The sequence below is a fragment of the Sinohyriopsis cumingii genome, chromosome 1, assembly GCF_028554795.1.
Source record: "Sinohyriopsis cumingii isolate HCF-2022 chromosome 1, ASM2855479v2, whole genome shotgun sequence".
Taxonomy (NCBI): Eukaryota; Metazoa; Mollusca; class Bivalvia; order Unionida; family Unionidae; genus Sinohyriopsis; species Sinohyriopsis cumingii.
The window spans coordinates 192,316,026-192,388,114 of record NC_142961.1 but is presented as its reverse complement, the minus strand read 5'-3'; the positions used below and the strand labels follow the sequence as shown (position 1 = coordinate 192,388,114).

Genomic DNA, 72,089 nt, shown 5'->3' with positions numbered 1-72,089 from the left:
GAAGGGAATGTCTCCTCAAAATGTATGTACTGTTTTCGGAAAATTTCGATCTTTTCCATGATCAAACAAGAAAGTTTTGGATTCACTGTTAGTATCATCAACCATTTACCATGTGGATAATAGTGCTAGTTAAAGAAACGAATATTACAGAAACCTCTCAACCAACAACTCAAGATTACCCTGTATAAATTATTACGAAACCGAAACATCAGACAACGATGACAACGATGACAATCTAGGTAATTTCTTTAAGAAGCTACCATAACAAATGTTGTCCAAAAGCACAGAAAGAAATTTGTTCCACCTTTTCAGAAGGTAGTCTAGCAAAGACGATGAATGTCTTCGTCATGTAATAATCATCGGCTTCTAAATATGACAAACAAGCACCAAATTTTATAAGAGGCAAATCATCATGATTCAGTCGTAAGAGAGCAAGGCAATCGTCTTTCTCATCTGTGAAGTATGTATGTGCAGAACTAACGAGTGTCAGAATAATACTTACATTTTCAAACAAATCTTGTAGTACTGCCTCTGAAATTTCTAAGATATCACCTAAGATTATAATTTCCTCTTCTACTCAACCAGGTCCCTCCGCATACAATGTAGATGATTCTGATGAGAATAATTGTGAAGACAGTCAAGACAGCTTACCTGTGTCTGAAGAGGAATCGTTAAACTGTTGCCTGTGTCACAAGCATAAGCCACCTGCTCCTATGGGTTGTGTTAATCTTGTGATTTTCAAACGGGCACAATGTTACAATTGCCAATACACCGTTCATTTCGTTATGAAACATCTTTTGTGAGGCAATATCGCTAATTTCTTTGCCCACATTGCATTTAAATTTCAGACAAAGTTAAATAATATTTTTGTTTTAAAAAATATGTAATGTTGTTATTTGGATTTTAACTTAAATTACATCTGTTTGTTTCATTTAATCATTGGATCTTTTCGTTTATGTGAAAATATTCAGCCAGTGCAAGCGTGGAAATTTCTTCTAATTGGTAAGCTGAAATTTATGTTTATCATAATACGTGCGTACTACAACACCTAAGTTAGGCCAATACCTCAGTAATATTGAGTAGTTCCCCCATGGTACGTTAATCTGTGTCATCCACCATATGTGGTCAAATTTACATTTGCTCGTTTCAGTTGGCAGAGATTTTTCATAAGAATCGATAGAGGAAAGTCATAAAAACTTTACAAATTGTAACCATGCTGGAATGACAAAACAATTTTAATGCGGACCGATAACAACATTAATAACCGCGATAATACATCGTTCCAGGTTACAGGTTTTATCTAGTCGGCTTTCCTCCGGTGGCGGTGCTACATGAAGCAAACTAACCTCCGTAAGTCATCGGCAAAGAAAACATCTAATGAGCGGAGATAAAACATAAATAAGGACAAACTGGACATGTATTCGCCCCTTACATAAAAGAAAAGTAAGTATAAAGGGAGAATTGAGAACATTCAAATTATCTGAGTCTGTATCAGACTGAATCAAGCTCTGAAATGTATTGTACATGCTAACTGCTTGTTTTCTTGAACTTCTTGTCAGCTTTCAACTAATGGCCGTCTTTTTAAAAGTGTTTTCAACTAAAGATTTTGTGATGATATCACAATTTTAAAAATATATTGACAGTAAATTTAATCAAACGAACAAAGCAATTCTAAGGTTATGTTTTTTTTTACACACCCTCGATTGCTATACAAGTTATCGGTTTCTTAACTCTTCTGGCCTTACAATATAGAAACACTGTCGTCACTTCATGCGTTAACAATAAATTTACTCTATACATGTAGCTGGTGACGTATCACATGACTGGTCGCATATCGTGTACCAGTATGGAAGCTGTAACACACACACACACACACACACATATATATATATATATATATATATATATATATATATATATATATATATATATATATATATATATATATATATATATATATATATATAAGAGAAAGAGAGAGGAGAGAGAGAGAGGATCTCAAATGGGTAATGATTTAATATTGAAATTGTGAAATGAGTTTAATAATGTCCAGCTTTTCCGAGCCTTATCTATCAAAAGCTGGAAATTATTCAACGAGTTTCATAAATTTAATATTAAATCATTGCCCATTTGAGATTCGTCTTATCTTATATTTTATTTAATTGGAAATCATTTAGATAAGAATGGATAATTTCGCTCCTTTGACAGACGGTGCACCTTTCATTCGTCGTGCAGGTAAACTAGTTTTCAATGAATTTATGTTAAATTGTGTTTTTATATAAAATTATATAGTGTTCTTTTATCTAAATTATTATCAATTTAAATGAACAAAGCGATCTTATGTTTGTACCATGCAGTATTTTCAAAATACCTACAGAAGGAGAGTAACACCCTGATAGCAATTGGTAGCAATCTATATGTCACTAATGAGTGAATTTACAGACAAACGTGGTTGACTGGGCTCTGGGAAAATAAGCAGTTAAAGGTCATTGATAATTAGTTATAAAATAGAATTGACTAAATGGGATTAGTATATACGTGACAAATAAAATGTACTGAGTATCAACAGTAAATATTTGACAATCGACAACGAATATGGTGGTATTCTAAATTTTAGACTATTGGAGGGAGTATATATAGCCGTTCTCGTCTTCATTTCGTGCAGTTAAATAACACTGGTTGATAGATTAACAAGACCTTTGTTTCCTTTGTACACAACGTCAGATGAAATTCCTGTTGTTTCAGCATGTATTATTTCATTATCCAACGTAATCAAAAGTGTCAAATGCAACGGTAATTAGAATACAATACGGACATTCCTATGGATTTTCAAAGATGCTGGCCAATTCCCAACATCTGTATAATTTAATAAATGAATGAATATTGGCTGACGAATGCGATATTCGGTAGGTACATGGTCGTCGTAAGTAGGTATTGATTATTAGTGACGATATAATTTTTTTGAAATCTACCAACGATGTAGATAATTTATTGAATAGGATGTCGATCTATTAGTAGTGAACTGGCCACTACACTACTCCTATTTGAATAAAGCTATTAAATAACAACAGACTGACCAAGTGGATACAGTATGATACAGTGTTAGCAGAGTAAGGATGGAAATATTTATTCTTAAAAGAATGAAAAGCCTTGTATATAAGGAAGGAGGACAAGAGGTATAGGAGGACAACGAGGAAAAGGAGGACAACAAGGAAAAGGAGGACAACGAGGAAAAGGAGGACAACGAGGAAAAGGAGCAACTAAAAGTTGATATGGATAAGGAAACGAAGAAGGAAGTGAATGAGAAGAAAAAATAGAGGATAATGGAAAGAAGAAAAATAATTTAATGGAGTAAATGAGGAACTGGTTCACAAGAAGAAGGGAGGAGAAAAAGTAAAAATAAACCCCAATAGTCTTATTAGGACAACTCCATTGTCTCGAAAAGATTTACTCTATTGCTAAAATATCTTTGTCTTTCTGTTGTATATGTATTTGTTTTGTGTACTCATCCTTGTATTGCCGTGGTTTTCATATTGTCATGGCACTTTTGCCTACTTTGATCCGAATGATGATATCCATCTAATGTATCCCTCACGATCTAAAATGGCCGTCAATGACGGCGGCTTGGTTGAAAATTATATTATCACTATACATCATCCACGGATTAGCGTATCGACATGTGGTGTTCACTAAAAGGCTATTTGTGAGGAATATTTAGTCCTAAAATAAAATAGTTCAATAGCGACATCAAATACGATCGCCATATTGGACAGTTCGTAAATCTTGCTATCGCTGATATTCTTAAATGGATGGTTGTTTATACATGCAGTTTTCACTAAAAGACTTTAGATGATGTCTAAGTGACCTTAAATTAAAATGGTGCCGATTTTATAATGCAATAGTACAGTTGTGGCGGCCATCTTTAAAATCTTCCTATCGTTGAATAGATGTTTGTATTGACAAATAGTACCGATAAGGCTGTCTCTGTGGATATCATGAACATTTTGTTATCGATACTCCTCTTGAACGAATGGTCACAACGTCCTGAGTTTCACTATCATTTTCATTCAAAGACCTCTTAGTATATGAAGATGATTCTAAAATAGAATATCCTGAAAATCCTTTCCTCGCTTCTTAAGAATAGATGAATTTTCATGTATACTTGGTACCGAATGAAAATGAGGTTAATACGACCTGCAACAAGTGTGGCAAATCTTGCTATCTGTACTTATCTCATTTTTTTTATCTTTTGATCTATTCTGTGGATATATCTGAGAATTGTCTTAATAATATCATTTCAGTTAATATTTGGTTCCAAAAGACCAAAGTTTGCATATGCTTGTATCTTGACACTGTCGCAGACAAATTCAGTGAACTTTAGTCCATAATATTATGTTCAGGAGATATATTATCTCTTCTCCTCCTGAACTGATGGTGTTTTCGATGAAATATTTCTTATGATACCTAGTTTTTCCTAAATTCAAATTATGCCAGCTTAGCGTTCATGAGACGTTCAAAATAGCCCCCACAGAATGGCATGATTTTCATTACACATTCAAAATAGCCGCCACAATTTGACATGATTTTCATGACACAGATGGATATTTCTACAGTGGGTTTCTATGAAAAGATTTCTTATGATGTTACATTGATCCTAAATTAAAATGGTGCCCACGGACATGAAATATAGCTGACATGGTGACCATTTTCAAAGTTTTGTGATCACTACTCCTGCTTAATGGCTGGTTGTATATGCATGTGGTTTTCCCTAAAAGACTTATTATATATTCGTTATACTAAACTAAAATTGGTTCGTTGAATCGTGGTGATGTAGAAATACCAAACTGTATTAGCTGTATTTTAAGTGTACTTGACGCCAAAAGATATTCCTAGAACATATGTTATACTAACAATTACAGTAGAAGACAATTGCAACTTTGTTAAAGCCTTGATGTTTGCATAGCAAATAATATGCTTGAAAAGGAAAAACTTGATGGTGATACTGCACATTATCTGATGTTAAAGGGTTACCATTTGATCTTCACTGGGTGATAATCATGCTTAGCAATCCAGAAAATATATGTTCTTTGTTTTGAGCTAAGCTAATTGGCTGGGTTTATAAGTAGATCCTCAGTTGCATCCCTTTGCTATTTTATCAATAGTACTTTCTGAAACAGAGGTCTCTGTAATTTTTTTTTAAATCCTAAACTTGACCAAGAGACATATAATTGTTTCTTAGAACTTTACACACACGAAGATGGCATAAACCAGATAAATTCCCTTATAGCAGTTGTTCTTAACCCCTGTGACGCGACCCCAAACTGTGTCGCCAAAAATCGCCATGCTGTGTTAGGTGGGTTGTCGATATCAGGAATAAAAATCTGAAATTTACTACTCAAGTATTTTTTTTAGCATTTGACGGGTGACGACAATAAAACAATAAACTTACTCTTGGTTGCCACCCAGGAGGTCAACAACTTCTGTATTATAATGATATCAAATGTAGTTGTTGTATTAACTGATATCAGCCATGAAGGATTGATAAGCGGATGTGTTAATGCTAACCTTGCCAGTCAGGTGTTTGAATATGACGCGTAAAAATTGATATTTCTTATGGTAAATAGGGTATATAATGATTGGATCTACGATAGGATACAAAAGGCTTATTCAAAATTATCTGGACGTGTCCAGTTTAATTTAACCTTTTTCAAAGACTGTAAATTACACCAGCATCAGAAAATTCAGATCACGCATCGTCTTGTAAAGATCCATATTTTCTGATGCTGACAAATCGACGTGATCTATTCATGATAATACTATAAGCCTTTCGAGTAAATAAGTCTACAAAAAGCGACTGTTGTTGCACTCAAGCGTTACACGATGTAACATAAGCATTGATCATCTGCATATTCTAACCGTGTAACAAATGTATACATTTTATCAAGTTTTAGCTTTCTCTCTATTTATCTAATCACTGCAGTATCAGATTCGCCTATCACGATTCATCATTTGAAATAAAGTTTCTTCCTTTGTTCTAACAGGGTAATAATAATAATAATAATAATAATAATAATCATAATAAAATCAGGAAGAAGAAGATGATAATCAGAAGAAGAAGAAGAAGACGAAGAAGAATAAGAAGAGAAAAAAAGAAGAAAAGCAAGCAGTCAGTTTATTTGTTTGATCTCAATCGCAGTTTATTATTGTTTTCATAATCAATGTAAGAAAAGAATGGAGTCATTCTGTATTATATTTATGTTAACCTAAGATGATTTTCTAATTTCTGTTAAAGTCCGACGATAGAGCCTATATACGAAGTTTTCATTTATATTATCGGACTAGCAGAGCCGAAGATATTGTTCCAAGCACTCGTCCCTGGGACAATTGAGTTGCAAGAGACATTTGTCCCTGTCATGGCTTTACTCAGCACAGTATACGTATCTACGACACACTTGTCCCTGCAATGGCTTTACTCAGCACAGTATACGTATCTACGACACACTTGTCCCTGCCGTGGCTTTACTCAGCACAGTATACGTATCTATGACACACTTGTCCCTGCCATGGCTTTACTCAGCACAATATACGTATCTACGACACACTTGTCCCTGCCATGGCTTTACTCAGCACAGTATACGTATCTACGACACACTTGTCCCTGCCATGACATTGCTCAGCAGAGTATACGTATCTACGACACACTTGTCCCTACCATGGCCTTACTCAGCACAGTATACGTATCTACGACACACTTGTCCCTGCCATGACATTACTCAGCACAGTATACGTATCTACGACACACTTGTCCATGCCATGGCTTTACTCAGCACAGTATACGTATCTACGACACAAGCATCAGATACAAGCTTGACATTTAAAACGGTTCAAACCATGAAAATATTATGTTCTGATTGAAGAAACTCAGATGAAACCCCTTCAAAAACACGGCACCTTAGACAAACATGGAACAAGAGGCAACGTTTGTAAATCTAGTGCTACGACTCTGTGGCTTTAAACTATGTAACAGAAAGAAATAAATTAACTAGTTTTGGCGTTAACATATTGTGGCAAAGGGATACAATCCAGCTGAAAATCCTACCAGAAATTATCCCAGAATTATTTCCAGTTTGTATTTCCTAAGTTAAAGTCTTTCTAGGATACCAAAATACAGTATATCTGGAAATTATGAATGATCTTTGAAAAAAGTATGCGCATGTCGTAGTACAAAACAAAATAATTTAAAGTAAACCAATTAACACAACAACTAAAGAAACCAAAAGTATGAAAATGTGACCCTTAAGACTAAAATATTTCAAATAGTGATACCTCTAAAATTATTTCAACTCCTTTTGCCTTGAAAAGTATTGGTCATGAATTGTATTACTTGTTTTCTCATTGGGTAGATAATCTAGGCATCTTTCATTTTTTCTCTCTGTAATTCAAGCCTGAAAATGAGAGTATTACTGTTTCGTGGAAAAGAATATGTATTAGTGACAGCAAAATTCGCACTTTACCAGAAAAAGGAAAAATGTGAAACACACAAATGTAAATTCGGACACAAATATGACCATCTTATACAGTCTGAAGAAACCATAATATACTGATGGCTTCTCAGTCACATCAGTTTTAAGGGTAATGAGAGAGCAACAAAAGCAGCTAAGCTGCCATCCAGTCATCTATTTCTTAGGCGGCAAAGTTGACCAAAATGTCTAAGGTAAACACTGTGAACAATAGCCGACTTAAATTGTTAGAAACACAGCTATTCCCTTTCTCTGTGTTTACATAATAGCTTAAATTACTGTAATGTGCATGCTGTACCTAACTCCGAATGCGATCTTTTTTCTGCATAGCTATTCACTAAAATATAATTATATATCATCACGCAATGGAGGTAATTATAATAGAGGGATTTGGTGTTTGTTTCATTTGGCATTCATTTGTGTATATCTTGTATTACACAAAATACTAAACCTTTAAAAGATAAGGAAGTTGGTAGGTATAGTATATACAAGCATAGATATTCTTTGTATTCAGAGATATACAGAAAATTATTCATGTGCGATGCACTACTTCTTGTTTCTATTTCTTGTTGAATTTCTATAGACCACTATTTTACTTAAGGTGTACCGTTTTTTTTATCTTGAATAGAAAACCTACTTTCTCTCGGTCAGTCTTTGGTTTGGCACAACCAAAATTTTATCCAAGCAGTATCACGACCCTTAAATAAAAAATGAGTATCGCAAATGAAAATGAAAATTTTCACCAAAAAGGTTAAGAAGGAAAATTAAAACAAGAAGTTTGGAAAATAACAAAATCTTTAGAAAATGAAACAATAAAAACTGGAGAACGAATGTCTGAAAATGAACATTTAAAATAAAACTCTAAATGAAATTTAAGAAAATAAATCTGGAATTAAATATCACAAAACAATAAAATTTAAAATGAAGATAGAAAATATAAAACTATGAAAAGTGAAAAACAAAGTTGAAAATGAGATAGGAATAATTAACTGAAAATGAAAAATAAGAAAGAAAATTGAAATTTAAAATGAGACAACTGAAAAGTTGGTGAATATTGCAAAGCTAACTTTGCGAATGAATCGAAATTGAAAAAAGAAAATAAAGGGGCAAACTATAACATGAGAATTACAATTTAAAGTTAACATTAAAAATATTAAAAATTGAAAATCTCATTGAAAATGGGTATTACAAACTGAAAAGTTGGAATCTAAAATTGAAAATGAAAATTGAGAAAAGAAATTGAAAAACAAAACGAAATTTTAATTGAAAATTGAAATGTTAAAATGATATTCATGTAAATGGACGGTTTAGGGTAGTACGTTTAGAATCTACCTATTAACCTGCGAGAACACTTTATAACTGCTTTGTACAGATCAAAGTTAAACGGAGAAAACAAAATTGCATCTGAGACTTTTAACCAGTGGTATCTCAATGATATAACAAGCCTAATTACCTTGCAAAGGTTCAGATGGTCAGACATTGATTAACTGCGATGACATTATAAGACTTTCCACACCATGACTTCTGTCACCAGTGTTACATTAACTGGCATGGAAGATAGTCAATGACATTGTTCAAGACTTAGTGAGTTGACATATACTTTTTAATGAACTGATTTTATAAGACGTGAAAATTTCCTTTGAACTTTGGATGTCTTTTGTTTACCAACATATTATTTCTGTCAAAATTATGTTCCGCACTTACAAAAATAAAACAAATATTTGGGACTTAAACAGTTCAAATTTAATATTGTAAGTGTAAGCGATCGTTCTAAAGTTTTTCTGGAAGTCACACTTTATGTAGTTGGAATGAAAACTAATCTTCAAAAGCTGCTCTTGACTCTCTTCATCTTTTAGTAAGAGACATATGTTGAAAATAGGCCGGCTTTGCTAAGATCTAAATACGATTCAGTAAAAGGGAAAATGGTAACGTAACGTAATCTAGGAATTGATTATTATTAGATTTGTACGATATTATTGCCAATGAATTGTTAGTTAGCAAATAGCAAATAATGTCTTTAAGAAAAGAAGTGATTTTTTAAATTCATTTGTAAAACTAAGATGTAATTATCTTATCCGCTGAATCAGTCGTATTAGCCTTGGAACAGCAATGAAAACTATACTAATTTATTGTCGACCCTATGTGTATATGTGTCCGAAGTAGTAAGTTGGGACGGTCTAGGGACTAGGGGAGTTCCATGTTAAAAAGGCGATATACACTCTGGGGACTACGTAAATTTAACATGGGAAGCAATATCCACTCTGGGGACTATATAAATTTAACATGGGAAAAAAAAGGCATCCACTCTGGGGACAAGGGAATTTAACATGGGAGAAAGGAAATATCCATTCTAGGGACAAAGGCAATTAAACAATGGGAGAAAAAAATATCCATTCTAGGGACAAAGGCAATTGAACATGGGATTTTTTATTTTTTTAAAAATTAAAAAAATAAAAAATAAAAAAAGAGGGTAGGCAATTCCTTCCCCCAGGAGTAATTAAAAATCACGCAGTGCGTGAATAAAAAAGTGGTACATGTTCAAAAGAACGAAAACCACTATAATCCAACTAACTAACTATTCACATACGTGAAGCATCAATAAACAAACCCCTAATCTACTATTTACACACGCAAAGCATTAAAATGAAACCCAAATCTACTATCCACACAAACCTACGTCAGCGCTTACAAACACAAACACTCAAACTATAAAAAAAGAGTCAGTGTTTATATTCACACTACTCTACCTTCACACATTGGCAAATCGATTGTTATTTCTTTTCTAAAGGTTTGGGTAGCCCTGAAAAGGGCTGTTTGTTTGTTTTTTTTGAACTCCATGACACCTGGTTAATGATGGCACCTTCCAGACCTGGCACCACACACACATCTTCTTTCCCAGTCTCATTTCACTTTTTTGGGGGAAAGAGCAGAGGCGGGATAAGTGGCTTCAGAATCCCAATTTTCTGTCTCTGGGATTCTGAAATTTCATCTCTCTCCTCTTCTTTGCTTCTTCTCTCCTCCTCTTCTTTGTTTCTTCTCTCCTCCTCTTCTTTGTTTCTTCTCTCCTCCTCTTTCATCCTTCCCTCTTCTACTACGGCCTCTGCAGCCAGCTCATTCACTATACGCCTGGCATATTGCAGGTGTACATGAAGTTCAAGCAGTTTTGCAAGTCTGGTGTTCATTCTCTTGATCAATCAACAAGGGTAGCTAGACTGCTGAACGAGTTTCAATTTATACTAAAAGCGCGGACGTGATGGAAAACATCCCCTAAAACAAAATTGATCTTACCTAGAGCGCGGACCTAAAAGAAACACTCGCTCACTTTTGTTATACTGCCCATCACTATTCTAAAAAATTTATTAAACTATTCACATACGCAAAGCAATCCAATCAAACCCCAAATCTACTCTCCCCACACCTCAAACAGCAAAAAAACATGATCTTAATCTACTATCCACACAAACGTACGTGAGCACTTACAAACACACAATCATATACACAAACACATACACTCACACTATAAAAAAGAGTCAGTGTTTATATTCACACTACTCTACCTACACATATTGGCAAATCGATTGTTATTTCTTTTCTAGAGTTTGGGGTAGCCCTGAAAAGGGCTGTTTTTATGTTTGCTATGGCAATCTTTTAGTTTCTAAGAATGCAACGTCCTCTGAGGATAGACTTTCTGACGATAGGTCTGCTTCTTCGGAAAGAGAAGAAGAACTCTTTGGTGTCGATACGACAATCGACAAAGCCTCTGACAGGTTCAGGTTCCTGCTGCTGCTGCTGCTGTTGTTGCTGCTGCTGCTGTCTCTGAAGTCTGTACTTCTCTGTCCATTCTTCTTTCTCCCCGTTCACTTCTTCTCTGAAGAGCTCTTCTATCAAGTCTTCAGTGACTTTTAACATTCTCACATTCTCTATCTCTTCGGCTTTCGGTATCAGACTGTGTCTGACCCTATGCAAATTCACGTAGGCTTCGTTTAGCTTAGCTAGTTTGGAACACATCTTCGTAGGAGGATGAGTCGACAATGGATGGTTAGACTGGAAACTACCCCGGTTCTTAAAGTCAAAGCGCGGACGTGAAGGAAAACATCCCTCCACGGTTTTCGAGCCGCAACGTTCAACGAGTGTCATGAGAGGGATAGTAAGAAGTCAAAGAGCATGAATCAACATTCTTATAGCCAAACAAAAGACAAAGGCATTTTTTTTCAAAACACAACATTTTTTATTCAAAAATCACTTAACACAAACCAACAACTATAACATTTTTAACAATAATCCAACAATATAACATCAAACAATTTTTTCAAATCTCAAACATTTTATTTTCAATTCACACTCTACTTTAAACAGGGTTGACAACGTTGTGAATGAAATTGTGATTTCCACTGTTGGAAGTCATTAGGCCATTAATGGACACTACGTTTCCTAGCTTGAGACAAAAGATAAGCATAATGGTCACAAAACCATCGATCTACTTTCACATCCTTTCTTGAAGAAGAACGAGGATCAAAATGAGTCACTAAATGTTCTAAGGAATAGCCCAGGCTGCGATGATGCAGAAAATACACACAGTACTGTCCACACACCAAGGAATCTGTGCCTTGTAATTTCACATTATTAAATCGGGTGGTCTGAGCATTTCTTCTCATAAAGTCAATGCCATCGTCTTCCAAAGGTGGCAATCCGTACGAATCGAAATATTCCACACATCCTTCTTGAGGAAAGTAGACGGCTACCCAGTGGGTTCCTGGGAGATGACTGTCGTCCGTGTTGATGACATAAGCTAGATGGTCTTGAGGTTTGCGATGAGGGAGTTCATCTTTAGCACAGACGACAGGATTCCAAGAAGCCGTATACGAACTGTGGTTCAAAAGGTAATAAAGTTCCCAGGTATCCATGTTTTGTTTTTTTCTTCTTCACAGGTAATAATAAGTCATCAATTCGATCCTGACTTTTTGCTTGAAAATGTCTGACAAATAACCGTTTCTTCGTTTCGTCTCCTCACTCTGATTCAGGAGAGCTTCGATACGATCGATCTCTTGAGTGGTTAGTGGTGGACAAGAATGTTCACGCAAGTCTTTATACCACTGATGCAACACGACTTCGTCCGAGATGAGACTCCAAGCTTCGTCCAGATACTAATCCAATTTTTCTTCTTGACTCAGCATCAGGCATTTATCGTGTTGAATTTGGCTGGGATAATCGTTTTGACATCCATAGCAATCTTTTTTGATGAATTCCGTCATTTTTTCGACCAAGTGTTTGGCAAAACAGGAGACTAAATGGGCTTCTTGTTCTGGCCATCTTGACTTCATCATGATAACTTCTTCTTTTTCCACGGTCTCCTCACATTCCATCTCCAAAGTTTCTCCACTAGGTAAAGAGGGATAACAGTCTTCCATGGCTTCTAATAGTCTAGAATGACTTCTCTCAAACTGTTGATTTCTATCGTATTATCAAATTCTGCATACAGGATGACGTTCACCGTTTCATCAGGGACTCGGTTTCCAAACTGAATTTCCACACTAATCTGGCCTGATTTTATAGGGTGGAAATGTCCCTCGTCGCTGCCTTGGTCTGGAGTGAAATCGAAAGCCCACAAAGCGTAGCCTCCTGCATAATCCTCGTACGTAATGCCGTGAGTGGTATTGGTTCGTAACTGTCCGGTGGCTTCGTAGAGGGACAAATACGATCTCAAGTAATTCTTCTTGTCAATGTTAGGCTCGAAAGGTCTGGTACACAAGGTCTTGCCATCGCGACTGACTTCGATCTTGGACACGCCAAAGTGTCGAAAGTAGAAAGGATTTTCAGCGAAGACTCCGTTGAAGGCTGAATTCAAGACCATACCAAGGATTAAACGTTTGGGTAGCTGTCCTTGGAACAGATGATCTTCAATCATGGATCGCTGTCCCCTAGGAATGGTGAAGGTTTTCACTTCTACGCGTCGGATCGGATACTTGGCGGTCGTTCTGCTCAACGTCTGACTGATGTCGTTTCCCACTTTAGGTAACACTTCCACGCGTCGTACGTAGAGCCTGGCTTCCTCGATGACAGTTTTGCAAGCAGTAGTACCTATCAAATGGAAAGCGGCACTGCTGCGATTCAGTCTTAGGCGAACATCCACCCCGTTTAGCAAATATTTCTCTTGCAACCACATGTCCAAATGGAAACTATCCATCAGTTCTAAACTATCTTCACTTTTGATTCTGTCTCTTCGTTCTACAAATTCCGCATTGTGTTCTTTGGTTGTATTAATTTCGAATTCTTCAAACTGGCCTGCATCGTCAGCTTCCCATACCACACAGGCATTGAGATGAGTGTTCTTGGCGTCTATTCCTTACGTCAAGAGATTTTCCAGGTACGCTCGATAAGGGTAAGTATCCATGCTGCTACTGACTAGTTTGTTATTCAAGTACAAGTCCACTCCACTGAACAAGGAATGCATGAAATTGTTGACGGGAGCTATTACCTCATCACCATCTAGGGACGTATTATCCTCATCGACAACTTTGACTTTCAGGTACAAGTAACTGCTATTCAGATCGATGTAATCTTCGGGCTGTCCTTTGATTTCAAACTCAATGGGAGCTGAGGCTGTCAAAGAGGACACGGGGTGAAATTCCACCCACTGGGATTCTTGCATGGTCATCATGGTGGGGGGCATGGCAAACAGATCCAGTTCCGACTTGGAACAAACGCAAGATTCTCGGTGCATCATTTTGTTCTTTCTCAATAATCGAAAACGTCTAAGTCTCGAACGGTTCTTCTTTTCTTTGTCTTTCTAGTTTTAGACGTGTGAAGTCTGGTGAAAGGGTGTTTTCTTCGTCGTCTCTTTCTGCCTTGTCCTTGCTGAATGCCTGACTCGGTAGAGTGCAGGGCATTTATAGGTGTTTCTCGTCGGCCCAAAAGGTCTTTGCCCGTTTGTAGCAAGACATTTTTGCCTGCCCTCATGAAGGCTTCTTTAGGATTTTGTTTGTCGATGATGACATTTTGGAGAAATTCTTTGCCTTGTGTCAGTGCCGCATCTTTCAAGGCCTGCAATCCGCGTGTCACCATCGGTTTCAACACCGGGGCCACCGAACGAAAGACCGATTTTAACATATCTCCTAAACCGTGTCCTCGCTGTCGAGCAACCCCTCGATACACCGGATACATGACTTACGAATCGTGAGAGAACCGTTTTCGAAAATGGAGTTTCACCGTGACTTTTCCTTTGGTGAATGGAATATTTTGTCCCAGATCTCCTTTTATAGCAATGTTGACCGTGTCCAAATACGACTTGATGACAGGCAAATAGTGAGGATGTACAAATTCGCGGTGGACGTGATAAGTGTTCCCACCTTCCTGGTCACTGGTCGTGGTACTACCCACTTTGAAAGGAATGACACGCAGTAACTGCACGGAGGTGTGTCCCACCACGCTGTACTCCACCACATCAGAATACACAAAGATCAAATTCAGTCCTTGGTTCAGTTCTACAGGGAATCGAAAAAACTTGTAAAATTCCATATTGCTGTTGATCTTCGGTTTAAAATTTGGAGCTATTTTTGTGTCTCCACCTAAAATATCAAACAAGTCACGATTAAAACTGATGGACAACGTTTGGGTATCCTGAAATTTCATCAGCAAGCGACGAGCCACTTTATGGTACTCCAGGGTGACACTTTTTTTTATTCTGTTCAGGGCTTTGCCAAAGGCTAAGTCGAACCTGGAAGCAATGGTGTCCACCAAATGTTGGCCACTAAAATAAAACCCTGCCGGAATTTTCAAGATGTAGATACTGAAGGCTGGATTGTTGGATGGTTTTACGTCGCCTGAAAACCCGATTTCATTCATGGTGTCTTGCAATTGTTGGTTCAGGATTTCCACCTCAAAAGTGTTTTGCTTTTCAGTGATGTTTTGGATTTGTGTAGGGTGAATCATTTCTACTAAAGCCACTTCCCAATGGGCTTCGTGATCTCATGGGATGGCTTGAGGTAATTTGGCCGTGTAACAGCACAACGTGTTGTGGGGAAACACCTCCATGGAACTGTCACTGGGTAAGGTTAAGTAAAATTGGTTTTGGTGACTCATAATTCCAGAGTTCTGTGGCTGTCCGAGGGGTTACTGGACGTCAGAGGCGTGTCTCCGCCTAAAATGGGGTTGTTGTTGTTATTGGAGTGGTGACTGGCACTGGCACTGGACACAAGGTTCCCGTGGTTCCCGTTCGAGGAGAATTTCAGGGAGGGATTGGGAAGCAGGTAACCGATGCAATTGCTCAATAAAATGGTCCACAATTGTTTCTCTCCTTGTTGCAAACTCAAATTGGCGATGGCTGCCCCGATGACACAATACACCACGAAGATTTGGCAGAAAAAGACGATTTGCGTTTTAGGCACACGTTCTCCACACCACACCCACAAGGGTTGTTTTTGTAAATCTTGCACAGAAGAACTAGGTGAAGGAGTGGTAGCCGTAGTAGCTGCGTCTGTGTGAAAGGGCATGATGGTCACTTCTTTTTATAGTCGATGACTTGCGAAGCGTCGATCCAAGAATCAAAACTGGGTGGATATCCTTTCCAACGTACTTTGACTTCTTTGACACGTCGCTTGCCTACTTTACGGGTTCTGCGTTCGAGAATGCTTTCGATGTCGTACACGTCGTCTTCTTTTTTGGTGACACGTTGTAACTCGGGCAAATAAAACGTTCCTTTGAGCACTTCTCCGTTCATGTCTTCCAATTTATAGACGGCAGGATGACGACCATGCACTCGTCCAGTGACACGAAACAATTCGGTCGTCCAGTTAGGTAAGAAACCTTTGTCGAAAGTGCGTTTGGTTTTGCCAATGCGCACCCAATCTCCTACGGTCAGCCCTCGTCGGGGATGTACCAAACAGGCGCTCAAACACCAACACTTCGTTCTCGGGAGTCACTTCTTGCGGGGCACGTCCGATGCTTCGATGGTAAGATTGGTTGTACGCTTGCACCAGGTGCGGTAAGATGTCGATGTACTTCAGAGTGTGGTGATGCGTAAAATATTTCCACATGCGTTCTTTCAAAGTGCGTTGAAAACGTTCCACGATGCTGGCTTTGGTTTCGGGATTCTCGGTGGTAAAAAAATGAATGTCACGTTTCTTTAATTCTTTTTGGAAAGCTTGGTTCAGAAATTCGGTACCTTTGTCCTTTTGCCATCGAAGAGGGTGACGACCGCTTTGTTTCAACACCCGTTGCAGGGCTCGCACTAACTCGCTGCTCGATTTGGAAGTCAAGGGCACGACCCAGGCAAATTTGGAAAAGACGTCGATGACACAAAACAAATATTTGTAGCCACGATTGTAGCTGGCCAAATGAGAGACATCGGCTAAATCGGCTTGCCATTGATGATCGATGCCTTCCACTCGGGTGCGACTTCTGGCAAACTTGCGTCGAATGGGTTTGTGTAAAGTGTAGGTAGCTTGTTCTTGTAACCATCGTTGCACTTGAGGTAAACGGAGACTTTTCAGTTGCATTTTGGCAGCACGATACAATTTTTGAACTCCTGCGTAACCTGCAGGATGGGAGGGATCGTAGGAAATGCTGGCTAACACCTTCTCCATTTTTTTTGGTGTGTTAATAAGTCACCCACTCTTCGGTGATGCTACTTTGGGTGGGACGAAAGGGTGGTTTGGAAACGGATTTACGTGTCCAATGGGCTACGGGAGTAGACGTCGAAGGTAGTGGTGGTGGAGGTGGCAATGGTCTTCTTTTCTTTTTTTACTTCTGGTTTCCCTTCTTTCTTTTTCACTTCTGTCGAAGGAGGAGTGAACATCATCTTTTTAACCCAAGCTTTCATTTCTTCTCGTTGGGGTGTGGGGGACGTGGCCAACAAGGATGCTGCAATCTGACTCGAGATGGGAGCTGCTGACGGTGTTTGAAACACTTCTCGCATCTCTTCTTCCTCAGGTCTTCGTGGGGTAGCATCTCTGGTGTCCCCTGGGGATGGTAGTAGTGGTGGTGGTGGTAGTGATGATGGTGCTGGACTTTTCATCAAGGTCTTAAAATCTTTCAGAGTGGGTAGAGCTGTTTCGTCTAAAGCTTTCTGGTGAAAGAGTTGCAGTCGTTGCAAGAGTTGACCGTACTTTTGCGATTTTTCTGTTTCGGACAAATCTTGGCGATCCATCAAGGACTGCAATTCGTGTTGTAACTAGGACATGTCGCTCAAATTGGGATTGGGAGGTAAATGCGGGGTGCGTTGTTCTTGCCACCGATGGTATTCCATCCATCGTTTGTAAGGCACTAAAGCTAGTTTTCGTCCTTCCATGGGGTTGTCAGGGGTCGATTCTGAGATCTTGGGACTTCCGAGGGCCTTTTTATCTTGCTCCCACCAGTCCTCCCAACATGGTTCCCAAGACTCCTTTTAACAAGGGACCTAACAAGAGGGGTAAAATGCCTCCACGTTGGACCAACATCTTCTTCTTTTGACGAATGGGAATTTTCTTTTGAACCATTTGGCGAAGAACGTGACGATGTTTGCCTAAGCATTGTTTCTGGTGTTTGGACAAAGGGATCGTGCCTTTCAAGACGTTCAAACAGCATTCGCACACGGTATCGATGACCTCTTTGGAGGCCGATTGAATGAGTTTTTTTCGTAGGGGTGGAGAAGCTTTGGACAGGACAGATAACATGTCCCCATGTTTGACTAAACGAGGAGGCAGTCCTTTCCTTTTCTTTCCTTTGGGTTGTTTAGAAGAGGGATGTTTTCTGGAGGGTGACATCTTCAGGAGCACCAAAACACTGATACCCTACTTGGTCACAGGCCTTTTTTATACTGGAACGCGTCGCCACTGATTGTCTTTACGTCGTATCAACTTCAGGACAGGCATGACACGTCGTGCAGGTGTACGCAACGGACTAAATCGAGCCAGTTCTTGCTTGGACAAATCCAGTAAACTTTGTAACATGCCTGATCGTTCTTGAACTTTGATTTTGGGAGCAGGTACTTTGTGAGCACCAGCCACTGCCACTAAATTGGAGGGTCCTGCCACTGGGGAAGTTCTTGGGGTCATCAACGGAGAAGTTCTTGGTGTGATCAACGTCTCCAAGTACTCTTCAGTTCTTGGTGTCATCAACGGGGAAGTGGATGAACGTGAGGCTGCCGGAGACGCAGTCACCGCCGTGGCAGGTCGTGGTTTGCGAGTGTAAGGTTGCGTCCTGGCTGAAGTGCCTCTCTTGCGACTAGTTTTCTTCTGTGGGCTTTTCTTTTTCTGGGAACTTTTTCTCTGTTTCTTTTTCTGGGGGCTTCTTTTCTTTTTCCGGGGTGGTGTCTGGTAAGAGGAGGGTCCCGCCACTGGAGAAGTTCTCCTTGGGGACCTGGTCTTTTTCTTCTTCTTCTTGGGGCTTCGTTTGACTTTTTTCTTGGGGAGAAGTTTGGGGGCATTAGGATCCCATCTTAAGAGAGAGCGAATGATGACCCTCGTAGAGTACCGCTTCCTCCAGGTTTCAAAATGATTTGTTTTCTGGTTTGAGTGTCGATGCGGGGATCGGCCAGTTGAGTCAAAGCGACTTTGTTTCGATCAAAAAAGCGTTTGGTTTGATGAGGAATCTGAATGATCCCTTGGAGTAATTGACGTGCCGTCACCGTGAACCATCGTAAGACTTCTTTGAGACTAGCTTCTAAGACACGAGCTAATATTTGTGGATTTTTTTCTCGACTGATGCCATACAAGGCACGAATCAGTTTGACGGGAAGATGCGACTGAAGGGACGTCATGTTGACGTTGTGTGAGACAGACGAAAAGGGTCTGAGGTTTTTATAGATTTTTTTTGTGGAGTGAAATTAAGTCGAGTACGGAGACCTGTATAGGACAGGCCCTCCGTCTTGGCACCAGTGTGAAACAAGTGGGTACGAAATCGCAAATCATCTCGTAGGTTTCAAATCGACGAGTAAATAGGCGTGTGGAGTTTGAGTGGCATCGTCGTACGCCTGAGTCAGCCAAGGCGTTCCTAGCTGTTTGGCTAAGACTTGCACTTGCGATTTATCTCGAGGGCTTTTAAACAAGACCACGTAATGTGCATTGAGACTGATGGTGCGATGGGCTTCACTTTGTTGAAACAAATTTTGGGTGATGTAAACGACACTGGCATTACGGTGATGCCCTTTGCGCGTGAACCACAGTTTAATTTCTTCTTCGTCTTCTCCTAACATGTCGTCAAAAATGACCAAATGGGTTTGACGGGAGTCAGAGACGATGCCGTCGTCTTCTTTAGGAATGCCTTCCACAAACACTATGGAATCGCCTTGACTTTCTCGCAAGAGGCTGTACGCCGATTGCCACTCTTTGTAACACCACACGATCCACTGAGGTGGCCGATCGATCAAATGATGTTTATGTTCGATCAAACGTTTGACGAATTCGGTTTTGCCTGAACCGCTAGGTCCAGCAATGAGCATGTTAAAGGGATGGCGAAGATACAAAGCCTCCCAACTGGCACGATCTAAGTGTTCGTCGATGACTTTGACAGTGGAGGAAGAGGGAGCAGAGACAGCAGAGGTAGCCATAGTGTTAGGAATGTCACTTGTGACACGAAAACAAACAAGACAAGAGTTTATATACTTTTTTTCAGAACACGTTTATTGAATGTTTTAAACATGAATACGAAAGACAAAAATACATAAAAGCCAAAGGCTTAAGTACAACCATAAAAGGCACATGATAACCATTAACGTGGAATAAAAACAAGTGTCTGTACAACATGTTTTGGTTAATGTTCTGACCAGTTCTATAGGGGGTAAGGTCACACAAGTGTCCTCCCGAAAGGGTCTTTCAGGCCTGTCCACGACAGTCCTGTCCTGGGTGATGGGTTCTTCTGGCACCGTCACTAACACAGGTTGAAAAGTAACTTTTTTCCTTGAACAACTCTCGTGCATACTGGGCCACTTCTTGGGTCCAAGCCTCAAAATCCCATTCTTTCCAGGCACGGACATCTGTCCAGTGGGGGTGTAAGTCACAAGCTACACACACATCGTCGTACACGTCTTGGGTAGCTAAAAGTTGACGAATCTTTTTTTCCCGTAGAGGTCGAGAAGTATCCAGATGAAACCGCAAGGCTTTTTGCAAAAGGAGTCTTTCGTGACCATTTAAGGCCATGGGGGTGTGGTAAGTACTGATCGTAAAGAGTCCACAAGGAATCAGCTGGTAAACGAAATCCCAGAAAACAAGTCACTAAGACACACACCACTTGTCGACCCAAATTCAATGGATACAGTTCTTGTAATAATCGATGGTAATGATCCACGGTTTGAATATGGTCATTGAGTTCCTTCCACGGAATCTGTTCAATAACATGTGACATAATCCGTGGCATGGCAGCCTGATTTTATAGTCTCTTTGTTTCGGAAGCAATAAAGGTAATTTCTAACTAGACATCTTCGTTCTCCAGTAGGGAATCTAAATCTTGCATACTGTAACCGAAACGTTAGAGTTTGTCTAGATGTTTCGTCTTCCGCTAAGCAGTTTCCACGTAAAATACGTTGGTAATCCTTTAACTCGTCTTCCTCAATACGTTGCAGTAGGTGAATCTCGAAGTAACCAAAATTACGAACGTTTAGTTCATTCACTAACTGAAAGTGTTCAACAAGGTCTGACCACTGAAACAATTTCTGACGAATCAGTCCTCTTATACCATTCAGGTACCAGTGGTTAAAGATCTGGTGACGTAACGGATGCAACTGTTCTTTACGTTTGACTTGTATTTTGACCAGCTCTCGGTAAATGCGTTCTCTCAACTCCACAGGCAAGCCCAAAATGTTCTCTTGTAAAGTATCCATAAGTATATACACTGTTTTTGGAATCATTGGGTGGTGGCCAATAGAAGCGTTTACTTTTGTGGCTGATGTAATATCCACTCATAATCAGTCTTCTTATACTTTGGAACAGAGCATAATTTAAAAACGGATGAATAACTTTGCGTTTGCGTTTCACTTGTATTTTGATCAGTTCTCGGTAAATGCGTTCTCTCAACTTCACAGGCAAAGCACGAATGTTCTCTAGCAAAGTATCCATGAATAGGTCAGTCCGTACAATTCACAATCTTCTTCTAGAGCAAAAGTAATCCACATAGTAAGTAATTTCTGACCACTGCCATTCAGGGTAACGTCCAAGAATCTCACTGAACTCTTTTGATGTAAACGGTCTAGAGTGATATAATAGGACGAATGCACACTTGACCCAGTGAAATCTAACACACTGGTTGACTTTTTTCACTTTCCTCTTGTGAATTTCTCGTCACAAACGTTCTACAGTAACCCATTGAGATTTCACTCTGGCAAACCCCTGCCAAACGTCTTTGTAAATCTTCTCTTGCAGTTCTTTAGGTAATGATTCAATATCGTTTTTGAAATGAAGTTTAAATACTAGTCTCGGTGATGTCCAACATTTGACTCCTAACCAATCTGGTTTCTTCTTCGTCAACGACATGGTAAGTTACTTCAATGTCTCGGTTCCACTAAAGGTAAGTAATGACAATTCGGTGACCATCGAGCATGTTCTACGTAGGCCGAATCTTGCGGTTCCCAGTGGTGAAGTGACACACCGCAACTGAAGCACTTGAATTTATCTCCTTCGCCCAAGTAGAACAATCCGGCTCTGGCTAATTCTTCGGGGGTCGGTCCTCCCAGATACTTAGGCCATTTTCCTTTGAACGATTGAAGACGATTTTCAAAGTAGCAGTATTCCGACAAACGCACAGGAAACGAATATTCGTCTTTCATAGGTTCGTTTCGATGAGGGTTGGGTGACATTGACAGGAGTTTGCTCAGAGCTGGATGACATCCGTAGGGGGGTAGACGTGAAGGTGAACATCCACCTTTAAAACGAAACCCAGTAAAATGTCCAAGAGGACGAGTGGCATCGCTTTCGCATCCTTCAGGTTTGACACGCACGGCATCCCTTTCCATGATAGGGGTAGTGAGAACAAAGTTCCCATGATGCTTTACGGCATCGCTAAGGTCACAACGTACAGCATCGTACCCATCGCAAGGCTCACAATCGCATTCCACTTCTGAAGCCCCACACTTGAATTGTGCCTGTCTAAACATGTTTTGTGTTTCTCTGAAAGTATTCATCTTGTTCGCTCGGTCTTGGTAGTCCCAATGAACTATCGATCTTGACCATAGCCCCTTTTTATACTAGTCGCAATGCAGTCTCACGATTGTACATCGTTCCTTTTTTATGTTTTTTATGTCTTGTTTTGGAAGGTACCGTCTCTAAGGTACCGTCATCATTGTACCGTAATGTCATGGGTGGAAAGGCCATAGAAAGGTAAGGGCAGTGCGGAGACCATCGAGTATGTTCCAGAATAGCTGAATCTTTATAGATACATAGATCCATTCGTAACTTCAGTCCGCAAGCGAAACACTGTACTTCGTATCCCAATCCAGACTCGGGTCCCAAGTAGACAAATCCTGTTCTAGCTAAAATATGCGAAGAAGGTAATCCTTTCCTATCCGTAGGCCATGCTTGAAACGTGTCCAATCGACCGGCACAATCACAATAGTCAGGCAAGAAAACCGGAAAATGGGTTTGAACTTGGAGTTCTCATCGGGTTTCTCACTCGATTCTTGCTGTGGCGAAGTCATCCTTCTGGTGGGTGGCTATCCGCTTACACCAAAGTTTTATACCAACATGTCCATACGGCAAAGTGAAATGATTGGGAAGTCGCACTCGCTTCTGGTACACGATTTGATAGACTTTTTCCAAGGGTCGACTGACGATGTGGTGAGTGGGTAAACGTACAATCTTGTTCGGTTGATAGGTGGTCACTTTAAAATGTTCATCCTCTCCGGATTGCAAGGCTTCTTTCAATACCCCAAAGTTGACCACACGACTCGTACGATAATCCTTTCACTTTGCACGTCGTGTGCACTTCTCCTTGTGGGTCCCGGTATTCGTAGCCGTAATTTTTGGGACCGCCACTGACGAAACTTAGAATCTTGTCGTCGGGATGCTCGTCTGTCCAGGCTCCTAAACGGTTTCCTTCAATGTCAGGGTGCTGTTGATTCGGGTGATGGATGGAAATGCAACTGTCCGTGTCAAAGTACAGGACGCATTCCCCTAACAGTTCTAAAGCTTCGTACAATTTTAAGCGAGCATGAGCTGTCACGTAAGCCGCAATGATGACATTTCCAAAAGGGTCGTCTTGTACAAAGTCCAGATCTTCTTCGTAATTGACCAAGATCAAATCCTCACGAACGACGTCCACGTGTTTCATGAATTTGGTTTTGTTGTGAATCATCTGGAAAGTAGCGGGAAGGTTCGGTCAAATACTCCGTCTCGGGTAAACACGGGCGTTGTGCCATTTTACCCCACAAGCAATTTCACATCACTTTGGCAAACGATCGCCTGCCTTCGTTTTTCTCGATGTGGTCTAAAGAGATGCCTTCTTATTCATAGTATTTCTCTTTGAATTTTATTTGGTCTTCGGGAGTGTGACACCAGGAAGGATAGCCGCTGGCTTCTTGCTTCAGTTTCAAAAAGGCATCCACGTAGTCGGCGAAAATGCCTTTCTGACTGGGGTCACCCTTGTGGTATTGTTGTGTCTTGGGAAGGTGACAAATTTCGTACACTTCTAACAGTTGGTATCCCATGTCCAGAGCTTTGAACAATTCTACGCTGACCCAGGTTCCCGTCAAGGCCCGTTCTTCCTGGCTGTGCTGACAAGGTTGGTCTTGGTTTCACGTTTCGGCACAAGTACGGCAAAAAGGAAACATCAGTTTGCCTTGGCAATGGTGAGGTAACACGGGATGGTACAAGTCCGTGGGCGGCAAAACTTTACACTTGATCAGACCTTCGTATTGTCGAATGTTTTTCAGGTCGATGTGTTCCGTGAACAATTGTGGGTGCCCTGCAGGAAAGCGACAATATTTGCACACGTAGGGATACAGCGAACACACCTCCAAGTATTTGATTTCTTCTCCTTTCTCTTCGTCGGCTTGGTACAGCAAACAGGTGGCATTGGTCCTTCCTCCGTACAAACTATCCCTCGGGTTCAGCGGGTCCATGAACTGGTAACTTTCCACGAGGCGTTTAAACTCGGGATCGGTTTTCAAACGGTGATCGTACTCGTGTTCCCACATTTCCACCACTTGGTATCCTTCCTGTTCCAACTTTAGGCGTCGCTGACAAGTGGCCTGGTACAAGTCTTCCATGGTTCGTTGTAAAAACTGATTTTTGCTGTCGCGGTCAGGGTAACAGACGGGACATCCGTGAAATAAGCAACCGTTAAACTCGTACACGATCTTGGGGTTTTCTAAGTCCCAGCCATCGACCGAATGCGTTCCGATGGTCTTTTCACCTCCTCCGTTGCGGGCGTGCTGAATCCATTTGTCTTCCTTGTCGCACAAGTAATGTAACCAGCGTAGGGCTTTGACCGAGTATTGACATTTGACATAGTGGGTCGTTTGAGGACTGATGACAGCCACGGTGTTTTCAGGCATGAATCGTTGACGGTACACTAAGGAACACGCTTTGGCAATGGTGCAAGCTTCTTTCAAAGGATCGACCCCTCCGTGTTTCATGAACAGTTCTCGAAATTTTCCACAGCAACGCCGTAAAATGTCCACGTCGGAACGACAATACTTTAGCATTTCTTCCTGAAAGTCGAAAGGGTCCGAGGAGTGAGCCTGGTACCAAGCGTAGAAAGCTTCTCGTTGTTCGGTACGCATGTTGTCGGGGTCGTAATAGTGAGCCTCAGGTAAATGGGGTAGAACGGCGTGTTGATTGGCTTCCGTATTGAAAAAGTGTGGAAAGTACCCTTTAGCCATTTCTGTCATTCCAAACGTTTTAGGCATTCGACTCAAAGGCATGGCGAAATAGCTCATCGAATCTTTAAACTGTACTTGTCCCACTTGCATGAAAATGATTTTGGCTCCGTTCAAAGTCACTCTAGGACGTTCGGTGCCTTGTTCCGTATAGTATCTCAAAAGAAACTGTCCATCGTTTCCGGAGAAATTGTGAGCCATCACTGTGGCATGACGATGACAATCTCCGTAACGTTCGATGTCCTCTTGGCTCCACGTCTTGTCGATGGGGTCTAAGACCCATTGGGCAAAATCGGCTAGCGTGTTCGGTCCTCGAAAGATTTTTTCACGTCCTCCAGGAATTTGCTGCAGTGAGGGCAAGGACTGAAGATAGGTTCTTGAATGCACTTCTCGCACGCTCGATGAGCCACGCAGAAATTAGGAATGTGAATACCGGTCTCTTGCATGCATTCGAAATCGAAAAAGATGAAATTGCCTTTCTTCTTGTGACCGTCCTCTTTCTCTGGTGGGGGCTGGTATTTTTGCACGTAGCATTCGTGTTCCAAGTCCACGATGTGGTGACAAATGTGACATTTTTTCTTTCCTGAACATACGTGTGTCTTGGCATTATTGGTACGTATGTCTTGTCCACACGTAGAGCACAATCTCAGCAGTTGACAAGCACATTTCTGCTGTGAACCTTGCGTCTTCAGATGTTGTTGGTAACAGGCAGGGCTGACAAACGTGCGCAGACAAGCAGGACAATGTACTCTTTCTTGTCCTTCGCTCAGACAGGGTGGAGAGGCCAAACATCCTGAGCATTTCCATCCGCAATGTATGTGTTGCTCTCGATTATTATAACCATAGTCATATTTCTCACAGTGATATTTGTATCCCAGGAATCCGGTGATAGTGGTAATGGTATCGAAATGGTCATCGTGATGATAAAGTTGAATGTATTTTCCATCCTTAAAGTCTTTCCCTCGAAACAACAGAGGCCCGCGCACTTCTTGAGGGTGCACTTCCAAGGTGTAGAATGGAGCTAGGACATCTTGCAATGTTTGCATTTCAGGAATACCGCAGGGTGTGTCTTTGGACAGGTCAGCTTGTTGTAACAGGAGTTCTGCTTCACTTCGTTGTTTGGCTCGGCTCGATTTTCGAATGTTCTCCCAGGCTCTTTTCCATTCTACCGTGTCGTTCTTGTTGGCATAGGTTCGTCCCACCACGATAGCCCTGGCTAAGCACATCTGGTCTTGAGGGTTGTGAATTTGTACGAGGCTCGTTTTGGTGATGCGAAGGTTGTTCACCAGTAACACCTTATTGCGTTGTCCGGTCCCTTGAGGAGGAGAGACGTGGGTCATGTCGAGTGTGGCTTTTCCATCGGTGATGTCAAACTGGTCATTAGATTGTTGCACGTGTTGAATCTTGTCCATGACTTTGGAAGCAGTCAATTCTGCAGGGGTGCTAAACTCGATCCAAACAGGGGATTTCAAACCGTCGTGTTCTATGGAAAGTCTCAAGCGATCGTCTTCTTTGGGTTGACATTGTCGCTTGAGTGCGGTGAGCAAAGAGACCCACAACCCAGTGATGAACCCTTCTGCTTTCTCTAACGGAACTTCAGCCTTGAAATCTTTAAACTTCACCGTGTATTTGTAAGCCGTGGTTCTAAATTTTCTAGAGGAGCGCTTTTCCGTCTCTCGAATGGAATAGTACTTTTCAGGGTTGCCTAAGGGTGGTGAACTTTGTTTAGAGGGTTCGGATTCTGGTTCACTCATGTCCTCTTCAAAATCACTGGCATGAATTTGTGCCAAGACTTCAGCCCTGGTACGAGGCGATAGAACACGTTTCTGCCTCTTACTTTCTTCTGCTTTCTTCTCGAATGAATAGGATCGTTTCATCTTGAGTGCAAAACGTCAAATGACTCAAGTTTATACACCATGTACTAATTTATAGTCATGGCAGACCAGCGTATATAAAAGGGTGTGTGTCTTGTCCTTTCACTATTCATTTCACTCTCAAACCGAGCACAACGATGGAAGAGACTAGCCAAATCGAATGTTTCATCAGAGCTTTGCGAGGGGTCATTAGAAAATTCTCTTCAGACCTGCCGACGGACTACTCTCCTTCCTTTCAAGATAAAAGTCAAGATACTTGCTATATCTGTCAGAAGAAAGGGCATTGGTCTTCAGAGTGTCCAGACCGTCAAAAAAGAAAAACATGGGCTAGAAAAGACAAAAGTCAAGATACCTGTTATTATTGTAAAGAAAAAGGGCATTGGTCTCCAGATTGCCCAAAAAAGAAACAAGAGGAGTCAGAAGAAAAGAGGGATTCTTCAGAAGAAGAGAGGGATTCTTCAGAGGAAGAAAGCAGACAGGTGAAGAAAAAGAAACAGGAGAAGAAAAGAAGAAGGGAAGAAAGTGAGGAGGAAGAAGAGGAAAAGACTGTGAAGGTGAAGAAATTGAAAAAACAGAGAGAGTAAACAATGAGATAGAAGAAGTCTATGAACTATTTAAAGTGTTCTGTTGTGAATTGTGAATTGGATTGTAACTACTGAGAAAAGAATACATTAATTAAATAAGGTAAGAGTCTTTGAGTTTTGATTTTAAAATAAGAAGCTACACTCACGCACTCATATACACGTACTAAAGGGGTAAAATGGTTTGGTTTTTTTTGAGTTTTTGGCAATTGAAAGTGTATCTCTTTTCGAGAGACGTTGGTGGTCCTTAAAAGGGCCTTTTTAGGTGTAGGGGTGAGTTTAAGCAATCAACTTTAACTGCCTTAAACCTTTGCCACGGCCAAGGCCTACTTCTGGACTGCGTAATGTTGATGATGATTGGGTTGAAATCACTAAGGGTGGTACGGTATCCTTAGTCACAGGGTTGACGTGTTTAGCTCGGGAAGGTCGTATTCTCTTCGGTCGTAATAAAGAAGTCTGATACATTTGTTTCAGACTTCTTAACTCCGCTAAAATGTCCAACAGTACCGTGACCGTTCGATTTTCACACCCTTGTTTCTTTGCTGCTACTTCTTCTTCTTGTTTTTTTTCTTACCTCTTCTTCTTGCTGCTGTTGCTGTTGGAGAAAAGCTTGTTCCGCTTCCTTTTGTCGTTGTATAAATTTCTCCAATTCTTCTTTCTGTCTCTGTCTAAAATTCTCCACTTGCGGTAATGAAGGTGACGAAGGTTCCGGAAGAAATTCTTGCGAGGTAAGAAAATCCACAAAATCCCAATTTACCTCTTCTGAAAGTAAGTCCGGGTTCCCTTGGACGGTCTCCACTGCTGGTGCACCCCAATGAATCGTTTTCTGAGTTTCCGTCATGTTGAATCACTGTCGCATAGATTGACTGCACACAGGCGCTAGCGAATCTATATAGACCACGTGACGTCACAGACTGCTCTCTTCGGATTGGATGCGGGCTGACTGAATTTTGTAACGCGTGTTTGGATTGGTCAATGAACTCAATCCGTTTCAATCCTTCCTCTACCTATAAATAAGCGCAGTTCACTGCATTGATTCACCTGTTCTCGTCGCCTCAAGATATGGACCACAGTCGAATAGGGTGTCTTCAGTGATGTTTAGGACGGACATGCTAATGCGTGTCCGATCCAAGTGGACAGTTGTCCACAAGTCAGACACTAGTCTGTGGATACGAAGAGTCTATGTGGAAAGACTCGGTTGCCTCAAGAGGACTCTGATTTATGGCCCTACACCAAGACGCAGCTTGAGGACAAGAAGATGCCGCAGATGCCCCCTATGTTAAGGGCATATTAATATAAATCCAAAGGCCCTTTTCAGGGCCACCCACGTCTCTCGAAAAGAGATTGAATTTCCATTGCCTACCCCTTTTTTTTTTTAATTTTTTTAATTTTAAAAAAAAAATCCCATGTTCAATTGCCTTTGTCCCTAGAATGAATATTTTTTTCTCCCATTGTTCAATTGCCTTTGTCCCTAGAATGGATATTACCTTTCTCCCATGTTAAATTCTCTTGTCCCCAGAGTGGATGCCTTTTTTTTCCCATGTTAAATTTATATAGTGCCCAGAGTGGATATTTTGCTTCCCATGTTAAATTTACGTAGTCCCCAGAGTGTATATTGCCCTTTTAACATGGAACTCCCCTAGTCCCTAGACCGTCCCACCTTACTACTGTCCGACATTAGTGAAAATGGCTTACACTGTGTGTGTGTGTGTGTGTGTGTGTCGGGGGGAGGGGGGCTTAATAAGCTAGAGCAGACCATTATTTCAATTAATTAGTGATGGTGGCTGGATTTATTAGGTGAATACATGAAGTTTTGATACTATCTACTGAAGCGGGTAGGTAAAGAAAGTAATGTATCGAATGCAGCAAAGGTTGTGACTTGAAACCATGTTAGCAGTTAGCGTCTGTGTGTAATATTGTATAGCTAAATTCTGAAGGGGACAAGAGATGGAATGTATTTCAAGGAGTTATGTAGAGCGTAGTTAGGCTGCATTTATTTTATTTCTCAGGAAAATAACTGCCACGTCAGAACATCGGAAGATTGTAAACAAAGATTCCACATTGTATAGTTTGGATCCCTGGCAGATTAAAGAATCTACGCCTGAATGAAGAGCGAAGACCAGAGGGAACAGAGTGGTTCTGTACAAGTCGACTCCAACCGACAGGTAGGTTCATTCAGGAGGGTGGCCAGCAACCAGATCAGGTTATGCAGTGATGCTGGACAGTTAAGTTCGAAACGATAATTCTATAAGATCTATATAAAGTGAATTGTTAATTTCATTTTAGAGGATGACAATCCCTTATACATGGATAACCAACCAGTAATGGGTAATAATATTAAAACCAATTAAAATCTGCCGCCACAGTGAATTTATGTCAACACTTTTTGGATAGCGGTGGGTGACACAAAATGTTATTGTTTGTGTTAACCCCTGTTTTCTCCTTTAATTTGTAATCGTTTCATGAAGTAAATGATTACATTTTTTTACTAGATTAAATCTTTCTTCTTATATATATATATATATATATATATATATATATATATATATATATATATATATATATATATATATATATATATATATATATATATATATATATATATATATATATATATATATATAGTATAGATTTGATTTAAATTACACCTGATTCAATTGTTTGTGTTTTTAAAATCTTTTTATTTTCAATTTCATTATATGTCAAAATACTGCAGTTTTGTTTACTAGGAACTCGATACCTTTCCAGAAAATAGTTTGACATTGTTTATTTGTAAACACTTAAAGCTGACCTAGTTCCCTACCTTAATTCAAAATTAGTAACAGCCACGTGAACAAGTTCTTTTTTTATTTTTTATTGTGGGAATAATACGGGTGAGACCGAGGCTGTATTGGATACGTGACCCTAAATTTGTAAATAGTGTTAGTGAAGTAAACAACTTTTTTATTTTATTCTTAGAAAAAATGATTGGTTTTTATCAGGGCCATGTTGAGAGCACTTTATAACCATTGTTTTAGAGAAATAATATAAGTCTGGGCTTTAAACACTTGATGTCAAGTCGTTCTGTTCTGTTGTAGCCAGTAATCGAGTTATATGTTAATTTTTCTTCAGATTATTTGGATTCTAAAAGAATAATTCGTTTCTCTGGAAATATTTATGTGCTCATACAAAATTCTTGAACAAAGATATTTCTTAAAATTTTTATTCGAATTTCCAACACCGAAGTGTAAGTTTTTTTGGTTCTGCAAGTTTTATCAAACGACACAAGGTCCTGCCTATTTTTTTCTCTTGAAACTGCTGTTCGTAAAATACAATGCAATTAAGAGATAAACTTGAATGATGTAAAAAGGGTCATGCGTCACTCTGATGCTTTTGCTACGAAGTCTAACTATGATAGACAGGCAATGATGCTCGTTGCTTTACATGTAATTATATCCAAAATATCGTTTTATAGATTAGTGGCAAGTAGATCGGAATAGGGTAAATCACTGAAGTTCACCGAGAACCCATCAAAACGAACGAGTTGTAGGATATTTGTTAAATGGTCAACTAATGCATGAATATATTTCATATTTTGTTCCCTTTTTAGTAATTTGGGGATTTAGAATCATTTATTTATTGACCAGATCGATTTTACCGCTGAATGGAGACTCCCGAAGGAAAGCTCTCATTGCTCACTGACAGTTTACGTCCTTGATCGTGTATATGATTCAATATTCTTTGGAGCGATTTGAGTATTGATCTGTACGCAGTCGAACCATTTGAGTTTTGATCTGTACACAGTCGAACCATAATCAGATTTTGATACCATTCAATTCTGGTATAAATGAAATAAAATGTGTCCGATCTGCATTCATATTTGATGGCCACAAATCATATTAAATTTGATCTTTAACACATTCAGAAAATGTAGGATCAAGGGGAATTAAGTCAACTGCTATCATTTTCAACCGTTATAAGCATTCGCTCCCCTTGATCAACTCGCAACCTGAAGCTGCCAGAAGGCAGGCAGTTATGTACGAAATCGACTTGAGTTGTGTTCCTGCAACATCTCTAATTTTGGTTTGACTGGTGTTTGACTCTTCATTCAGACGATAGGCCTGAATGTATTCCACAGATACTTGGACATAAATGCGCTGGACATTTGACCTCTCCCTATTTTTTCCAATATAACAGTTGACCTATCTTCTTTATATCGCTTAGTTTTACTCCTTTTAAGTTTCTTTAAATTGTACCCAAACTAAATCAAAGGTAAAATTTAACTTTTTCTATCTCAGTTACATCATAATTAAAATTAGTGATTTTATCTTCCTTTTCTTGTTTCGATAAGTTAGGTCTCCACTAAATATTTAATTTAAAATGGCAGTCACAACAGAACTTGCAATGGTTTCAACATAATTTCTTATATCATTATCACGTTATTGTAAGACAAAAAACATAAACGGTCCCATAATCTAGCAACACACGCACACCGTATCAACATCGTTAAAGCTATCTAATGATGACATCCAGATGTAGTCCATCTTAAATATCATAACGTGTTATAATAATGAGATAATTCTTAAATTAAAACTGACCATATATTGTTTATTTACAGGCAAGTATATATTATTGGTATAGACGATTAAACGTCATCGTGTGATGTTGATTTTGTCTGTCATCGGGAATTATCTTTCGTATACACTGTAGTCAACGGACCTAGATCTCATGGCAGGGATAAGTATTCGATCAAGTGGCGGAAAGAGTGAAGAGAATAAAATATATAAAGCTTTGATACTGCTGAAACACTTCATTGATATAAATTATCGCAGATCTGGGTGGTTTCTCATGTAGCAGAAATGTCAATAAAAAGCTCAAAGGAGGAGAGACAAGATGAGTATCAGGAGGGAGAAAAACCGTACTATTTTATTTATCTGTACAAACACATAAATTGTGGTGTTTTTCAATCGAAGATATTTTCAACAGAACTATGTAACTTGTCACTATACATAAAGCCAGTAACGAAATTTCCAAAATATAGGAGAATTTTCGCTTTGTTCAACTGTACCAGCTCTTTTACTGTTCATCTGATGTGTTATTCATATGAACATTGTGTGTTTAACTTGTGTCCACGATTGTAGATGGTAATCATCATTTGTACACAACTTATTACATTGCAAATTCAGTCAGTGGTTGTGGATTGTACTTTAAGATAATATTTGTAAATATCTTTATTTGGGTTTGTGTTCATAGTCTTGGTTTCCCCCCTTGGAAATTATATGGTCTATATGGTATTTGTAAGTTTCTTCGCTATAATTTAAGTAAATATACTTGACCTTGTTTACGAAATTGATGGAAATTTCCATTGTAAATGACCTGGGTCCAGTACATTTTGTTGCATCATAATTTAGTTGACAGTCTGTATATAAAGAAAACGAAGTAAACAATTATTCATTCCTATTTTAATAACAGTCTTTGTGGAATTGGTGTTTGGCTATGTTAATTTTTAATTACGAAAGGAATTATTTAGGCTATTCTTTGTAATTACAAAGTGCTCATTGACATTTTGGACTCGAACATTATTTGGGGATTATCGTGAATTCATTAAACGACATTCTGGGCTATTTTTTCTAATACATCAAGAATCTTGGCACATCAGCTCATTCAAGACTATTAGTACATCAGCACATTCAAGATTGGAATTCATTTGGAATGCCAATGGAATTCATTCGGAACATTATAATTTTGGATTTATAATAGAACTTTCACGATTATTTGGGATTTCATTCAAAATACTGTACTTCCTCATTTTCATTTTGTAGCAAGAAAAGTTATTTGTTAAATTTTACTAAACTTATTTTTTGTGTGCTTTTTCCTTTACTTGGTTTAAGACCATAGAGTCGTAAAAGATGAATGCGATGATGATACGTCAAAGTCAAAGAATCTGTCAATCGTAACTGATATTGCAGTTAAAGACCATTATCGAAATCTCTCTTCTGACCTATGATGAAAGAGTCATATATCCCTGTGGAGTGACAACAAATTAATATCATTAAGCAACCGTCATGTGCCAAAGTACCTCTCGCTCCTAGGTCTCTTTTTCTCTTTTTCTCTCTCTTCCCAACCCTTTCCTCACTATCTATCTATCTCTCTCTCTCTCTCTCTCTCTCTCTCTCTCTCTCTATATATATATATATATATATATATATATATATATATATATATATATATATATATATATTATCTATCTATCTAACTATCCATCTCTATATCTATCTGTCTCTATATCTATCTCTCTCTCTCTCTCTCTCTCTATATATATATATATATATATATATATAGGTCTCTTTTTCTCTCTCTCCCCAACCCTTTCCTCACTATCTATCTATATATCTATCTATCTATCTATATATATATATATATATATATATATATATATATATATATATATATATATATATATATATATATATATATTATCTATCTATCTATCTAACTATCCATCTCTATATCTATCTGTCTCTATATCTATCTCTCTCTCTCTCTCTCTCTCTCTCTCTCTCTCTCTCTATATATATATATATATATATATATATATATATATATATATATATATATATATATATATATATATATATATGTTAGTGTGTAAACAAAACAGTTCTTGGGGAGAGAAGGAAAGGGCCACATCCTGGTCAATCAGTTTATGATTATTGTACTTCACAACCAGGACGGCAATGTATTATATTTCCTCAATTTGGCTATTACTGTACATACAGGCTCCAATGTTCGAGTCCATGAATAAAAAAAATTGACCAAGATCTACCGTCGCATCATGCGCCGTCATATTTGGATTTATACATGCGTTGAAAGTACTTAGTAAAGCAAACACATATACCCTGATCGACTGGTGCATTATGCGACAGTAGGTAAGGGTAAATATTGTTTGCAATTGAACTAGGCTTAAAAGCGAGTTCATATGGTAGTTTTTATATTCTAGTCTATAGGCATGATAATTTTTGTTCAATAGGAAAAGTGAAATCGTTTAACTCGAGAAACAACGGGAATTTATACCTAACGAGCATGTTTCCACATATTTGCCTTGATGGACAAATGATTACATATTCATAAAAGAGAAATAATTAAATCATTAATCGATCTCCTAAAAAAATGTCTCGTAAGGTTTGTTTTCGTAAAAAACTGACAACATCTGACTGTTCCGTTTCTGCGTCTTCACCAACAGCAGTTTGGCTTCGGTTCGAAAATAAGCCCCTTCTCGTCCCTCGAGACTTGCGGGGAGCCTCTGATGCTGAGTTGTTAATGTGTGGGACTCGTGACCAGAAGGATGCGGGTTCGAACTGTGCCATCGCATCAACACGTATCGGCTTCTGTAGTGTGTCCCTGGGCAAGGCATATTTTAACTAGCCTCATCGCGATGTTTCCTTCCTGTATGTTGTTGTGCCGTAAAGCACCATTAATCCCCACCCACCACCAAACATCGCACGAACTTTTAGAGTGACCTTACGTTGTAGGTACAAAGGCGATGAATGATCTTAAAGGGTTGTCTTCTGAAATTATCTCTACAGGAAGGGTGGTGGTGGGGGCATTTACAAAGAAATCCAGATGCGCACTCATTAAAACTACCGCAGCCAAAGGTAGCATGGAACCGAAATTTGACTCAAACACATTTATCAGGCTGTTACCACGGGTTGGTCTTCTGGTGGCAAGGATATAATCCTTTTGTAAATTATGTGTTAAACCGCTTTCCTAGTGCAACTGGCTTCCACGAAATTCGCGCAATTAAGAGATAAAATTAGTGTAAAGTTAAACTGTATGTAATTAACCGACTGCATTACCTCCACTGACTCAGACTGGGTTTAGTGATATGTCTAATGTCATTATAGAACACTGGGAACATCCATTCAATGAAGAAATGTACAGTAGAACTTCCATTATCCGACACCCTATTAACCGTCCGTCTCTAGTATCCGTCAGAGCATTGTACGCCAAAATATTAAAAACCAGGTACATGTATATATGTAGATATCATGATATTTGTTGATGGCCGGGTCTAATTTATCATATTTTTAATGTATATATTCAATTATCCGTCTGTTCTCATATCCGTCATGGTCTCTGTCCCACCGTTCCGGTGGCCTAAGTGGTTAGAGCGTTCGCCTCGGATGCGGGAGGTCGCGGGTTCAATCCCCGGCCGAGTCATACCAAAGACTTACAAAAATGGTACTAACAGCTGCCAAGCTTGGCGCTTAGCATTAACAGGTTAGTATTAGGACTGGTAGGCCTGGTGTCAGGATAATGTGGTTGGGTGGGACATCATGCTACATGTCTGCGACATGATGCACTAGTGTTTGCATCACTATAAACTACCACACTGCAGACATCGTGGCGATAGGACTGAAAAATTGCTAAAGCTACGTTAAAAATCCAAATCACACACACACACACAGTCTCCGTCCCGCACCTGACGGATAATCGAAGTTATACTGTATTGACGAAACTCTCATTTTCAAGTTAAAATAATAGGGTCTTTTGGTTACAATTTGTATTAAAAGTGAAAGGGGTGATTATTTTATTTTTTATTTTCGTTAACACTGATACTGTTGGTGTGGGATAGGCCTATGTAGAGACATTACACAGCATTTGTGTCTGTCAGACTTTCAGAGCGTGACATCGTTAAAGAAAAGATTTTAATGATTGTGAGTTTTGTTCTTTATTTCTATATTTCTACATTATAACATGAATTTGTGTGTTGTATTGGCGAGCTTGCAGTCTTGTTCGGTAGCAGACGCTGTATCCAATTTTTTATTCTCACTTAATTTCGGTTTACAGTTAATATTATTCAACGTTAATTTGTCCAATTCAAACGCGATTGTGAAACAGGTCAAACTTTCTACATTAACATGTTGATTACTATATTTAATAAAATGTGTACCGTCTGTCGTAGAGTATTACATGTATATAATTGTGTTTGTGTGAGACGTAGCAACAGGTCGTGTAAGTTCAGTCACTGACAGTTTCCGTAATTCATATAAAAAAGTTTGTTATAAAAATAGTAAACCTTGAAGTACTGCTTTTACAATTTGGAGTTCGATTTTAGGAATTTCTTATCGACAACTCAGTGACTGCATAAATGTACACGAGAGGGTCTACACATTGTAAGGTACATCCTGATATGGATGGAAAGAGAGAAGAAAGAAGAGATAGAGATAGAAGGAGTAGAAAAAGACAAATGCAGTGAGCCTAAATTTGGAAATACAGGTGAATAACATACATAAGGACAGATATAATAAAGAAATGGGGAAAAAGTTGTTTCAAATGTGATATCACCACCATGACAATAAATGTGATATTGCCACCTTGTGCGATATCATTTTTCTCCCACTGATTAATAGATCTATGTAGGGGTTAGGACCGAGACAAAGAAATCCCAGTCAAGGAGCTGTATTATTTGTCTCCCTATAAGGCTATGTAGAGGGGGGAGACAAATAATGTAACCCCAGGATTGGGATTTCCTTGTCTTGGTACGAACACCGACATAGAATATTTTTCTCACCCAACATTTTTCAACTAAATTAAAATAACCGTGCACCCATGCAATTTAGTCAGCCGATTCCAAAGGTACTATTTTTGCTTCTAACTCTATATAAAGGTTATCATGTAGTGTACTCTATGTAGAATATAGCTATATATACCGCTCTTGGTAAAGGAAAATGAAGAAAAAAGTTTTAATATGATGTGTTGGAAGTATTGCTCAATGAGCGTCTCGAGCCAAGTGCATTTATTTTTACAAATACTGTGCATTAAGATGAATATTTTCCTGAACGTAATGGGGTGACCTGTCAACCCTAAGTACAAAAGTTCTACGCATAAGTAAATAGAAACATAAAAACATTTAATATCATTACTGTCTTATTATTCCATTTTTTTATGAATTTACCGCTTTTTCTACAACTTGAATTGATGCAAACGGTCTAGTCCGATAAATCAACCCCACACATATGTGTTGATACTGATGGACGACGTTGTGGGTCTGATGTCACCTGTACATTAAAATATGCAATTTTGCTGCATGCAAATCATTCCGGAACAAACCCGCGTACACTATAGACACATACAGGAAATTGGTAACAGCCATATCAAGCGCGAAATTCAAAATGGCCACAGGACAGATGGTTATGCTCTTCCAGGTGGATTTACAAGTCACCTAACATGATTTGCTCACGAAATATAATCTACATGTCACCAACGAACCCTTCGGCCGACGGTAGCTACACAGCCACGAGAAATACCAGTAAGTGTATAAAATGTACAACAATGTGTGCAGCCAAATTTGCATGCAGATAATTGCAGCTTTTAATGAATACGTTATATCAGCTTCTCACCCAAAAATCAATATCATCACGGGTGAAGGGCTGATTTATCGGCCTATAAACGGTCACGTGATACTGATCTAGAATTTTTGCACATCGATAAAATGTGCGGACTACTTTTGGTTCCTGTTTCCAGATCATTTTATGTGAAGTTTGATTTACATCAACGCCTTGCACCATAATAATAACAACAACATGCCACCACCCACCCACTCTGTGATTTCCGATCAAAAAGTACAAACTCCATATCAAAATCGCCCATTAGAAGTTAAATCAATGTACTTGCAGAGACCTTCGTGCACTCCAATACTTCCTCCTTTTGTTGAAAATGACATATGGCAGGCTTTACAACCCAATCTTCAGAATTTATTGCATTTCTCTCGATAACATGTTCCAGCAGCTGCTAAAAGGTCAGGGTCATATCATGAGCTGGGGATCTTACTAAAATGTATACGAGTTTACTTTTGAAAGATAGAAATGGGCAGAAAGCAAGAACAACGGATGATATAAAACACTGGTCACACGCAAGCGTATTGTTAGAGACATGATAAGCCTGGTTTAAACAGCATCAACGATTTTTAAAAACATAAAATAAAAAGTGACCTATAATAAACTACTTCGATAACTGCCATGACCCCCTCTGACACTACCGTTTATTACAAAATAAAAATCAACCACTCTTGGTTAACGAACATGGGGCTATGTAATGTGTCGCAGTGAAGAGGCTCATGAAAACAAAACTTCGAGTTACCTATCAAGTAACAGTTTGCAAAAGAAATCTGCTGATATAATACTAGTTGTTCGCCGTGACCTAGGTGTGTTTCCACACAAACACACCCAACATGTAGCTACACCGCAGTCTTTGTAGATACAGATATAATGGCACTGGGAGCCGGAAATGATTTTAAAAATAAACATTGTTAAGATAAATCGCTATACGTGCATATAAAACACATTACATGGTAAATCTTATGAAGGGCCGGATCTACAGCTTGAATTGGCAAAGGATTTGTTGTTGTTGTTGTTGTTGTGGGGTTTAACGCCATTTTCAGCACACGATAGGCCATATATGGCGGCCAGTATTAATGGTGGAGGAAGAAACCGGGAAAACCCCGGAAAGAACCACCGACCCACGAGAAGCTACTGGCATGCTTTCTCACATATCCACATTGGCTGAATCTGAGACTCGAACCGGCGCAGACAGGTGGGATGGCAGTGATCCGTAACGGCGAACGCTTTAGACCACTCGGCCACTCGGGGCCCCGGCAAAGGATTTACAAGCAACTATCGTGCATAGCAATTCTGAGACAATTATAGTGTTACATTTTCGAAAAGAACTGTACAATTTACATAATTCTCCTTGCTTTTCTCTGAAATTAGAAATCAGTTTTCAGTGCGCTTTACAAATTTATAGCATCGTTCGCAAAAGAATTAAATTTCAGAGAAAAAAGCAACCGAATTTCGTTGAATACTTTCTGACTCGTAAATGGTAAAGTGTTTATCTCGAATTCCAAAATATTAGCGGAATGTACAAAGACATTTTTCAGAATGTATGATATAATCTAAGTGAAATACTTAAATATGTAGGATGAAAGGAGTTAGAGATATATTGTTCAATCCAATATAATATATATTCCGTGATAATTTTGTAAGACTTGCTTTTATTCTGCAAGTATGGGGTTAAAGATTTTCCAAATAGAGTGTGATTTGGGATTTGGATTTTTGTTGTTGTTATTAAATGTAAAAATAAGCAACGTTTTCAAAGAAATCAATTACTTACACGACGATACATTAGTATGGGGACGTCCATTAATTACGTCAACAATTTTTAGGCAATTTTTTTACCCCCCTCCCTCCCCCCTTGTCAACAAATGTCAAACTTTCAGTGACCCCCCCAATCAAATTTTACCCCCCCCCCCCAAAAAAAAAACAATATTTTATAAGGCTGGCTTTTATGCTAAAAATAGAATTATGGAAATTAAAAGGTCTACAAATAAATTTTAATACATTTTTTTTTTACTTGCTTAACAGATTTCAAATTGACTATAACACTTTGAATTCATGAATTATATTCTAGCTTCTATCATCTTCCCATGGGAAAGCCAAATGTTCCTCAATTGTTATAATGGGCATAGTGGCTGATTCATTAGTTTCTTGTGGAACCGATACACCCGACAAGTGAACATCATCTTCATCTAACCATTCTGCGCTTAACATCTCTCCATGAGCAATAATTGCCATCAGCTCTCTATGTCTTTGGCCCAAGATCGCGTTGTCGGTGCTGTTGAACATGCTTCTTCAACATGACTTGTGAAGCAACATAGAGGTAAAATTGTTGACGTCAATTTATCTTGAACTCTCCCCCTCCCCATGTCAACAATTGTCAAACTTCTTCAAACCCCCTCCCCTCCTATTTTGTTGACATAATTAATGGACGACCCCTATGGTGCTTTGTGTTCATGATACATGTATTCATATTAAATAATAAAATCGAAGCTATCGATATATCGGACAGATCACGATACATTCTATTGATACTTGAAAATGTATCGCGAAACTTGAATCGTTTTTGCTTTTGTGCTAGTTAGTCACTTAGTTGTAAACATACGATAAATGCCCTTTTTTAGGTCAATTTACAGGCGTCTAACAGGCCAATAGACGTCACGTGCTTTATTTTCCTATCTCTTCCGCTCATAATCGGTGTATCAAAATATTGTTTCCTGTTATGAGTGCTGCTGTGTTCGGTCTTAGTTATCTTTAATGCCGCCTTTTCAAATATATTATCTTTTTCGATTGGTCATTACATTCATACGTGTCATATATCTTATAGTAACCAGTGGCTGTCTCCTCCTAGGAAGGGTTGCCCAGTACCAGCTTTCATTCTTTCATACACACCACTATCAACGACAAAAATCTGAAAGGAAAATGATTCTGTTGATATTGTTTATGTGTATCTATATAACAAAAACAGTGGACAACTCAACAAAAACTAAGCCAGAACTAGTTAAGTTCAATTTAATCACATTACCAACTCAACCATCTACTGAACAGATGGACATTGTGTTACGAACCCACGAAAAATGTTCTGGAACTACGTGTAAAAGGAAGACAAGAGATTCAAAGTTTCTGACAGAAAATATTGAGACTCTGGGCTGTTGTGCCAAATGCTCTTGTGCAGAAGACTGCCATAGATACGACAGATGCTGTCCAGATCTCCTTGAGAGATTACCCATAAAGGAGGAATGGGAGATAAGATTATATGAATGTCAGAAAGCTCAGCTCAAGGATTCCAGTAAGTCACCAATACGTTGGAAGCGTTATTGGATGGTCAGCAAATGCCCTCTGACCTTCAACGATTCAGATCTCCTAAACGTCTTTAAGGAAACTTCAAATGCCACAAATTTGAAGTTACATGTACCAGTCACAGACATAGAGAGTAAACTTACATATCGGAATAAATACTATGCGAAATGCCATAACGTTGAGAAGAAAAATTGGAAAGCTTGGCAATCGGAAGTCAAATGCCTATCAGTATCACACCGATTAAGTACAATGTCAGTAATACAGGCTGTTCGTAATTCCAATGACTGCGACGTGGTTTTCAAACCACCTCTAAATGTAGAAGTAGACGAATGCGACGATGTTGTCTCAGATTGCAACATAACAGGGCGTTGGGCACGACACGATCCAGTAGTTGAAGCTGCTTGTCATGCCTTTACGTCTGTGTTTAACATGTTGTACCGCAACATTTTTTGTTTCATCTGCAACGGTTCACCAGATGTACACAGAGGTTGTAAGTCAAAGACTCTGTCTTTTAGACCCATAGCCTTCTCGGCTCTTCTAGATCTGGACATTGTTTCTGAAGAGAAACTGCAGTCGCCTGACACCGGCCAATGCGCAGCAAACGAGATTTATGACCAAGTCATGGTAAGAATTGTTCTTCTGTCCAGCGTGGTCCTTGTCTTTGCCTAAATGTCATACTTGATAAGAGGTAAAAATTTGGTACTCATATAGGCATTCATAGGTACTTACCTTAACAAACAAAATGAAATAGAACAAGCCATCAGATTTTCTATGTTGAAGAGGAACTGTATTCCTAAAACCGATTTTTTTTCAGACTTAAGAGACCCCTGGACGCTTTGAAATATTACGAAAATGTTCTAATGAGTGAAGCTACGCAAAATGGTCAGTTGAACATATTTTGTCCCAATTCTCATTTTAAGTCATGAACCACTTGATCGCTAAATGTTATACAACATGAAAGACCAGTCTCTCTCTCTCTCTCTCTCTCTCTCTCTCTCTCTCTCGGTCTATCGTGGTCTTGTCCATGTGTCGCTATGTAGAAATAGCCCATACTTGTTGAAATAGTGTCGTAGTTCGTGATTGATATCAGTTTTACTCCGGGTGTCTGGTGGTTGTTTTTGATGAATGTTGAAAGGCTCAAATTCATCCGAAAATTCAGTTCTAAAATATCTTTAAAATCCTTTCAAGAAAGAGAAATTAAACAAAATAAGGACATTAATTACGTTTTGGGGTAAGGTTCAATATATATATATATATATATATATATATATATATATATATATATATATATATATATATATATATATATATATATATATATATATATATATATATATATATATATATATATATATATATATATATATATATATATATATATATATTATGTGTGTGTGTGTGTTTGTTTATTGTACCTTAGATAGATGACTGGTTGTCAAAGTAAGATGGAATTTGTAATTGTTCGAGTCCGTCAACAATTTGCGTGAAATGTGCAGAGAGATCAAGACTATAGTTTGCTTTTGTAAACACGATCTGCTTAAACGTTTTATTAATTCCATACAACATCTCTATTTTTATAATATTTGTAATTGCAGATGATATGCAGACAGACAGTATGCATGGAAGGAATGTCTCTACGAAAAGGAAGCTGTGTGTGTTTATATTCGACAGCTACAGGAGGAATGTGTTATGAAGTATTCATCAGGTTCACCCCATTCAATTTTAGCTTTGACCCAGAAAACTTTGCTAGTAGTTTATATTCAAACCTTGTCATTTATTTTCGTAACAACACTTCTTATATTGATCAACTGGAGATCTATGTAGAGAATTCGACAGTGATGACACTTCGTCATTTCTTCGTAAGATCTGTTTTTCTCGTCAAAGATATGCATCATCCACAAAGCTTTATTGATGAGTTTCTGAGCGAAGACAATTTTACAATTACATTTACGGAAGGTGTATTTCCTAATGTACAGTTCATAGTACACCTAGACAAGATTACAGTCTTTAACGGCTCAATCGTTTCTTCTCAGAATGGGTTGCCGTTAACTAAAGTATCGGCTTTTTTAACTGCATCTTCATGTTCAAATATGGACATTGTGCAAATTACAAACTTTCTTAGATGCCCTTTGATTCAATTCAACAGCTTTGATGACGGCGGTTTCACACGGAATGTGACTGGTTTATATTTTCGTAACCTTGCACTTTGGTTTACCAATGAAGAATTTGTAGATAGTAAAGATGGCGAGTCAATACTTATGTGTGCAAACTACTATGTTGGAAAAGTAAGTAAATTCTTGGAGATTATACGACAAGATAACGTTCAGACAACAAATGTACGTTGGACTCCTGCAGGGATTTTATCTATCATCGTCACGGCAATGTCCCTCATTTGTCTCTGTATGACTCTAGTTACATATTGTTTGTTTGCCATATTGAGAACACAGCCTGGCAAAAATAACATGGGTCTCTGCTTAACTCTTGTTGTAGCATATTTAGCTCAGTTTGGAATTGGTGCAACGAACGATGAATTGACGTGCAAAGTGATTGGTATTTTGATACACTTCTCTTGGTTGAGTGTACTATTTTGGATGAACGTATGCTGCTTTCATATGTATAAATCTATGGCGACGTTAGCACAAATAAATGCGACTAAAGGCGGAAAATATTTAATAATTAAGTATGAACTGTTTGTCCTCGTGAGTTCTGGCGTCCTAGTTCTGATAAACGTTGTGTTTTCATTGGTTAAAAGTGATGGTAAGAACTTTGGCTATGGAGGTGTTATTTGTTTTGTCAATTCTAAGTTGATGTTAGGCATAACGTTTGCTCTCGTTATCGGCATAGTTCTTGTCGTTAATTTTGGCTTCTTTGTGGCAATAATTATCAACATAAGGAATATCCCTAAGCTTGAAACTCGTATTAAGAATGATAAACATTACTTCAAAATGTATGCTCGTCTGTCGTCAATAACTGGTTTTACCTGGATATTTATACTGATTTATCTTTTCACCAAAAGTACCCTGTTTGCCTATTTATTCATAATTTTTGGTGCAGGACAGGGGATGGTTATTTTCTTTGCTTTCACGTTCAATCGTAGGACGTATGATTTGTATGCTCAATATATAAGAAAGAAATGGCCGCTACCAGATGTGAACCAATTATCAACGATGGAATGCAATACAGCAACACTGACTACACCTGATTGCTCCACGATCAAACTGTAAAGTCTCATCAAAGTAAATTTTAGTAATTTAAAAAAATATATTTGGCAACATAACAGACACCATCGATTGTATTTTTGCATCTTTTCTCAGAGTAGTTCATTTCGGACTCCATAGTTAGCGATATAGATTTAATGACCGGTAGTTTTCTAACACAAATTTGTATGCAACACAGATTCTTTTAATTAATATGGACGACCAACAGGAATATTTGCAATATTTATTTGTCGAATGTAAGGAATTATTATCTTCTTGTATTTAGTGACCCAAATATCCGATTTAAGGATGATCTCTTGCAAAGTTTTGGGTATTCAATTTTTTGAGAAATTGATATGTTTACATAGCTGAGGATCCCAATAGCTCTAAAATATTATAGACTGGTGTGCATTTTGTTGAGCGACCCTTAGTTGAATGTCTCTCCCAATTAAGATTCATTGTATAGAACAGTACTCTGTCACTTATCAACCAGAGCATCATAACTGAATTTAATTAAAAATTCATCAAATTTGCATAGTATAATGATCACAGGCTCCTCTTATCAAGTAAATTCAACGTTATTTTGATGAGTGAGTTTTTTATTATGAGATGCTTACTAATGACACCTGTTTGCTCCGCAATCTGAAGATATCGCACCAATTTACGGCAGGTCGTAAATGGCTAATGGTTTTGAAGGGTCTCTACATATTTTGTTCACATTGTCGTATTTATTAATATATCTGTTACTACAATTCTTAACATTGTATAAGTATTTTTTATTTTCCTTGTTTAATATGAGTCAGACGTCGCGACCACGCCATTTCAAGTCCAATCTCTCCTGGCACTGATAACGCCTAGATACGTCTAGGTCAATTTTGATGTTGTCTGGATGACGTAGTAATGTGATGATCATGCCATGTTGTTCATCGCTAATTTACTTAGAAGAAAATTATTTCTTTCACGATAGATAAAATACCAGACAGTTGCATTATGGTATATATCCAACTCGTATGAAAGATTTTGTTATATATTTCATAATGAAATATTGAAATGTGTCAATGGGAAAACATTTATCATCGCCACAGTGGGAATACCTATTTTACTAGCGCAGTGGCGATATCATGTTTTGAACTACTTTCCTTTCTAAGTTAGGACACATATTTGCCCTTATGTACGTTACTCAAACTTGTGTTTCTATCTTTATGCATATTTCATATTTTCATAATCTTCGTCTTTTCTCGGAAGGCTCCTGTCATCAAGATGAACAGATCTAAAACTACTTCATTACCTTATCATCTCTAACACATATCACGAGGAGTTGCTATTTTCTATCATCTCTAACACATATCACGAGGAGTTGCTATTTTCTATCATCTCTAACACATATCACGAGGAGTTGCTATTTTCTATCATCTCTAACACATATCACGAGGAGTTGCTTTTTTCTATCATCTCTAACGCATATCAGGTGGAGTTGCTATTTTTCTTTCATCTCTAACACATATCACGAGGAGTTGCTTTTTTCTATCATCTCTAACGCATATCAGGTGGAGTTGCTATTTTTCTATCATCTCAACACATATCAGGTGGAGTTGCTATTTTTCTATCATCTCAACACATATCAGGTGGAGTTGCTATTTTTCTATCATCTCTAACACATATCAGGTGGAGTTGCTATTTTTCTTTCATCTCTAACACATATCAGGTGGAGTTGCTATTTTTCTTTCATCTCAACACATATCCCGAGGAGTTGCTATTTTCTATCATCTCAATGCATATCACGAGGAGTTGCTTTTTTCTATCATCTCTAACACATATCACGAGGAGTTGCTATTTTCTATCATCTCAACATATATCACGTGGAGTTGCTATTTTCTATTATCTCAACACATATAATATTGAATTGCTATTTTCTATCATCTCAACACATATAATACTGAATTGCTATTTTCTATCATCTCAACATATATAATACTGAATTGCTATTTTCTGTCATCTCAACACATATAATACTGAATTGCTATTTTCTATCATCTCAACACATATCACGAGAAGTTGCTATTTTCTATCATCTCAACATATATATTACTGAATTGCTATTTTCTATCATCTCAACACATATAATACTGAATTGCTATTATCTATCATCTCAACATAAATAATACTGAATTGCTATTTTCTATCATCTCAACACATATCACGTGGAGTTGCTATTTTCTATCATCTCAACACATATAATACTGAATTGCTATTTTCAATCATCTCAACATATATAATATTGAATTGCTATTTCTATCATCTCAACACATATAATATTGAATTGCTATTTTCTATCATCTCAACACATATCATATTGATTTGCTATTTTCTATCATCTCAACACAAATAATATTGAATTGCTATTTTCTATCATCTCAACACATATAATATTGAATTGCTTTTTATCATTTCAAACACATTCCACGAGTGATTAATATTTTGTATCGTTTCAATTACATATCAAAGCGTAATGGAATTTTTGTTTAAAGTATACCATAAAGAAACTAATAATTCGAAACGTTCACAACCTATTCATCATAACAGTGAGTAAGTCCAAACAGCTACTTAACAGATTTTATTAATATATTCAATCAAATTTTCCTTTAAAAGTGTGTTTTACTTGACCTCAGGTATTACAGCTGTAAAATTGTCTAAAATGTCAGTTCAGTCATTTTTAGCTTCCATGACTGGTGGGGCAAATTCGTTACAAAAAAGGTAATACATGAAGTCAAATTTTGCGACATTATGCGTATTATCATTCATGTTTGTAGTTTGTAAGGGTATTTGAATTAATATTTGGAATACCACTTTTCTAGTTGAATGGGTCTGTACTGTAGGATGAGTCATTCTAACAGTGCGTAGATCCATTCATAAGTACCATGGTTGAATCCAGGTAAACGTCACGTATTATGAATAGAGGTCATGAGGTTTTTAAAAGACTATGCCGACCCAATTCTTGATTAGCTAGTATAATGCACGTGCCTGATTGCCGGTTACTATGTGCAACGTAAATGAGTCATTGAACCTCTCTCTCTGGTTCAATTAATACGTCTTAGCATTCTACACAACATAATTTGGATTAGGCATTCTTAGTTGAACCACCACTGTTGGAAGTTATTTAGTTGAATTAAATGATTGAATCATTTATTTCATTTAACATTTCCTTGGAATTACATTGATCGATATATTCAGAATAATTGGAATAATCGCTGTACATAAATATTGTGAAATCATTTAGCGACATTTTGATATTTATAGCTGTGACGGGATTACTGTAAATTCATTTACAGACATTTTGGGATTATATCATAGTGATGCTTCAATACTGTTGATGCATCGGTACATTACTGATATTACTTACCATCATTCGGAATTCCATTGGAACCCATCCCGTTTACTTTTGGACTTGAAATAACTATATAAGACTTTAGGACATCATTCATCATGTTGTAAGTTTGTTTTACTTTTCTACTTTGCATTTAAGAAAATAGATCATATTTTCAAATAAACAATGTTTTCGCTATTTCTTACTACTTTTTTCAGAGTTATATATATATATATATATATATATATATATATATATATATATATATATATATATATATATATATATAGGTTCCCATGATATTGTGAGTTCTATGGTAAATGAGCTTCGGATTTTTCGGCAATTTTTCTGCGTAGCGCCACCCCCCGTGTACATATTTTGTATGCACTACATAACCCTAAGTTACTAGTTCTACATCACCAGCTGATTTCGGGAAAATCTCGGGATGACTGACCAGTTCACCCTTTTAAAAATACACCCATGAACATTACCGTTTCCAAATAATGGCCGTTCCCCATGTTCTCAAATTTAATTCATATCTTCTTCAAATAGTTATCACTGTAACAAATCGGTTAACCAGTTCGTCGTCTGATAATGGCCAGTGATGTTATGCGAGAGCCAGATCACATGATTACCGTATTTTTCAAGAACCAAGACATCGAATACATGGTAGCAAATAAGGGTCCACATGTGAAATATGGGCGGTTGTTGTTTTCTGGTGGCTTTCACAACTTAAATATGTTGACTTTAAACTTTGTTGTACACGATTTATTACTTTTCACTGGAACACCGCGAGTTGCTCAAATAGCCCGAGGTCGACATGTTCTTTCATGCTCATGTTTGTGGCCCATTTTCATCGACAATCTGACGCTACTCTCCTCGTCACGGGGGTGGGTGGGTTAGAGATGTATTTCTTGAATTCTTTCTGATAAGTTTCTGTTGGACGGCACAGATAGCATGGAAGTACCATCCCTATTTGAAGCTGATTTAAACTTGGTGTAAGATATACATCAAGTTCCAAACGTAGGACCAGTATATGCCATTGTACAAATACTTTTTCGGCATCACCACGATATCAGAGTAACTCCCGTTGCCTAACCTGGAATCTACATGGCGACTGCTTATCGATCGTTGTCATCTGATTTAAACTGGAAATTAAATGCATTTCAATATAGAGCAATGAACAGAAAATGAAATATAAATGTGTTCAAGATAAGTGTTTTAATTTACGTATTCGAGGGGCCCCGAGTGGCCGAGTGGTCTAAAGCGCTCACCGTTCCGGATCACTGCCATCTCACCTCTGTCTGCGTATGTTCGAGTCCAAGGCTCGGCTAACGTGGGTACGTGGGAAAGCCTGCCAGTAGCTTCTCGTGGGTCGGTGGTTCTTTCCTGGGTTTTCCAGGGTTCTTCCTCCACCAGTTATACTGGCCGCCATATATGGCCTATCTTGTGCTGAAAAATGGCGTTAAACCCTACAACAACAACAACAACAACGTATTCGTCAATCGCAAAGTATATATATATATAGATATCAGCAGGTAGGCTGATAAATCAGCCCCTCACCCGTGATGATATTGATTTTCAGGTGAGGGGCTGATACCATCTATTCATTAAAAGCTGCAATTATCTGCATCGAAACTGGATTGCACTCATCGGTGTACATTTTATACACTTACCGGTATTATGGCTCTGCAGCTACCGCCGGATGTAGAGTTTGTTTGGTGACATGTACATTATATTTCCGGAGCAATTCATACGTTTGATGACTACTTGTAAATCCCCCTGGAATAGCGCAACCATCTGTCGTGTGGCCATTTTGAATTTCGCGCTTGATATGGCTATTACCAATTATCGGTATGTGTCTAAAGTGTACGCATCTTTGTTCCGGAATTATTTGCATGCAGCAAAATTGCACATTTTAATGAACAGTTACCATCAGATCCACATATCGTCCATCAGTATCAACACATATTTGGGGGCTGATTTATCGGACTAATCACTAGGAGAGGTGGTTGTTTTCGTTTTCCACAGAGGTCACAGCAGGTTTGTAGTTCATAAACCGATTCTCTAGAAGTTTACTATCCAATCAAGCTTGACTATTTAAACCAACGCGAGTAAAATGGTCGATCAAAGCGAGATCAGTTTTAAACATAAGTTGTTAACTATTTAAAATGTCTTAATATATGCAACAGCTAAACAAAGATAACATGAAAAATAGTATTAGCGTATCGTGTCTTTTTACGAACAATGTTTGCAAAATATAATTTATTCCTTAGGCACATACATCTGGAGTTACTGAAGTTAAGCCTATGCCTATCAGAACAGTAGCCACTTTATACAGACATATATATCAACACATTGGCAGATAGTACTGGTATCGTATCACAGAAACAGTGTAGTAGTTGTCACGATGCTTTTTCGTATAAGGTTCATTGACTGTATATATAACAGTTCGCAATGAATCCAAAACAATCAGCCTTTCTAAGGTGTTTTTCGTGCGCAAAAGTGGGTCACAATGACCGAAGTAATAGATGGGGCTAGGCACTGCTGCCGATTCTTCAATTCCGAAATTGAACAACTCCAGGGCTAGTACTTGGCAAGAAATATAATCAAAACAAACAAAACCCAAAATCATTCAAAATAAAACGTAGGTCGTGTTGACCTAATTTTATACGACGTAACGATTACCTTATGCCTTGATTTATAATGTTTAATGACAGTATGATAAAGAATCAGAATATTATGTTGTCAAATTGAAACTGCCTTTTAAAATACTACTAGGGCTCCAGGGAGTTGGTCGGTCTGTGTAGAGTTTGCCCCACAACTCTAACATTGTTCTAGTTTTTGAGCTCTCTTCCCCTCAGCCACGTAATCGACTTTAATAAATAACTCAATAAGTAGGATCGTATTGGCATAAAACCTTGCCCCAGAACTTGAACCTGAAACCAAGTCCCAGTGCATACATTGTAATTCCCTTAAATTAAAATGAGATATTTTTGGTTAAACAATAACTGACAAACAATTTGCAAAATTCCTACCAAAATGTACCCAGACAGATAAATAATGTAAAAAGAGACGTAAACAATAATTTGTCCTAGATTTTATTCAAGGTGGGAAGCGTACACCGACGCAAGGATGTCAATATAAGCTTTCCCTATTACTTTTAATAGTAGACTTAGAGATGACAAATATGAATATATGATTTCAAAACATTGATATCAAGCTGAATTGATCTGGGAATGGGGGTCGGGGTAGGTTGGGTGGGTGTCTAATTGATGTTTTCGCTTAAAACGTTGGTCCCTTCAGAGTTAAATGGCTAAAGTGGTAGCTACAAACGTTGTGGGGTCCAGGTTACCTCTCATAATAACTAATGTTAATTACCAATTAGTTTTGAAATATCGTTATATTTCAATTCACAAAAAGACTCTGTGTTTCACACACTATTATGGAACCGTTTAGCCTGGAGATGCAAGCCCCTTCTGAAAATAAAAGGATGGAATAAAGCTTTTCTTCGAACGCGCAGGTGCCGTCATGGAACAAATCTTAATTTCATTACACTGTACGCAGATGACGGTACACAAATATACCAATTTGCAGTGTAAACTTTGTCTCTGTTATCCTTTTTCAATCTGTTATGTATGCCAACTTTAAGCCAGACTTCTGTGTAGAAGGTTGTATGTATTATCTGTTTACGTGGCCGAAATTCAACTGACTGATAAATGCTATTACAAATTAAACCTTAACTTTTACAGATATGCATTTTTAAATATTTTACTGATATGCATTTAAAATCATTTACTGATATGCATTTAAAATCGTTTATTGATATGCATTTAAAACCTTTTCTGACATGAATTTAACATCTTTTATCGATATACATTTAAAACCTTTAATGATATGCATTTCAAACCTTTTCTAATATGCGTTTAAAACCTTTCCTGATATGCATTTACAATCTGTTATTGATATGCATTTAAAACCTTTCTGATATGCATTAAAAATCTGTTATTGATATGCATTTAAAATCTTTTCTGATATGCATTTAACATCTTTTACTGATATGCAATTAAAATCTTTTACCGATATGCCTTTAAAACCTTTTACTAATATGCATTGAAAACCTTTCCTTATATGCATTTAAAATCTTTTACTGATATACATTTAAAATCGTTTACTGATATGCATTTAAAAGCTTTTACTGATATGCATTTAAAAGGTCATACACGTTTGCACACAGCTTTCTTGCAGTTTTCTTCTTTGTTTTACTTTAAAAAGTAATTTGATAATGATAGGATGTTTTCTCTTCTATATTCTTTTAGTTATGATTGATTCCTGATTTTTATTCCAGCTAATGATAGTGATGCACCAAATAATCTATCTATCTATCTATCTATTTATCTATCTATCTATCCATCCATCCATCCATCCATCCATCCCAGCTCTTATCCTTGATTCATGAGTGATATACATAATAGTTAATACATTCAATATATTTACACATATAAGTCCCTAATCATTCAGTACTTAGAATGTCACTAGTTTCGCTGGCATGTATTTACAATTCATTTACATACAATAATATCATCAGTCAAATCTTTCGATATGTGTTTGTATAATTGCAATGCGAAAAGGTTCCTATGAAGGTATTTCTGTGTAGAGAAAAGTCACGACTGTTGGTAAGGGATTCAAATTCACATGTATTTTTCCTTCTACGAGGTAACGACCACTCCGGTGGTCTAAGTGGTTAAAGAGTCCTCCTCGAATGCGGGAGGTCGCGGGTTGTAATCCCAGGCGAGTCACAACAAAGACTTCTAAAAATGGTACTTGAATCTTCCTCGCTAGGTACTGAGCATTAAGAGGATATTGTTAGGACTGGTCGGCCTGGTGTCAGGATAATGTGACTGGGTGGGACATTATGTCTGTGGCATGATGCCCCGGTGCAGAACATCGCTATAAACTGTCACACTGCTTACATCGTAGCGATATGACTGAAATAATGTTAAAGCTACGTTAAAATTCCAAATCACACACACACACACACACACACACACACACAACACGTACACATACACACACACTACGAATTACCAAGCAATATGATGATAATTAAAGTTATATTTATATCCCAGCATTTACTAAAACATTACAAACACAAATTCGAACAACACGCTCTTCAATTAAGATTTTCCATTGCAAAAATATGTTGTTTTTTTATCGTCAGTTTAACTCCGATAATTCATCGTGGTGTATGTACACAGTTCCACAACGCAGTACATGTATTGTTTACGTTCGTAATGACAAGGTGTCTGTTGAAATGTACTCAGAGTTTTCCTTTATATATTTTCCTCTCTCTTTATTACCATATGGAAAGACGAACATTAATTTTTGTTTCTTAAGAATGGTGAATTAAACTCCACCGTTGGTATTAATAATGCATACATCACTTACCTCTAGAATCCCAATCTCACAGATATGACACACTTAACAAGAATTACAATCGTTGATGGATCAAACAGATTTGTAAGAAGTGGAAAAATCGCAACGGTATAACAGCGTTCAGTTGTTTCACCACAAAACTTTATAAAAAACTGCCGAATCTACCCAGACAGATTTCAGACTGTTATGAAAACAGAAGAAAGAAAAACACCAGCAGCCTCAAAGACGATGATTGCGTCTTTCGTGAATGGACAAAGACGATGATTGCGTCTTTCGTGAATGGACAAAGACGATGATTGGTCTTTCGTGAATGGACAAAGACGATGATTGCGTCTTTCGTGAATGGACAAAGACGATGATTGCGTCTTTCGTGAATGGACAAAGACGATGATTGCGTCTTTCGTGAATGGACAAAGACGATGATTGCGTCTTTCGTGAATGGACAAAGACGATGATTGCGTCTTTCGTGAATGGACAAAGACGATGATTGCGTCTTTCGTGAATGGACAAAGACGATCATTGCGTCTTTCGTGAATGGACAAAGACGATGAAAACTAAAAGTATAAGAAGAGTTTCAACTGCCGAATCGTCATTTCTGAAACGTGTGACAACGTTGCTGACACATTCAAGCACTTCGAGACGAAAAGAAAGGAAAGTCTGGTTTAAAAATATGACGTCAGCACACTCTTCATCAAAATTAGAGAACAAAGAAGTCAAGAAAAATTGCGAAAACAACCGATGACTTCTGTGCAAACTTTCTTACCTTTTTCGTATGCTCATCGGACACATCCAGCATCCAAATCCAAAATATAATACTAACCTAAAAGCATCGAAAAGTGGGTGAAATTCTTGGAAGTAGCAGAATGGATCAAATTTTGGTATGTATTTATCCAGCTCAAAACAAAAATCGCTCAATCGAAACTAAGCTCACAAGTTTAGATCTGTAAGATATAAGACAACGAGGCCGTGGTTACAAGAACAATCGAGGCACACCAACACAATCAACATAAAACATTCCAATATGTTATACCAAGGTGGCAGGAATCGATCATCAGTGGCAAGACAATTTGGCAGATTATCTCATTTAACTTCGTACAATCTAGGTTAGAAATATTTGTTTTCTTTTATAGATGTGTTTTAAAATCAGCTAGGATCATTTCTTTAACATCCTTAACATGTTCAGAGCTCGCAACGAGCTTTAATTATCGTTTTGAAATAAAACGGTTTGCATATCTATCTATCTATCTATCTATCTATCTATCTATCTATCTATCTATATATATATATATATATATATATATATATATATATATATATATATATATATATATATACATAGGTGTCCTAGTGGTTAGAGCGTCCGCCTCGGATGCGGGAGGTCGTGTGTTCGATCCCCAGCCGAGTCTTACCAAAGACTTAGAGAAATGGTATTAACAGTTGCCTCGCTTGGCGCTCGGCATTAAAAGGTTAGTTTTAGGACTGGTCGGTCTGTTTCCAGGATAATGTGACTGGGTGGGACATCATACTACATGTCTGCGGCATGATGATCCAGTGTTAGACATAATAAAATGGTAAAGCTACATTAAAAATCCGAATCACACACATAGACACACACTAAAACATGTTGAATAAAACTGAATAGCATCGCTATAATGTGATAAACATGCCATTACACACTCAGTAAGATCTATAGCTAAATAATGGTAAATGAAGGGAATGTTTAACCAAGACAATAAAAATACATCTAGGACAAAATATCATAGTTAATGAGCGCGATAAAATGTACCTTTCTATTAACATGATGACAGAGACATTCCTGGGGTGTATTTTGTGATTTATCAAAAGATCTTGTTAAGGTCTGGCACAGAGGCTTGATATTTAAATTGAACGAATACGTCTTTCAGGTAAACCTCTGCAACTGTTTAAAAAATATCCAGCTGCAAGAATATTTATAGGACTGTTTTGAAACTTTGTGAAAAGTCTACAAAGAAACATAAAGTATCAACAATCTAGAAAATGGAAATGGGACAAACTCTAAGTGAATTACTCCCTCTGTCAATATAAACAATATCTAACGTTTATTTGCAGTTTCAGTCTAAATTCTACTAAAGGTTTTATTTTATATCATCAGCATTGGTCTCATGCATCTACCTTACACAGATCTTAAATTAAATCCTAAATATGCAGTGTAATATGCCTAATGATTCGTCTAAACGTTGAATTGAACCTATTAACTGAATCGAGATAACTCCCTAAAATAGATTTTTTTTTGTAATATAATATTGCGAAGACAATAGCAGTTCTAAAGAAGAAAAAAAGTGGGAGAGGACACAAAGAGGAAAATTAATTATTCGATTGAAAACATGCAATGATTCTAAATCAAAATAAATATCAATGGCAGTTTTATTCATATAAAATCCATCTGGAACAGACAAACCTACTTCGTCACTCAATGCAATAAACTGATACGGGTTAGAAAAGAAAAGATAAAGAGATTTCTAAGTTGTCAATTGTGTTATCTGATGATGCGTCCTTCAGATATAGGGTATTTTGCAGAAAAGATCTAATGCAGCTGTAAAATAAAATTGCATTTTAATAAGTCTTAAATTTAAAACTTTTTACATGTCCTTGCAAAAACTAGACCGCTCTGGTGGCCTAGTGGTTAGAGCGTCCGCCTCGGATGCGGGAGATCGTGGGCTCGATCCCAGGCCGAGTCATACCAAAGACTTACAAAAATGGTACTAACAGCTGCCTCGCTCAGCATTAAGAGGTTAGTGTTAGGACTGGTCGGCCTGGTGTCAGAATAATTTGACCGGGTGGAACATCATGCCGCTGACATGTGCTAGACATCATTATAAACAGCCACACTGCAGACATCGTAGCGATATGACTGAAACATTGTTAAAGTTACGATAAAAATCCAAACCACACAAACACACACTCCCTGCCAAAACTGATGAAAGTATTATCCTTGCTATGTAAAAATTGGATCATTTATCTGCATCTTAGCGCAGGGAGGGAGATAAACAAGCGTCGTATACCACAACAAATCCCAATACCCATCTTTCATGTATAAAAAGTGAAATTCGTTATTTGTAATTATATATGTATGTATATATATATATATATATATATATATATATATATATATATATATATATATATATATATATATATATATATATATATATATATATAGGGTAGTATCTCTTGAGAAACCATTTGATGTCGAAACGTTGTGTAATTTAAGATAAGTTCTTGTGATTGTTGTCAGTGGAATGTCAATATATATCAATTTTGTTAAAGTAGATATGGAAATTAGAACACAGTATATTTTCACACTACCCCACTCAACGAACACCACACTTATTCAAAGTGCTTATTGTTCATCATACAGCTATATAATGAAATCAGCAATGTCTGTAGCCAGGTAAATATCTGCTTGTTTACAATTTTGCATTGGAATAAATTACGATCAAGTATAGCATTCTGCAGTTAATTGGTTGGTTTCAAGGCTCATAAACTATATGTCAGTGTTTCATAAAAGACGAAGATGCACAGATTGCATTCAACTGTGATAACGTCGAACAATCAGCATCCTGGATAATTCTAAGAGAGTTAAAACAATACAGAACGAAGATGAGTAAATTACATACTTTAAGTGGATAAATAAACGCATCCCTATTTTAATAAATTTAAGAGTATAATTTGAAGATCTCGTTAACTCAGTCTACAACGATAAGACATAAACAGGGATAAATTTATAGATACAAAACTCAGTTTAAAATAGCACGTGTTGACTCAGTAAATGAAGAAGCGGTAAAAAAGAAAAACAAATGTAGAAAGTTTAAATTAAACTTAAACCATTCATAAGTTTGAAATATTGGAATAAAACATTTCAAGTTGCTGAAAATAAAAGTGCAAGATTTTAGTTTGATGAAAATATCTAAAGCTAGATCATGAGGTACAAAGTGTTCCCTGGAGGTCTTGTTTTGTTCTAAATGAAAGAACACTATTTTATTTATAAAACATCTACGTTTCTTTAAGTTCAGTTGCTTACGCAAACATCAATCAATTGTGGTAACAAGATAAATGGACAAAAATAAATAAATACACTAATTTCAAAATATTGTTGCATGAATATTATTTACACATGCAAGGGAGACAAATAAGAATCTACGTAAGTCAAACGGATGAGCGGTGGCAGGAAGATATTGAGGATATGCAAACATATGAAAATATAGCAATGAATACAAATAAAGTTCGTCAATGATATGCGTCTTCTCAATCTGCTCTTGGATTCAGAAAGTAAAACCGAGAATTAAGTTGACAGACTCCATGTTTGTACATAAATATTTTTGAAATCGAAAACATGAAATAAATGCAGTTTGATGAAAGAAAAGTGTTTCACAAAAAAGCATTAGGTAGTGTTTGGAAAAGCAAGCACTAAGTATTTTCAACTTACTAAGACAGAAGAGAATCTATAGTAGAAAGGTTTAAAAGAGCTCGAAAGACTTGAATATGAACGTATTTCACTCAAAATGGAATCCTAGAAGATGTGATCTCTTTTAATCAAAACTTACTGAGTGATACAATCGAACAATCACAGATCATTACAATAAGTCTGGAAGAAGTATGCAAGGAATTAAGAAGGAGATCAAAGTCAAAGCAATGACCAAACTATTCAATTACCTTCACAACTTTGTAGGAAAAAGTTAAAAGAAAGCAAGCTATTTTAGATTATCTGATGGATTAGAGAGAGAAAGACTTGATGGCAGAGAATATAGATAGCATATTATATCAACAAGAGTTATCTTTGTTTACAGACTAGATAACTGCATACAGTTTGGCGTAGTTTTCCATTGTTATATTAGAGACCTTCAGTTGTATATAAGGGAAGGATTGAACAATTATCCTTAGTCCTATTTCTATTTTTTAAATTTATTTTCAACATGCAGAACTGTTGGAGATTGTGTTTAGATTTACCCTCAGAGGAATCATCTATTTAAATTATCTACTGGAACTTCAAAGTGCGTATATGACTTTGGAGTAAACACTTTTTGTGGTTATTTGTGAATTAATTCAAGAACGTTCTGGACAATACCACTGTGATACATGAAGGTTGATGGCTTTCTGCACATCAACAGTTTCAAGACCTGGACTTCATTCGGAACACGCTATTCATTTAGAATTGTGGTAGCACTTTTAGGATTATTTTGGGATTTAATTAAAAATACTGTAAGTTCCTCTTAAATTTTCATTTTAACTTAGAGAATTCTAATTATTTGTTATGTTCTACAAAACTTATTGCTTTTATTTCTTTCGGTTACTTATCTTAAGACCACTGAGTGGTAACAATACGCACATCCGTTTAGATAAAATATATAAATAATGCTAGGAATTGCTAAAAACTTTAGACCGGTTAAAGTGCTTGTTTGCTATTTTAAAAAAGAACCCTACTTTGCTCATGAATGGAAAATCTCACGTTATATGAGTAGTTATATAGGGAAACCCTAGTCTAGTATTTGTCAAATTTAAAGCAAAATAAATTAGAATCATAAGTGTTTGATGTTGTTTTGTTTTAGATTATAGTGGTGTAAACTGTCCGTTGAAAGATCAGTCAGCTTACTTAGTATCTACCATTAAACTCCTAAGCAAATGCAACTCATCCTGATTACATGATTGCATTCAAACAAATTATTACATTCATCAACCAATAAAACTGCAATTATAACATAATAATATACAAAGGATCGCACATCAATTGACAAGGTAAGTGCTGTATTCACATTGGTAATCATTCCAGTGTGTATTCATCTGACTGATCCCCAGAGTGAACGGCTGGCTTATTAGTTGCTTTCATGAAATTTCGTTACCATGATGAATAAAGGTTCATGAATGATGTTATGTGTTAAGCTTATTTTAAAATAAAAGAAAAAAATTGTAAACTAGCTTAATATTACAGTTAAAGTAATATTAGTCCGAAATGTGTAATTGGCATGTTGTTATAAGGCGAGTAATTTTTAAACCTGCCGTTTCATTTGTACCCCACTATCACGACAGGGATCCCAAGGACATTACGTGTTGTAACATATGAGTAATGCTGCAGTCATAAGCTAATACTCATCAGATATGACATTAACTGGGTTCAAATAAATAGCACATCGTGCTAACTTTTCCTATTATTCATATGTACACTGAAATTCCATAATGAATAACTACTGGATTAGGAACCTCTATGGGTTTATTCGATTCCTTTCGCCTTCATGTTCATACGATGACGACAATTTACACTGGGTATTAGAAGACGTACATACAAGTGTAGAGGTTCACAAATGTAAAGCGTAAATTAAGGTGAAATGAAAGTTTGAATTTAATAAATGGAACTTAGGCTAATCCATCTTTGGAAATCAGTTTATTGTGAGTACCTATGAACTTGTTCAATTTTGACAAGTAAGTATTGGTGGGAGTTTCATGGATCAGGAGAGAGAGAGAGAGACAGAGAGAGACAGAGAGAGAGAGAGTGAAACGAACGAATACAGATATAGACAGATGGATGAATCGAGAGGAATATATTGATAAACAGGTCACGAACCCTAATTTACGTGAGTATGGGATGCAAACTCTCCTAGTTCTACAAGTTTAGTTCGGAGCTCGATGGTAACCTTGATAATGAGTAAAAATCTAATAAAGTCTTACTAGAGATGGTGTCCAGACGTTGATCTATCATTTAATAAACATCTCGGACAGGTCTGCATAACCAAATCGTATGATAGGCTTTCAGCACTTTTCACTGACCGCAAATATGTGAAGTTAATAACCCCAGTCATCGAACGCAGCTCAGCGTTCCTCATCTCTTCTGTTACATGAATATACACCAGCAAATTTCATGCAATAAGACATGTGTGACCAAATGTTGTTACAGACAGCTTCACAGCATTTCTTTTTTTATATTTGTGGTTTATTTTCTTGAAGGGGGTGTGTCTGAGTGTGAACTCAATGGAATGAAGAGCGGGCCATTCTAAACGAGAACCCAAATACCGTCTCAATATTTCAGATCATAGCCCATGTTAGTAACATTAATTACTTTGTTCATTAGCTGGATAACAAACTCGTATCTAGTGCGCAGGACATTTTCATGAATGTTTAATATGTGAAGAGACACTGGAAATCTTATAGACATCGTTATGCTTGGTTGTGTTTTCTCACCTAAATCAGTGAAATAATTGTGGACAGAAAGATTACAATGCCTGTATCTCACACCTCATGTCATGACCATGCCTAATAATGAAATGAAATTTGTTGAAATGGGTGTATTTATTGTGTTCATGTGTGAGTGCAGGACAAAATGAGAGCCAAATGCTATTCCCTGAGAAAACACCAAGGCAAATTACCTTGGCTGGGCCCGCAATCCTTTTATGAATCCAGCGCTGTACCAGATCAGTTATACCTCTCCCTGAATAGAACCGAGCAGAACATTTTTTTTTTTTGACGTATGCAAAAGTGCCCAGATTCAACTTTAATACATAATGCATATTCAAAACAGTGAATCTTAAATTAATGAATCAATTAATTAATCACAAGTTGTGATATTATATGTTTCTCATCAACAGGAAGGAGCAAAGACAATGCCTGGTCGAACAATTTTCGTAATTCACAACATCAAAACAACTTCAACGACTATAAGGAAATGGTTGTACACAATGCAACGAAGTGAAAGTAATGCTGGATGAAGTGTTGGAGTAAGGACTCAAGCGTCTCGCAAAAAAAAAAAAAAATCCTTCTTGTTTCTACTTGTACATTAGTTAAGAAGAAAGATGGAACTATTATTCATCATTGTATATATTATTGATTGCTTAACAATATTGTCTTATTCGATGCATGTCCACCCCAAAGAATTAAATATATGTTCGAGAAGATTGATTATCTATGATATCGAAATCAGACAGACCTACTAGAAAGTTCATCTCGCTGAAGACTCAAAGGCCGAAACATGCCTCTGTGGCCATGTTCCGAATTTACGAATTGAACGTCATGTCTTTCGGTACGTGAGTGCAGATGGGATTTAGCACTCCGATTGTATACCATCGGTACAAAGCATAAATACGGTAAAACAACACGTGAGTGCAGATGGGATTTAGCACTCCGACTGTATACCATCGGTACAATGCATAAATACGGTAAAACAACACGTGAATGCAGATGGATTAATTGGGCAAGTTCACATGTCTCAGATTCAAGAAAATACACACACACACACACACACACACACACACACACACACACACACAATGAAATAATCAGAGACACTCGTAATTTTGAGTTAGTTCGAGCTCTGTAATCATTTTCCCGCCAGCTTTTATGCGAATAGCTTCTTTTAAATCATTTAAAATACGAAACACCGTGCAAAGAATAGGGTACAATTCTTTTTAATAAAACAGGATTTACAGTAACTTATCCTCTCCACTTTAAGGTAAAATTAGCCTGAGAGATCAGCAGCATCCTTTTTATTCCTACTCAACCTCCACGTTGTTCTTGTTATTACACTACTTTGGTCGATCGCTAAAGATGCATACGGTCACTTTCACCTCAGACAGATTATGTCAGTTTAGACTATTTTCCTTTGTTATTTTTCCCTTCTTTACATTTGCAGGCACGCATGCGTGTGAAATTGCTATCGGAAATAATTTACAGGACTGATCAAACTGTAGACTACGGAACACCACAATTTAAAAATAATTGTGCAGCAATTCATACGAAATGGAAACTGAATTATTTATTTCATTCTTTGCATATTTAAAGGCTAACCCGTTTTTGTTCGTTGTTATATTGTAGCTTTTATTTTCTTCCATTATTTTTACTCCTTTAAACTAATTTCACACCCTTTAAATAATCATCTCCTGACGATAGCTGTATGTCAACTCTTACAATGACCTATATATCTGTAAATATCGATAACTAGATGCACATATGCTATTAAACTGATTGATTGTTCGGAGTTCGATCATTTCAAAAACTGATTGATCGTTTGTAGTTCTATTGAGAGATATATCAAGTTCAAAGTTGATTATTCAGAATTTGTTGAATATTGAGATATTTTTGCCATACCTTAGTAGATGCTCTCTCCACGTAATCATGGAGATCACGTGCACCATTTTAATTTTTCTGTATTCATCTTTTAAAGGTCATAATATGTTACCTATTTTTAGCATAGGTCAACATGCACATTCTTATGAATACAAATACATGATTTTTATTTAAATAGTCAAAGAATCGAAATACTAACATTTTATCCTTTCTGGTATCAGAAATGCGGCAGTGCCTGTCTAAAACTTTCAAAGTATTAAAAATTGTAGTGCATATAATACACTTTTGAAAGGTATCCTCATTTTAACATGTTAGAAATATTTAATAATGATCATGATGATGAACTTCGTCGTTATAATCACCATCATCATCATCATGCACAGTACACAAAACTTTCAGAGTTTCAATAACGTTGTGCTCGTGAATTCACATCTACTACCCATTAATTTTGACTATGTTGCTTTAATAATCATAAAATCATTGTAAAAGAAAACACATACTTTAGTAGTTGGCAATAAACAACATCTGGATCAGATCGTGTCCCCAAATATTTAAGAAGGTGTCTATTTTCAAAAGACACATGACATTGCTCTGCCTTCGATCCAGTTGCAACAGTTATAAGTCATGTGTAGTGAGAAAGCTCTGGCATACATCTGTTCTATTCCGATTTCCCTGAACAGCAGAGAGGGCAAACAGATCAAGATCGAAAAAGCGTCGAAAAACTAAAAATAACCCTTCCTACGAACAAAGAAAGAAAAAGGGTCGACAGGAATTAAACCAAAAGCTTCGACAAAAATTGAAGCAAAAATAAATCTTCCAAAGATTTCTCAAAATGGTGTTACTTTACCGCCGTTGTTTTTTTTTTTATTATTCGTAGAATGGTTTATTTTACCACGTGGACACTTTATTGAGGTCGCGCCCTCTCTGCTGCTATCCAAATATTTTATCAAGACCCACACGATATCTTGTTCTGGGATCCTGTAAATTTATCGTTATAAATCCGTGTGCAAATTGAGCTCGTGAAAAGAAATTTCTAAATTTATTATAATCCGTGTCACCACCACACCAAGTTTGATGAATATTTCTAAGTGTGTGTGTGTCTACTCCATTAAACACAACTAAAATATTACAGTTATCTCTAATCACTTTCGGAATTTGTGTGTATCGTTGAGTAACATAAATGACATCTGTATTTTTATGTCGGCCACGAGAAAATATCCTGCCTGGATTGGATTGTTTATCCAGCATCACATCGTCGTATACAACTAAATTATTAATAAACCCATCAAGATCATCTACGGACGGTGCTTCTTCAATATCTGTTATAAAATTAATAATATTTTCACCGTCATTAATTAATCTTGCATTTTCGTTAAAGTCTTTTAATACTTCATAACACCTCTGATCATCAACGGATGGTGCTACCAAATATAATTTGTCTCATTTCAACCATCTCATTATCAAATTAAGTAGTAATTGCTTCTTACCCGATCCAGAAGGTCCTATGATAATCATTCTGATGGAATTGGGTAACGCAGGATGGTGTTTAACTGGCTCTCGTCGCCGAGTTGCTGAGAAATCAATTATATCCATATATTTTATATCATGAATCTATATTGTTTACGTTGTAGATCTAAAACTCCAACTACTGATTTAGCTACGGTTACAACAAAACATAAAAAATAGCGTATGGTGGAAAATGTTCTGTATGCGGTAGAAAGAAATTTTCGTTTTTACCTAATAAGCGCGGTGGTGATATTGCTAATTTGATGTCAAAGTTTCCAGGTACTCCATGGGCTAAATACTCAGGAGAAAAACATCTGCCAGGATATAAGTATTGCGGTCCTGGTACCAGACTTGATAATCAGGATCAACCAAAACCAGGCGAGGAACCAATAAACACTATTGATAAAGCTTGTCACGCTCATGATGTTGCATATAAAAGTAAAAATCTACAAGATAGGCATATTGCAGGTGTGAAATTAATTCACGCGCTAGATTCTATAAAAAATAAAAATATTAAAGAAAAATTAGCTAATTGGTTAGTAAGATCTGCGATGAAAGGTAAATTAGCGTTTGGGTCTGGTAATATATAATGGAATCAATTTATTATAGTCCAAGAGGATACTGGAAAGGTAAAGCTGCAATTAGTAAACTTGCTGTTGCAGCAGCGGTTAAACGTTCTACTGCTAAAACGTGGTTATCCAAACAGGCAATATGGCAAATTTATCTACCGCGTCCTAAGAAAATTCAGTACGCGTATTTCGATGTTAATGTTCCTAATGAAGTTCATCAAGCAGATATTTTATTTTTACCACATGATACTGTACGTAGAAAAACGTACAAGTACGCGTTAACTGTTGTTGATGTTGCAAGTAGATATAAAGATCCAAAACCGCTATCAACAAAAACATCATCTGAAGTAGCCGATGCGTTTGAACGAATTTATCAACGAGGTGGTCTGCGATGGCCACAACTATTACAAGTTGATCCTGGCAAGGAATTTCTTGGTCCAGTATCATCGTTGATGAAGCAACATAATACCAAAATACGACGAGGACATACCGCAATTCATCGTGATCAGGCAATTGTTGAACGATTTAATCGAACACATGCTGAGCAGTTATTTGGATATCAATACGCGAGGGAATTTATACAGGATACGAGATCTCGTGAATGGGTTGCAAGATTACCAAGCGTGATAGCTGCATTAAATAATGAGATTACGCGAACAACCAATATGAAACCCATTAATGCAATTACAAAAAAATATACCAATACAACGACGTGATTTAACACAGCCAGTGCTAGGTAACATCACTGTCAGGTATTTATACAAGCCTGGTGAACTCGAAGGTGGTAAAGCGAGAGCAACTGATCCTATTTGGAGTGTTACCACACACAAAATATCCACCGTGACAAGATCCTCAGGTAGACCCGCAATCTACAGATTAGATTCGGCTGCTCCTCAACGTGGATTTGTACGTGAACAATTACAAGCAATTCCCGAAGATACACAACTACCACCTCGATCACTTAACTAGCACCCAAGGCGCTGACGCCTCTACGCCGATTACACTCGAGACAGGTCAACATCACAGTTTCTCGTGTATGACCGCGACTACTATCTTTTCTGTCTATGTTAAATTGTCTTGAATCATTATTCGAGTACCTCCATAGCATTATACAATTACAACTTGCGCAATTATTATTCTGCTGCTGTTTAAACTCAATAATAAATTCAACATCAAGATCAAAGTCTTGTTTATTTTTTTTTTATCAGATTACTTGTATCCGATTAATTTTTTTCTTATTATATCACCGTCGATGATGATGCTGGTTTTATTAACGATTTCAGGAATTATAATTCTCCGTAACTGAGATATTTTTCTAACCCTTGATACCGCTAAATAAATTAAATTTGACCACTCAATACGATCGTCTACAATCCAGACTCGTGTATCAGAAATAGTTAATCCCTGAGACGAGTGGATCGTCATAGCGTATCCCAACACCCATGGAGATTTGTCAGCGCGTAATGCATCTTCGACAACACTGATATCAACAGCGACAATATCATTTAATACGAGATTTTGCTTCTCAGTCTGTCCTGGAATAACAACATTAATATTCTATTTTCGTGTATCTGATGGTCTATAACATAACGGTACGGGCAATTCTGAGTATTTTTCTTTATGCAGCTGAAATAACTGCTGTTGTAAAGCGTCTCTGATTATTTTTCTGCTTGCTACTATCAAATCGTTGGGTCTCCATAAATTAAAGAAATCGTTCATTGAGGTCTCTGAGATCACTCTGCGTATTATTTCACACTGAATTTTGTTTGATTGTAATCTGATTAATTTTTTAAACTCCTTTAAATTTTCATCAAGAGCTCTATGATCACCATCTATTTCTTCGTAATAATCAACGAAATGTTTTACGAATCATGTGGAAATGGTCCAACAAACGGAGGTGGCTGACCATGTTCGCCACACATTATTATAGTGGTATTTTTCGTAAACAACTAATCAAGAAAAATTTTTAATGTATCCAATGACACCGTACATATCTCGTCCCAAATAATTATTTTAGGTATATATTTTTCTCCCATTCGTTCAGGAGTCCATGTATCCCCGCGCCACCGAAAGAAACTATGATACGTGCACGATTGTACTTGCCGCTGTTTCATCTCTCGTGCAAGTCTATGTGTGGGTGTCAGCACGATCATATCTGAATTTCTAAAAACATTAATTGCTCGAGTCGTCCACCAGGTCCATTGAGATATACTGTCTTATATCTAGTTATTGGATCACTCACTGACGGCGCTTTCGACATTTCTGATATTTTATTACCTTTACGATAAAAATCTCTCATCGGAACATCTGCTGATTCTGTATAATTGCGTAATATTTCCTTTTTTATTCTCCACGAACTCCATCGTTCATCATTACTTGTAAATTTCATAACAGACTCCAAATATTTACTCGAAATACAAAACGAATCTGTTGCGACTCTGACTGCGGTCTCAGGAAATCTATTAATCATCGATGATAAATTTATAGAAACATAAGCCAACATAGAAGATCTTAGATGAGTATACTGTGGGGATACATCATTTATGCAACTAACTATCGTACCCAATGTTGTTCCGTCGGATAAATAAACACGTTCTCGATTTACAAATATATCTCTCGCTGTTGTATCAGCAATTATAAAATCGTATTCGGCATCATCTAGAATTAATCGTGCGTGATGTCTTTTATAATCATATGCACCACCCTGAGTAAATTTACCTGTAATTCTTCTACCGAGATCTTTTGCGTTTTTTTCGTTATTTTTAAGTTTAATCTCGAGATTTTTAGGAGCTTCTTTGATAATATCATCTTCGGAAACACCAGGACATTTTTCCTTAAATTCCTTAATAACTTCATCGAGACTGATAGAACCTGGCATGGGTAACCAAACTTCGGTCTGTGCGTGATATGATATAATTGTCTCACTGACAACCAACGATGTCAGTACCGCACAATCTAGCATAAATAGTAATAAAACTATAGGCACCCAACGTTTTTCACAAAATGTCTGCCAAACCAAACATAACAAATCTTGTGAAGATTTTCGTTAAACTCGAATGATTCAACACAAGCAAATCCAGTCAGATCAAAATCAGGTAATGGTCCATTAATTGCCACTCGCGTCATCTCGTTTGTAGGGTGACCGAATCTTTTAAAGTACACAGAACAATCTCCGTATCCTAGAAAACTTTCCGGATAACATGCAACCATATCAACTGAAATAACATCATTGTAATTATATTTGGTATTCCATAATGCACCGTGTCCGTATTCGACGCAACTTGCGCGTACGTCCTCGAGTAAATCAAATCGTGTTGGTTTCCATAAAATTTTTTCTTTAGCAAAATGAGCCGCAACAGATGGAACGGTAAAGCAATTAGTTAGTAATTTGTCAGTATTTTCCGTGGAGTGCTTGCACTCTAAAAACTTCTCCGCGAGATTTTTCATCTCGTCGTGGAGAGATTCTCTTCGATATATTTCACCGTTCGGTTTAACAAACTGATCAAATTCACCTTCTTCATCACTTTTAAATAACCATACCGATACAGGATCGTTTTTACTTATTTCGTTAATAAAATCAAACATGCCTCTCCCAGAATTATCTGAGGGGTAAAATCTAACAGTTCGATCACGTGGAAATATTGTTACTGCGCTAGTCCATGCATGCGCGTTATGAACAATAATATTTATTGGAGCTCCTTTCGATTTATATTTTGATTCGTATAATATTTCTTCGGTTATCGTTGATACTATTATTAGAAATTTTAATATTTTTCCTAGTTCAGCAACATCTTTTATTGTAGCACCGGTATCCTTAACTGAATCAGCCCACGCATTTATTTTTTCACGTCTTAAATCAGTTAATCTGTTTCCACGCATCGCGTTTGTAAAGTGTTCTATTACTCGTTCGGCTACACAATTTAACCTTGAAAATTTCATTGGTGCCAGTTTATCAACGCTGGGTTTTTATTTATCTCATAGATTCCATAAATAACTGCTGTTACAGGGTACGCTCGCTCATAATACGGTTTATCAATACCAGTCAACAGACCCGGTTTGGAATTTTTACTTAATATGACAGTTTTATTATTACCAAGGACAGGATCATATTTATCACGGATAATCCAACTACCTGTTTCTGTTAGTACAATAAATTTTACTCTGAAGAAATATTTTTGATCACCCTCGTACTCAGTGATGTAGTTAATGATAGTTGCCGCTCGTTTGTCATTCATTGTAGCGTCCATGACATCATTGCGAATAATCTTGAATGTTGACCATACATGAGATGCACCATCTGCATAAAATTCTTTCTTGGCGTCGTGAATTTTCAAGATCAAACTTTTATTTTTCGGATCAACCAGATCTCGTACTGGTAAGTCAGGAGATAATCTGTCGAGATTAAATTTATATTTAGAAGGCCTAGTTTGGGATAATCTTTTAAACTCGTTCAATCTCAAAACTACCAGTGGGTATTCCAACAACAATCCAGTCACGAGTACCATCTGGTTTGTTCTTGTTAGCAAATACAAGCAAATTATTTGCTGGTGTACCATTAAATGATTTTGATCTGATATTTGGCCAGCTGTAATATACCCGTAATTGAGCTAGTGATATTTCCTTTGCTGGAATTGCAGTAGGAAAGTTAATACTATATTCAGGATTAGTTGAACTTACCGAGATCATCGTTTTATTTGGTGGAGTTGTGTTTGTCACGATCTGCTGGAGTAATTCTGTCATTATTAGTACTTGTATCTTTAATACCGATACCTTCATCATATATTTTAGTCATCATTGAAAACTCGAAATCAGATATAATTCCATCAATGAGACTTGCTGATAACAACGAGGACAATTTCGAGTATGCTACCGTCGTTGTGTGTAATTTTATTATGTAATCGGATAATTTTTCATTCATGCAAGTGCATATTATTTTTGTGATGATATTGAAAACACCTGCAATAGTTGTTGCTGCTGAAATACAAATAGTTACGGCTACTGGTGCCATCATTTTCACCGTTGATAATATAACACCTGTTCCAGCAACAACAGCGGATACTGAATAAACAATCACATCAACGATAACTAATCGTCGTCGATATTTCTTTACTTTTACTGTATACTGTTCGACTCGATCTTTCAACGCTGCCTGCCATTCATGCGCTTGATTATACCTGTATTGAGATGCATCGCTGATTGAGGTACTCATTATATTTTTATGCAGTAACCAATTGAGATGTATCAGCTACAAATTCCAAACACCACCAGTAAGGTGTTGCGGTTAATTTCTTATCAGCTGCTTCCAGAATAAAAATTTCTTCGGTTCCGCTTTTTAATATAACAGATACAACCCCGGAAAACTTATCAGTTGAATGATGCCATGGATACGTTGTAAATATTTCAAATTTTGCAGCACTGAACACAGACAACCTGTAAACGCCAGTGACTGTTGCGGTATATTTAATAGTTTTATTTTGCGTTGACCATGTTGCGAATCCCGATGATACTGTATATACGATGTTGGTAATATGTCCGGGAGTTATTCCGGCTGAAATTTTAATCAAACTGGTTTTATTAACGATCTCAGGAATCCCCGCTACGATGTCTTGCTGTGTTTGTTTGATCGTGTCGATGTTCGTCTTGATATCAACGAGATTTATGTCAACAGAGTGCGGAGTGCGAAAAATTTATCTATGGATTCATCGGTTTTTTGAAAATTTCTTCGAAATCTTCCAAAAGCACCCACGTGAACGTCATACTCGGCCCGCAACGTGGATAGTTTACTGTCTACGGTGTTGTAGTTGACATCAACGTATTTTTTTTGTTGCTGCGTCTTCGTCAGATGTTGGATCTAGTAACACTACTATCTTATTCCCGTTCATGCTGAGTTCACCTGTGATTGTGTCACCGGTGTTTCTTACACGATTACCAACACTTTCTGCAATTTCATCTCTGATGGTTGCAAGCGATATACTTGAATCTCTGATTTTGCCGCTGTCAGTAAACACAGGGATAATATCCGTGACCGCACCGAGTACTCGTCGAACTATATCATTCCATCTGATGTTGCTCGCTTTTAGTTTTCCATATCGATTTTGAAAAATAACAACCTCATCTGGATCAACTCCAGCCAGGTTCATAATATCAGCAAGTTCATCTTTAGTCGCGTACTTTGACAGATCAACGTCGCCTGACTTTTTCTCAACGCGTGAAGATCTTCTTCCATAAATATCAACCATTATATAAGATCTAAGATCTAAGATCTGTTTAAAACGTTTTACGCGCAACAAAGCGGTTGCTTGTATAATCATTCACGACTTTATGTGGCGGTTTGGATGATTTTGATATAGCGATAAGTAGATTAATTACTTCACGGCCACATATTGGCGGATCTGTCATTGTTTGTGTGGGTAGCGTTGAATACCAAACTTGCAAGTGAAGTGGTGCAACATACTTGATAAATTCAACAGGTGGAGCTAACCCGTATGAATCAAAATAAACGATTCCACGTGGATCAACCGCGTATGATACCCAATGAGTACCGGGTCCTGAATTCGAGTCGAGATTAATAATACCCGTTTCGAGTTCGTTCGGTTGTTTTGGTAATTGATCTCGCATAAAAACACCTCAAAAGTTTTTTTTATTTTTAATCGTTTAGCAGCATTAAGTAAATCAAAATTTGATGCTGGAACATCTAATGTGGAAGCCTCAGACCTCTTCCCCAACGAGATCCCGGTAATCTTAGGCCGCGTCCCTTTTTTGTATCCATTTCCTGTTGCTTTCTTTACAGCCATTTCAGCAGCTGTTCCAACATCACCTAATGCGGCTGCTTTTGCTACAGCTGGAGCGGCAGCAGCTATTAACGCTGGAATAGCCACGAGAAGTGGAAATATACCACCTGTTTTAACCAAGTCCTTGATGGCGGTCGGAGAAAGATGGAATTGAACTCCGGTTTTTGATTCTAGGGCTTTATTGAAATGTTTAATCTGATTATTTGTCAACGATAATTTGTTTGGACCACCACCAATCTGATCTCGTTTTAGTGATATTTTAGTTCCGCATTTGTTGGCGGTTTTTGATTGAAGCTTTTTGACCTGACCAGGAGTAAGAACAACATTAACATGACTATACGACATTTTTATATAAATAATATTTTTCTAAATAACATGATTAAAGGTTTTCCACTGGTGCATCAACGACCCTCATTCGACCACTACCACCTTCAAGTAACATGGCTTTATTGCTGAGTATGACCGCGACTGCTCTATAATCAGCACCACCTGTATTTAATGTTGCTTTATCAACGACAGATTGTTTTGATAGATCAAGATGCTCCAGTGAAAAATAATAAATCGGATACAAAGTTCTGAAATCATGTTGTGATATTTGCAACCCAGTATCAACATTTTGATCACGTCCCATGAATGACATCAATCGATGATATACACGTCCTATGCTATTTTGTTCATAATGTAGTTGTATATTCTCTGTTGGTTCTTG

At 37.5% G+C, this 72,089-nt stretch overlaps 1 protein-coding gene across 1 annotated transcript; it reads left to right on the top strand.

Annotated features, from left to right (window-relative positions):
• The first annotated feature begins 40,956 nt into the window (after positions 1-40,956).
• On the top strand, positions 40,957-48,181 carry LOC149808595 (uncharacterized). The gene is made up of 2 exons (XM_089979720.1): positions 40,957-42,054; positions 43,026-48,181. The coding sequence occupies exons 1-2, from the start codon at positions 41,053-41,055 to the stop codon at positions 44,652-44,654; spliced, it is 2,631 nt and encodes an 876-aa protein (XP_089835846.1). The 5' UTR covers positions 40,957-41,052; the 3' UTR covers positions 44,655-48,181.
• Positions 48,182-72,089: the final 23,908 nt, after the last annotated feature.

Coding starts and splice junctions, on each gene's coding strand:
- LOC149808595 (XM_089979720.1), top strand. CDS start 41,053: ATGATTCTGTTGATATTGTTTATGTGTATCTATATAACAAAAACAGTG. Junction 42,055..43,025: donor AGATTTATGACCAAGTCATG/GTAAGAATTGTT, acceptor TTGTAATTGCAG/ATGATATGCAGACAGACAGT.